At 40.2% G+C, this 71,886-nt stretch overlaps 5 protein-coding genes and 1 long non-coding RNA gene across 7 annotated transcripts in view; all 6 read right to left on the bottom strand.

Moving 5' to 3' along the window:
* Positions 1-2,233: 2,233 nt before the first annotated feature.
* Positions 2,234-8,871, bottom strand: LOC132839600 (uncharacterized). Its single transcript, XM_060860665.1, has 17 exons — positions 8,824-8,871; positions 8,023-8,085; positions 7,582-7,840; positions 6,220-6,296; positions 6,048-6,113; positions 4,601-4,690; positions 4,404-4,502; positions 4,264-4,311; positions 4,105-4,185; positions 3,888-4,016; positions 3,717-3,766; positions 3,561-3,630; positions 3,372-3,458; positions 3,181-3,279; positions 3,011-3,091; positions 2,798-2,896; positions 2,234-2,667 (listed from the first exon to the last, which is right to left on the bottom strand). Exons 3-17 carry the CDS (start codon positions 7,742-7,744, stop codon positions 2,527-2,529), a joined length of 1,380 nt encoding a protein of 459 aa, XP_060716648.1. The 5' UTR covers positions 7,745-7,840; positions 8,023-8,085; positions 8,824-8,871; the 3' UTR covers positions 2,234-2,526.
* A 17,863-nt stretch (positions 8,872-26,734) lies between these two features.
* Positions 26,735-27,610, bottom strand: LOC132839789 (uncharacterized). The gene is made up of 3 exons (XR_009647759.1): positions 27,533-27,610; positions 27,320-27,418; positions 26,735-27,174 (listed from the first exon to the last, which is right to left on the bottom strand). It is a non-coding gene; the product is annotated as an uncharacterized LOC132839789 (long non-coding RNA).
* Positions 27,611-27,644: 34 nt separating this feature from the next.
* LOC132839887 (uncharacterized) lies at positions 27,645-32,499 on the bottom strand. The gene is made up of 13 exons (XM_060861115.1): positions 32,154-32,499; positions 30,739-30,815; positions 30,564-30,629; positions 29,115-29,204; positions 28,918-29,016; positions 28,778-28,825; positions 28,620-28,700; positions 28,403-28,531; positions 28,232-28,281; positions 28,074-28,143; positions 27,885-27,971; positions 27,694-27,792; positions 27,645-27,650 (listed from the first exon to the last, which is right to left on the bottom strand). The coding sequence occupies exons 1-13, from the start codon at positions 32,314-32,316 to the stop codon at positions 27,645-27,647; spliced, it is 1,065 nt and encodes a 354-aa protein (XP_060717098.1). The 5' UTR covers positions 32,317-32,499.
* Positions 32,500-46,305: 13,806 nt separating this feature from the next.
* On the bottom strand, positions 46,306-51,991 carry LOC132839616 (uncharacterized). Its single transcript, XM_060860685.1, has 15 exons — positions 51,646-51,991; positions 50,291-50,367; positions 50,118-50,183; positions 48,695-48,784; positions 48,498-48,596; positions 48,358-48,405; positions 48,200-48,280; positions 47,983-48,111; positions 47,812-47,861; positions 47,656-47,725; positions 47,467-47,553; positions 47,276-47,374; positions 47,106-47,186; positions 46,893-46,991; positions 46,306-46,753 (listed from the first exon to the last, which is right to left on the bottom strand). The coding sequence occupies exons 1-15, from the start codon at positions 51,806-51,808 to the stop codon at positions 46,613-46,615; spliced, it is 1,380 nt and encodes a 459-aa protein (XP_060716668.1). The 5' UTR covers positions 51,809-51,991; the 3' UTR covers positions 46,306-46,612.
* Positions 51,992-53,456: 1,465 nt separating this feature from the next.
* Positions 53,457-56,377, bottom strand: LOC132839381 (uncharacterized). 2 transcript variants are annotated; one of them, XM_060860323.1, is made up of 4 exons: positions 55,363-56,377; positions 55,192-55,261; positions 54,924-55,089; positions 53,457-53,966 (listed from the first exon to the last, which is right to left on the bottom strand). In XM_060860323.1, the coding sequence occupies exons 1-4, from the start codon at positions 56,344-56,346 to the stop codon at positions 53,804-53,806; spliced, it is 1,383 nt and encodes a 460-aa protein (XP_060716306.1). In that variant the 5' UTR covers positions 56,347-56,377; the 3' UTR covers positions 53,457-53,803. The 2 variants fall into 2 exon arrangements, with proteins under 2 accessions (XP_060716306.1, XP_060716307.1); XM_060860324.1 differs by lacking the exon at positions 53,457-53,966 and adding an exon at positions 54,675-54,732.
* A 15,203-nt stretch (positions 56,378-71,580) lies between these two features.
* LOC132839639 (uncharacterized) overlaps positions 71,581-71,886 on the bottom strand; it is a 5,642-nt gene continuing 5,336 nt past the window's right edge. The window contains exon 15 of the mRNA XM_060860725.1: positions 71,581-71,886. This exon is cut by the window's right edge and continues 104 nt beyond it. Within this exon, the coding sequence (XP_060716708.1) occupies positions 71,850-71,886 (37 nt within the window). The 3' untranslated portion in view covers positions 71,581-71,849.

The raw sequence follows: 71,886 nt of genomic DNA on the forward strand, positions 1-71,886 counted from the left end.
CTTAACCAGGTTAAATGTAGATTAAAAACTCATCTCTTTAGTCAGGCGTATACATAATACATCCCATAATATTGTGCTCTATTACATCTGACCAAATGCACATTGTCATCTAGTGCTTGCTAATATTATGAACAGCAGCTACGTTAATCCCTCTCCACCGCTTCTCTCTTTCTACCCATCCCGAGGCATCCAGACATTGTACCAGCTCAGATTGTCTTCCGGGCCATGAAGATTTTGGACCTCCACTGAGATGAGGCCGACTCTGTGAGGAACCTGAGGCATCTAGAGATCTACCAGCTCCAGTTAGACTCTGTGATACTAAAGACGAGATGTGAACTCCATGTGATCTTTTGCATCAATACAACATTTGTCAGACTGTATATTTATAATCACACCCTCCAGTGTCACCCATATGAGGATGAGGTTCCCCTTTGAGTCTGGTTCCTCTTAAGGTTTCTTCCTTTACCATTCAAGGGAGTTTTTCCTCATCACAGACCCCTGAGTCACCTCAGACTTGCTCATTGGGGTTAAATACAAACACATTTAAATATATCTTATATTAATCTTAAATTTTGTATTCTATTAATCTTTATATTATTCTTTATAATAACCTTCTGCTCTATGTTTATGTTCTGTAAAGCTGCTTTGAGACAATGTCAATTGTAAAAAGCGCTTTACAAATAAACTTGAATTGAATTGTGTTTGAAACTAAAATCATACTTGCTCCACCTTCATCACCTTCATACATTCGACACGGTCATCTGACAGACTGGTGACCAAACTGAAGGATTTAGGCTCTTCCATCTGGGAAACTTTACTCACTAAAGGATATGCTAACTAAACGTGTTGAGTGTTTATTTCATTTTTTGTTACATTAAATGTGTCATTTGATTCACTCATTTGATCGCAATGTACCAGATGTTACCAATTAATTCACACCATTTGAAATGACTTTTGGTTGGGAGAACCATATAAATAACACAGTATCAAGTCAAGTCAATAAGCTTTTATTCTCATTTCAATCACATATAGCCGACACAGTACATAGTGAAATGAGAAAATGTTTCTCCAGGACTGTGGTGTACATAGAACAAAGACAGAGATACATAGAACAACAGATCTAAGGACTTAAGTAAGTTTGTCTTAGCCACATAAAGTGCAATCTGTGCAACCTGGTGCAAGACAAAAGCAGTGCTGACCAGATTACATACTGTATGAACACTTAATATAATATCAGCAGTTGTATGATGTATTGTAATGAAAATGTGCAAAACAGTAATTAAACAGTTTAAAATGGATGGTGATGTAGACGTGGATGTATATTTGTAAAACTGTATTTGGTGCAGCTCAGTCCATACGTGTGCATGTGTGTGTATTGTGCTCTTTACAGTTCAGTTTAGTCACTGAGGAGTCTGATGGCTTGTGGTAAGAAACTGTTACGCAGTCTGGTCGTGAGGGCCCGCATGCCCAGACGGCAGGATGGAGAAGAGTGTGTGTGAGGTCATCCACAATGCTGTTAGCTTTGCAGATGCAACGTGTAGTGTAAATGTCCGTGAGAGAGGAAAGAGACTCCCAACGATTTTCCCAGCTGTCCTCACTATCCGCTGCAGTGTCTTGCGATCCGAGATGGTGCAATTCCCAAACCAGACAGTGATGCAGCTGCTCACGATGCTCTCTGTTCTGCACATTCCTTGAGCACCCTGCCAGGAACGTGGTCTGGTCCAGCAGCCTTCCATGGATTAACTCTGCTCACGTCGGCCGTGGATAGACAGAGTACCGTATCGTTGGGGGGAGGGATGGTCTTCCTTTACACAATGTTGTTCTGCACCTCAAACCGAGGGCAGAAATTGTTCAGCGCATCTGGGAGGGAAACGTCACTATCACAGGCAGGTGAAGCTGTCTTGTAGTTCGTGATCGCCTGGTTCCCCTCCACATGCGCCTCATGAACTTAAGCAGTGTTGTAAATGATCACAATGAAGCCTGAAATATATGCTAAAAATTTTTTTATTAGAATATAATTAAATACATATAAAATACACTTAAAAATATCTGTAATAAAAACATTAAAAAATTCGATTAAAGATACAAAAATACAAAAAACCTTAAATATCTAATAAATGGAATACTAAAATCTTAATAAATAGAATACAAAAACGTTAATAAATATTATACTATACTAAGAAAAATCTTATAAAATCTATACTAAGATTAACTAGAAAAAAGAAGGATACTGGTGTTGGAGCTGCAGGTGTTTGTGCAGTCGGAGAGCAAACTAACAGGTGGTGTTGTTAGAGGCCAGGCCGTCGATGTTGTGTATTGTGTAGCTGCTCAGGGAGAGAAGAAAAGAAAGACATGTTTAAATGTGTACACAGTAAGACAGCGTAATAAGTACTTACCTGTAGAGATAGTGAAATGAAGAGAAAGAGAAAGAAAGGGAAAGAAAACAGGGACAGAGGTGTGTGTGTGTGTGTGTGTGTGTGTGTGTGTGTGTGTGTGTGTGTGTGCGCCAGAGGAGTGTGGTGTTGCTCAGACTCCCTCCATGGCCTTCAGCATCTCCTGCACACGCTCCTTCACCAGTCGTTGCACTGCGGTGGCTAAAGCTGCTGGGTCACTGTACAGGTCCAGAGGCTGCGAGAAAAGTTCCTCAAGCAGCATTGTCAGCTTTAACTGTACACACACACACACACACACACACACACATTTATAGCATTATGTTATTGAAACAGATCACAGAAACACTGAAATTTAAAGCAGATTCCTTAACATGTATAATGGTGTTTGAAAAAACTTCACTTACGGAAAGCAGCAAAAAGAGCTGCTCTGCTTCAGGCTCCCTGATGTCCACGTCCCACTGGCTGTTCATATCGAACACATGCTGCAAGAATCCCCCGTCCAACTGTAGAGAAGAAAAACAACAATCGTGACGTTACGTGACGTTATTTCCACCCACATCTAGGAGAGAAACATTCATTCGAGTTTTCCCTTTTGGAACCGCTGACGAGACACTTACAGCTTCAGGCGGCAAGCCGTTGATTAAGCAGCCGAAGAAGACGAGTTCGAAGAACACGTCCAGCAGGTTGAAGTGGTACAGCTGGACGGGGGAGAATTTAGATTAGATTTACAAGTAAAGACTAAAACTAAAAATGCTTTATAGTTAGTGACGGTTACTTCCAAGCTTACCTGAGCATCGAGCACCTCCGCCTCGATCGTTTCCTGATAGGAAGGCTCTCTCAGGAATCGGATCACCTCGTCGTATGCCCTCTGTACGCCGCGCGGATCCTGTACGGAAAGGAGACACCCGGTCACTGCCTTGTCTCCTCAGCCGACGCTGCACGAGTATGAGACGTAACCGGGTACAAATCGGCACTCACCTGTTTGTTGGCTGTTGCCAGACGCATCAAGATCTGCTTGCCAGCCACGTACAAGAAGTTCTTGTTATGGATGCTGGCCATCATCCTCTAAACAGGACATAAACGCACCACATGAGTCGAGACAGTCTGGAACTTGCTTGTGGGGTAATTTGTGGAGTCTTCAGAGAAACTACACGAGTAAAGACTCACAGAGAACGCCTCGCGGACGGCAGGCAGCTTCAGGACGAGGTCTGTGATGCCACGGCCTGTGAGGTACAAGCTAAAAAAACACCACCGTGATTAAATTAACCAGACTGCTTTGTTACTTTTACGTGAGACACAGTTAAAACGTGAAGACGAACCTACCTGATGAAGGGCACCTCCTGCTCCTCAGGTGGAAGTTCCACGTCACTTTCCTGCAGTGAGAAACCAGCATTGGATCATCAAACACCACAGAGAACGTACGTTTATCCACGTTATGGACCCCCTCCCCCCAATGCAGCTGTACTGTATATCAAGCCCGAGACACTGAATTACCTCAAATTCTGACTGAACGTCAAAGTCAGCATGAGGAGTGAAGAAACTTCCTTCCTCCTCATGGGACATGTCCACCTGACCGTCCACGTCCACGCGAAGGTACGAGCGACTCACCTGGTAAATGGTTTGCTGTGAACAAAAACGCAAAACAAGGCCAGTGCGAACAAACGTAACAGAGACGAACTTTACGAAGTACCGGGTGGCGTAACGAATTTACCTCGCCATCCTCGAACGGCACGTGGATGGTCGTCTCCTCGTGATGGCAGGACACCAGCGCTCTCACGCTCCCGCAGACTCGCTTTTTTAGAGAAAATGCAGAAAATTTAGTCTTTGTACTTACTAAAGCTTTGTGGTGCTACAACAATCAAGATCTTACCTGTATGCAGGTGATCGAGTTCTCCCGAGTGGTGGCGTTAAAGGCTCCCTGCAAATAACAACACCAACAACTGCCTGTTACTCAATCGCTCGTCTGTACACGATTAATGTTTCGTAACACAAAAAGGAGACTGCTGTTACCCAATGATTGCTGGACATTTTGGTGGTGGTGGTGATCCACCACAGCAGGACTTCTGGACCTCTCACCAAGCACGCGATGTACCTGTGTACCTCCAGGGACTAGTGACAGAAACACAACACCACAGACTACAGCATGAGAACAAGAGGGAACACTTATTTATCTGCTGCTACGCTGAGCACAGACACGAGAACAATACCTCAGAGACGAAGCTGCAGGACTGTGAGGAGAGGAACTGGATGTTCTGCCAGGCAGGGTGCAGCTGACGTGTGCCATGGTGATGTGAGAGCTGCACGACAAACATCACACCGTGACTCTTACAAATAAATTGAAACCATTACGAGTTGATTAAATGGGTCACGTCATGTGATACGACTTCAGTGGGTTCTTTGCATGAGAGCTACTGTAAATGTAAATTACTGCAAACTAGTGTTAATTTCGTCAGACGAGACGAAATATGTTCGTCAACAACCTTTTTTTTTCATGACTAAGACGAGACGATGACAAGACTGCACCACTGTCCAAAAACGCTGACTAAGACTAAATTAACATGCATTATTGTTGACGAAAAAAGACGAGACGAAAATGTTTTGTATAAAATAAAAACTAAGATAAAATCTCTCTTCGTTTTCGTCTACAATTGTCTCTGCTTTTTCATCAGCTGTTACGCCTTTAAAATATTCAGAACAAGTTCGCGGCTTCGCGCTGTTTAGTGTGTGCGTAGAAACAATTCGTCCAGACGCCGCTCAAAAAAAAAACATTTAAAAGTCCTGAGCGCAAGTCCACCATCTAGGCTTTTTGTGTTAAATTATATTTCCTGTCACTGCGCAGGCTCTTTTATTGTACATGACCACTTATGTCTTTGCATTACGATTAAAAGCAGTATTAATAAAGTAAATAATGTGATGTGCAGTCAAGTTCGAGTGTATGCACTGTTTAAACGAGTGTTCTCAACTTCTCACTGATACTTTTCGGAGTCTGTTGGGCCCCAGCTTTTGAATTGTGTTGGTTAAAATAAAATACTCTTCAGAACAGGTTCATCATTTGTGAATGTGTCTCCTAAATCAGAAATTGAAAACCAGACACGTTTAACATTTGCATTCAACAAAAATCATTCAACAAGTGTATTTTGTCAGGTAATTAAGACATTTAAACAATGTTTGAGATGTGAAACACTTTTTTTACTGAAATGTTTATCAGTAATAATCTCAGTAATAATGTGTTATTTTAATAAAAGACTACAATTAAACTAAAACTAAATTAAAACTAAAAAGTCGACTAAAACTTGACTAACAAAAAAAAGATATGTGAATGACTAAATATGACTAAAACTAACAAGGACATTTGGCACAAGACTAAGACTAAATTAAAAATAGGTGACGAAATTAACACTACTGCAAACTAAATCAAACATTCTCAGTGGCTACAAGCATCATCTTTAAAACTGTCTCTAATACATCACGTGTAAAATAAAATGCCAAGAGGACGATTATCCAGTGAGGAATAAAAAAAAGCAAAGCATTCACTTCCTTTTAACCAGCTCGATATCTCCAAGAGTACGCAAGCTAAATAATTTAGGTAGAAGGGGCTCAACTGACAAAAGGTTTGGGAAACGTTACACTGAAATTATCGAAATATAAAATTACCAGAATGACAGCTGACTTCTCAGGGTCAAGGCTGGTGTCCAGGAGCTGGGGATTTGTCTCAGTGACCTGAATAAAGCACAAAGATTTATTCTATGTTTGCTTCTTATTAAAGCTGTTTTGTGCAAATTAAACTAAAAAAAATACACTAAAAATAACAGAAATATAAAATTACCAGGACAACAGCTGATGTCTGAGGGACTTCTTCGGTGCATACGAGAACTTCCTCTACATCAACACCTAAAACAGATCCTGTAAAACATTTTACACATTTAACCACATCAATATTTACTCATGTCCCTGTTTATTTACCGATGAGCATAAACCAGGTTGTCATGGAGATCTGAAAGCAACACTCTTTCATCAACTTCATGTCTTTATGATCTCTAGCAGACCATAGCGCTGTTTCATTCTCAAACCTGTTTAATTGTCTGTAACAGCAGCTCTGACAACGCTGCCAACTGGAACAGTGTTATTACTGATTAACGAGAAACAAGTCTTATTTAAGAGGAAGGGAAATAAACAATTTGAATAATAATAATAATAATAATAATAATAATAATAATAATAATACAAATAATAATACAAATTATATTTGTTATAATAATATTGTTATTATTATGATTAATAATAAAACTAACAACAACATTTAAAATAATTATAACAGTAACCCCACTTCGTTTTCAGGCTTCGTGTCACCGCCGTTTCCTTGATTATTGTTGTCAAATAAAGCCAACAACAATCAAATAACAACGCCAACAACAATAGTTCATAAATGGATTTTGGTGAGTAAAACTTATGCAAAACACAAAACATTCACTTCATTTTAACCAGCTCGATCTCCCCAATGATTAATAATAATAAGAGTCCTGCAAATAACAACGCCAACAACAACAGTCAGATAACAACAACAACAACAGTCAGATAACAACAACAAGTCAGATAACAACAACAACAACAAGTCAGATAACAACAACAACAACGTCAGATAACAACAACAACAATCAGATAACAACAACAACAGTCAGATAACAACAACAACAGTCAGATAACAACAACAACAGTCAGATAACAACAACAACTGTCAGACAACAACAACAACAACAATTGAAAACACGGTCATGAACCCAAATGAGGTGAAGTTGTGTAGATAAAAAGACAACAGAAGATCTGTGATTAGTGATTAATAATAAAACTAATAACAACAACAACATTTATAATAATTATAACATTAACCCTGTTTCATTTTCAGGCTTCGTGTCACCACCCTTTCCTTGATTATTTAAAATGATTTAAAGTGTAAAAATCATTATGTTTTGAGTCTGAATGTGTGTTTTTTTAACACAATAATCACTTTTATACTTTAAAATCCTCCTGATATGAGCCAGTTAGCATCGCGTGCTAATGTTAGCTCGGCTACGCGCGTTAGCTTTCGGCTAAACTTGTTAGCTAAACTACAGCTGTTAGCTAAACTACACGCCGGATTTATTCCTGTTTGTCCGCTGTACCTGAGTAAAGTCATTAGTTTTTAACATACCTTGAGCAGCTTCCCGTTCAGGAGCTCGAAGGTCGCTGATCCTCTTCAGCCTGCGATACGCGCAGTATCCCGCGGTGGTGAGCGCGATCAGTCCGGCGGCGCAGGCCAGGCCCCGGACTGTGCCGCTACTCCGGCCGGAAAGAAACGTCTTCATGTGCAGCATCTCTCGGTTCCTCGTCGCTTTGCTTCGTTGTTTCTCCTCGCTTTGTCTCTTGTCTTCAGACAATCCACACTATCGCTGTTCCCGTCGCTGTTACAGCTTTTATACCCACGGCGCGTTCCAAATGATGACGCGGTACATTTAAAAAACAACAGCGTTTTGTACATTTATATTCACAAATATATTTATCTTCATGTTTTGTATAAGCATTAATTAAGACAATGATGTATTAAGAATGTGTTTAAATAAAACGCTTGCGATAATTACTGATTAATAAATACCCTTGGTTGTCATAGCTTGCCGTATTAGGAAGCAGTAGAGGGCGCAGTAGCCGCTGTTGAAATCTATGCAGGCACGTCAACGCGTCCGCCATATTGGAAGGGGCGACAGAAATACTACTTATCGGTCCAAAAGCCAGTACACAGAAGCTCTCGAAATTCAACGGTTACTACTAGCTCAACAGTGAAAGACCCGGTTGTTATATTAGACAGCAACAGCCTTCTTCCACCTTAGAAATATTGCCAAGCTGAGAAACATCCTATCTGTATCTGATGCTGAGAAGCTTGTTCATGCTTTCATGACCTCTAGACTGGACTATTGTAATGCATTACTACAGGGTTATCAAGTGTCACGCATTGAGCGTGACAGTCACTCATTTGGGTCTTTTGTCACGCTCTCCCGCCACACATCGCATTTATCACGCAGAAAAACTTTTTGACTACTTATCATCAGAGATGGGGGACTCGAGTCATATGACTTGACTCGAGTCGGACTTAAGTCACAATTTTGAGACTTGAGACTTGCTTGACAAATATTAAAAAAAGACTCGACTTGACTTTGACTTGACATTCATGACTTGAGACTTGACTCGGACTTGAGTTAAATGACTCGAAATAACTTGTTTTTGTTTCATCTTTTTTGTCTATTTTGTTTTTAAATCTGTTTTTAAACGCACACAAGAGCGTAATCTAACCACGTGACGCAGCAGGCAAGCAGAGGGAGCGCGCGCACTAAATAATAAACCTTAACAGTCGTGACGAAACATGGAAGGCGCCACATCAAAAATAATTAAGTTCAGGTACCGGGATTTTGTGCAAGATGAGAAGAGAAGAACAGCAGTATGCGACCACATCGCTCACAATTGAATGACAAAATTCTATCAAATTTTTGCAAGCGCAATGTAGTGTAAATGTTTGGTCACTGTTTATGTGGAAATGTCAGCTGTTTTGCAATAACACTTATAATTGGTCTTCAGTGTTAGGCTTTGAGTGAAAAGCGTATGGATCGTTTATGGGGACGCACATATATATAAAAAAACATAAATATAAATATAAAAATAAAAAACTTCACAGTTGCAAGCACAGTCATATTCTTGTCTCTCATGCACACGCACACACATTCAATTTAAAGGGACAGTTCACCCAAAAATAAAAAACTTCTTTTATAATTTTCTCACCCTCATGATGTTACAAACCAGTATAAATTTCTTTGTTTAGATGAACACGGAGGAAGATATTTTAAGGAATGTTTGTAACCAAACCATTTATGAGCCCCATTCACTTCCATAGTATTCTTTGTTCCCACTATGGAAGTGAATGGGGCTCATAAATCACAAAAAGAGGTTACACAATAACCAATCAGAAAATAGCACTATCTGGGTAAGAGTTAACGCAACAACCAATGAAAAAACACACAAACACAAATTAATAAATGGAAATACTTTGTATTTGGTTAAATTGTGGTCAGTGATCCTTACCAAACACAACAACACCCTCATTATAGTGTTTTTATTTTTATGTTTAGTTTATTTATTTAGGGGGGTCGCTGGGGGTTAATAATTAAAGATGCCTGTACTTAATTAAAAATTCTAAGTAATGTATATTAAATAAATACATTCTTTTACTTCCATTATTAACCAGCAGATGGAGGCAATAAACAGTTTCTCGGTGACGAGTCGGCTCTTTAAAAAGATTGGAGTCATATATATATGGAGTCGTATATATACGAGCCGTTTGTCTTCATTCATTCATTCATTCATCTTCTACCGCTTATCCGAACTACCTCGGGTCACGGGGAGCCTGTGCCTATCTCAGGCGTGGTACACACACAAGGTGGAGGCGGGAATCGGCGCGGAGGCCGTGAATTGTTTAGCTAAAACTCCCTAAACCGTTTCCTATTCATTTTCAATGGTAGTCCTAAACCACTACGGCATATTTTCGGCCGCTCACCCTCTTGTGGCGCTGTTTCCGCGCATGCGCCGTGAGATAAAGCGCGCTGCTCGACTCCCGTTCGTTTCATTCAACAGTATCGGCTCGTCGATCACAGGTAAGTTACCTTAAAATGACTCGTTTGTGTTTTACAGTTAATGCTAAGCTCCTATTAGCTTCTCTGCGAACAGTTTTTTTTCTTGTGATTGTTCTTGGACACATCGGCTGTGGTTTATTCAGTAGTCATTTTAAGTTAATATTAATTATAAATCCATATTAATTCTGAAATCAGAGGTTTCCAGGGTAATTACATACTAAACGATGAATGAACGTGTCTATTCTTTTTTCTGGGGTTTTTTGTAGTGTCTATATGTTTACATGTATTACACTAATTTTAAATGAGTTTATTTTTGTCCTGTTGATGATAATTACATACTAAACGATGAATGAACGTGTCCATTATGTCTATATGTTTACTTTATGTCTATATGAACGTGTCTATATGTTTACATGTGTTACACTAATTTTATATGACTTTATTTGTGTCCTGTTGGAGTGTTTAATTGATGATTGTGTGATATATTAGTTAAATTATTAATTAGCATGACTTTATTTCTGATTGTATGTATTTAATGACTTACAGAACAGTTGTTTTAAAAACATTCAAGCACATTGAATGCTTTTAGTGTTAGTTATACTCTATATGTTAATGAGTGTGTGAAACTCTTTGTCTGTGATTGCTCCTATGTCCCATTGCCTTTTTCCATACATCAGTCAAAGTCACTCCTAGGTGTTAAACCACTAGGTGTGAAAGACTTGTCTGGGAACAGTTGTTAAGTGTTGCCTGATAATTAAATCATATGATTGTTAAGTTTGGGCCAGGGTGGGTAGGGATTATAAACAAACAGTGTATAATGTTTTATAGAGATTATTGTAAGGTTTTGTTTTAAACAGACATGCTAACATCTAACATTTACTACTCTTTCTGTATTACAGGTCACCATGCACTAAAAATCTGTGTTTTGCCCAGGGTGCATTAAGGTCGTGTTCCGTAAGGGACCACTCGGATATCTCCTTCAGGACCCGACTGAGGAGGCCAGGGTGATCGAAGATAACCCAGCTCTTCAGGACAAGTCGGCACCAAAGAAGGAGGAGCTTGTCAGGCAAGATGCTCTTGCTGTGGTCTGTCAGAGAGGAGGCGACGTCTCTGACAAAAGAGAAGTTCTTGGTGAATACATCCTGCAGTTTGGAAAGTACAAGGGGAAATCTTACCGGTGGCTTCTTGAAAATGACATGGGTTACACCATCTACCTGATAAAGAACCTTCAGCAGGAAGAGGCCATGGGGGTCTTTACATCAGAAGGACCCAGCAAGAGCAGTCTGTTATCCTTTTCTAATTATGCCTGCAGTTTTAACGAAATTCAGTCTCTGCTCAGTTATGTGTCCAAAAATCCAGGTGTACCAGCAGCCTCGTCGGAGGTGACCAGCTGGTTGGTTTTGGTGCTCATGCGAAGAGTACGTGGCAGGAGATTTGGAACAACAGGACTGATGGTTACGCATCCTTTATATTGGGGGCAACTTGTGTCCCGGGGACACGGATGTACAAGCTGCAGCAATACCTGCGTAATCAGATGCAGTCTGCCCGTCCGCCCGTGGTTGCCTCAAGTGCAGCTTCTAAGCCAACGGGTCAGTTGTTTATTTTTTGCTTCTATGAAGGAATCGTTTGCCGTTGTGTCCACTAGTATGAATAACATCATAGCTTGTTTTACATGCACACTATACTTTAATTAATACAGAGGTATAATTTAAGAAATCCGAGTACACTGAAAATGTTGCCTTTCACCAACAGAAATGGATGATGACGACGAGTTAGAGAGTGCGATGCTGAACATCTCCCCCTCCAAGCTACAGTTGCGGTGTAAGTATTTCTTTCTGTACTGATTGCATGTAATGAATTGATTGTGTTCCAAATGGATTTTCATTTTGTCAAACGTCTTAAAAATATGCTGTATATGTTAATGTGTTGTGTGCTTATCACTAGCTTCACGACCACTGTCATCAACATCATCATCCTCAGCTGCTGAACTGAGACGGTCTGTGGGACCAGGAAAAGGTTTTTACACATCAGGCTCAGCACTGGAGCACAGTTCTGTTGAATTGTGATATGAAATGCTCTCCAAGTCTGAATAAAAAGCCTTTCTTATTTTGTCACTGTTTTGGCCATGTTCTGGCCTTGTTCCACTAACAAATGTCTGTGCCGTTGGAATGGATGGAATGAGATGGAAAGACAGAGATGGGTGGCAGAAAGGAGAAAATAAAAATAAGTGTTGTAAATTTTCTTTCACCTGCAGTAAACTTTTGTAAATATATTTTCTCTTTATTTAAATGTGTATTCATTTAATTAGTCTTTAATGTTGCATTAATATGTATATATATTACGTGTGTTTTTCTTACGTGTGTTATTTCTATTGTGTTTTACTCCTTTAAAGTGTTTAGAATGCCAAATAAACATAATGTTTTACACTTATTTCTTTGATGTAGTGTGTCTCACTTTACAGAATTCGTTATATATTATTCAGAAATGTGTTAAATATATGTATTTGTGTTTATAGTTCACAAATTAGTGTGCAGAATATTTTTTACAGTTGCACTGAGTGGGATTCGAACCGTTGTCTAGACAAACATTTTAATTCATAAAAATTGACCGTGACGTACATTTAGCATCTGGGAGAGCAGCAAAAATGCTTCAATTTGATTGGCTGGCACTCTGTTCCAAATATACACTTCTTGCCTCCACGTGTGAGGCGAACGTGCTAACCACTAAGCCACCGTGCCCCTTGTTTGTCTTCATCATATTATTATTATTATGTAGATATAGCAAATAATCCCCCTCCATAATTATATACGACCTATATCATAGTTAAAAGTATAGCAATTTTTCCCCCACTAGACGACAGAATTGCAATAAAATAATAGAGTCGAGTTTTTTTTTGTGAGCTGAGTCGAATGATCTCAATTATTTTAATTAATTATTATTTTTTAAATTAATTATTAAATTATTAATTATTTATAATTATTTGTTATCTGCTCACCAAGCTGATAGAGAACCGACGTTGCAATGGCTATTAACCGCGTTCAGAAACCACTGCAATCCGGCACCGAATGAGACGGTGGAAAGGTACAAATTTTTCTCCAGAAATCAGAATTCAAGCGAAATGATTGATAAATATGTTACGGATTTGAAAGTGCTGGCTTACACGTGTAATTTCGGGTCGGCTAGAGACTCTTTGATTAGGGATAGAATTGTATGTGGCAAACTAAATTCACATGTGAGAGAACGTCTATTAAGAGAGTCGGACCCGACACTTGAGAAATGCGTGAGGATATGTAGAGCATCAGAACTGTCAAAAGAGAATATGATGACAATCGAGGGACAGAAAGCTGAAGAAGTGCATGCAGTACAGAGAGTCAAACCAACTCCTGGGACTATGTGTAAATTCTGTGGAAAACAGCATGAGTGGAAAAAACTAAGCTGCCCAGCTTATGGAAAACGGTGCAGAAAATGTGGCAAGATGAACCATTTTGCAACCAAATGCAAAACAAAAGAGACTAAGAGAAAAGGAATACACAGTGTAGCAGAAATGGAAGAAGAACTGTTTCAGGAAATCCTCAGCCTCAGTTCACAAAAGAGGGAGGACAAGCGGGAGAAACAACTGTTTGCAACCATGCTGATAGGAGAAAGACCAGTAAGATTTCAACTGGACTGTGGAGCCAGTTGTAACGTAATTCCCATTCGGCTGTTACACCCGGATACAGTGATGGAAAAGACTGAACAGATCCTGGTCATGTACAATAAGAGCACCCTAAAACCTGTAGGAAAATCAGAATAGATATAAGAAACCCCAGAAACAGAAAACTCTACCGGCTGGAATTTATAGTAGTGCAGGGAAGCTCGTCAATGCCCCTGCTAGGAAACAAGGCTGTGCAAGCAATGGATCTGGTAAGAATACAGCATGAAAATATCATGGCGATTGATGATATTGTTACAACAGTGAGTCGCAAAGGAAAGGATCAGTGGGACAAGAGTGACATGTATAGAGAGTATGCTGATGTATTTGAAGGAGATGGATGCCTGGAAGGAGAATATAACCTAGAAATGGATCCTGCAGTTAAACCGGTGAGGCTTCCAAAGCGAAGAGTTCCAGTGGCTCTGATGAAACATCTAAAAGATGAGCTGGGAAGCCTGGTGGAGAGAGGCATCATAGCTCATGTAGAAAAGAGCACAGATTGGATTAGCAGCATGGTGGTGGTGAAGAAACCATCGGGAAAGCTAAGAATTTGCATTGACCCAAGACCACTTAACAAAGCACTAAAGCGTCAACACTTTCCCTTGCCCACCATAGATGATGTTCTTCCTGATCTGACCAAAGCGAGAGTCTTTACCGTTTGTGATGTGAAGGATGGGTTCTGGCACATAAGGCTTTCAGAAGAGTCAAGCTATATCACTACCTTCGCAACGCCATGTGGCAGGTATAGATGGATTAGAATGCCCATGGGGATCAGCCCTGCTCCTGACGTGTTCCAACACAGGTTGACTCAGGCATTGGAGGGGCTCCCAGGAATCAGGATAATAGCAGATGACATCCTTATCTGTGGAGAAGGTGACAATGATGAAGCAGCTGAGAAAGATCATGACGCAAAGCTAAGACAGCTACTGGACCGCTGTAGAAACAGAAACATCAAACTAAACTTCAACAAACTCAAGCTGAGACAGAAAGAGGTGCCATACATTGGACACAGACTGACTTCTGAAGGACTAAAGATTGATCCAGAGAAGGTGAGAGCCATAGTGGAGATGCCCAGACCATCAGATGTGAAGGGACTCCAGAGACTATTAGGTATGGTGAACTATTTGTCAAAATTTTGCCCACACTTATCAGACAGCTGCGACACGTTGAGACAACTGACACATAAAGACACTGTTTGGGAGTGGACTGATGTACAGGAAGTAGCATTCAACAAATTGAAGCAAATTATTGCCTCAGCACCTGTTTTGAAGTACTACAACCCAGATGACAACCTTGTTCTTCAGTGTGACTCCTCGGAGTCAGGACTGGGTGCTGCACTTTTGCAGGCAGGACAACCAGTTGCTTATAGCAGCAGGGCCCTTACACCGACAGAAAAAGGATATGCTCAAATAGAAAACGAATGCCTGGCAATCCTTTTTGGAAGGGAGAAATTCCACCAGTATACCTACGGCAGGAAAGTAGAAGTGCATTCAGACCACAAACCCCTAGAGACAATTGTAAGAAAGCCATTGCTCAATGCACCTAAGAGATTGCAGAGAATGCTTTTGAGACTACAGCGATATGACATTACTGTTGTCTATGTACCTGGTCGACTAATGCATTTGGCAGACACTCTCAGCAGAGCGTACCTACCAGAGTGTGCGGCAGAGGGATCAGTAGAGACAGAAATTGAGACAATCAACATGTTGCACTACCTGCCCATATCAGAAGGGATTCTAGAAAAGGTACAGAGAGAAACTGCTAAGGATGAGACATTTCAGTTGTTGCAGAAAGTGATAGTCCAGGGATGGCCAGAGGAGAAAACTCAGCTGGAAGGAGAGGCAAGACAATTCTTTTCTGTAAGAGAAGAGCTCAGTGTGCAAGATGGAGTGATTTTTAGAGGAGAGAGAGCTCTAATACCAGCAAAGCTGAGGACAGAGATTGTGGAGAGAATTCATGCATCACACCTAGGCATTGAAAGCTGCTTGCGCAGAGCAAGAGACTGCGTATACTGGCCTGGGATGAGTGCTGCTATCAGAGCATACATTGAGAACTGTGCTGTTTGTAGGTCTATGGATGTACGACAGCAGAAAGAGACTATGTGTGCGCATGACATTCCTATGAGGCCTTGGGCAAAAGTGGGAACAGATTTATTCTCATTTAACAACAGGGCAAATCTCATCACAGTTGACTATTTCTCAAATTTCTGGGAAATTGATTATCTCCCTGATACCAGCTCAGGAGCAGTGATACACAAGTTAAAGGCCCATTTTGCACGACACGGCATCCCAGACACGGTAATCTCTGATAACGGGCCACAGTACGGCTCTCAGGGATTCAGACAGTTCAGCACTGCTTGGGAATTTACACATGTGACGTCATCTCCGGCATATCCGCAAAGCAACGGCAAAGCCGAGTCTGCAGTGAAGATGGCCAAACAGCTCATGGGAAAGGCAAAGAGAGCAAAGACTGACCCATACCTGGCTATTCTAGAACACAGGAACACCCCATCTCAGGGATTCAATGCCAGTCCTGCCCAAAGACTCATGAGCAGGAGAACTAAAACATTACTGCCAACACATAACAGTCTTCTGAAGCCAGATGTTGTAAACACGGAGCAGGCTGTGAAAAACAACCAATGCAAACAGGCCTTTTACTACAATAGAGGAGCGAAAGATCTTAGACCTCTGCATGAAGGTGAGCAAGTAAGAGTTCAGTTGGACACGAAACACAGAGCACATTGGTTGCCGGCAAAGGTTGAAAGAATGGCCAACAACAGATCATACACGGTGAAGCTGGAAAATGGAACTGTTGTACGGACAAATCGGAAACATCTCAGGACTGTGCCTGGAGGACTGCAGAGAGCTGTCTCAACAAACACAAGTGTCAAATTTGTTCAGACTAATCGGAAGATTCTTACCGATAAGGGACATTCAAAAGCAGTACCAGAGTCGAGCACAACACACACAAACCCTTCAGATACTAGCAAGAGAGTCGTGACAACTAGAAGTGGCAGAATGGTCAGGAGACCGTCACACTTGAAAGACTTTGTTTAAATGTGTTTTGTTGTTCTTAAGACACAAACATGCTATTTTGTGCATACGGTTTACATATTTTGAATTTTGCAGTTGTTGAATTGTTAGGCTTCTGTTTTATTAAAAAAAAAAAAAAAAAAAAAAAGAGAAAGATGTTACAATATGTTATGTAAGGTCTGCAAGATGTGACATACCATGTAGTATAAGGACTACAAGTTGTGTATGTGACGTCATTAGAATGCGCCAACACCGGAAGTGAAGTAAAGTAAAGCTCAGAAGAAATATGCGTGTGTGAGACTCTTTTATTTAAGGGTGAATATATAATTAATAGAGTGAACTGCACATAAAACAAATGAAGTTTCATTACAAAACAAACCTTAAATCAGATAAGTAGATAAGATTTAGTACAATAAGTTAAGCTAAACGGTCACAAAATAAATCAAAGATTGTGTAACTGAATGTTTGTAACTCCATACAACTTCAGACATTCATTTCTCATTTTCATTTAAGACAATTCATTTCTTATAATAATTCTATCTTAATGGCACAGAGAGAAAACTGCAGGCTACCACATGCAGTTGATATTACACACACACACACACACACACACACACACACACAAAATTTCATAAAACTTTCGGCAATTAAGAAAAAGGCAATAAAACATGCAGTACACAGACAGACAAATGATCTGAGAGAGTAAATTGTTCCTTCTACACTTATGCCCCTTTCCACCAGAAAGAACCGGGTGCTGGTTCAGAGTACTGGTTTGAATTTGGTTCCACTGGCGAGTCTTCTAAGAACCAGTTTGCCTTTCCATGTGCTAGAGAGCCATCACAGAGAGAAGTCTTACGTCACTGTATACAACGTTATACAGCAACGTTAGCACAGCAGCGGCAAACACAACATCAAAAATGGCGGATGTTGCTTTACTGTTAATGCTCATGGCGGCGAATCCTGATTTAAAATGATTTAAAATGGCGCTAAGGACGTCCTCTTTTGTCTTGTTGGTCACAGTAGCCCCGTCCCCAGCCCCTGGTGCAAGTGGTTCTTAAGTCTGGACCAGCAATACTTTTTTTGTAGAAAAGTATGCTTTTTTTTGTAAGTTTGAAGTTGATGAAGATTAGTTTATTAACTTTATATCTTTAAGACACGTAAAACGTCCACGTTTGCACATCATTTCCTGTACTGGGTGTTTTAGTTGCAACACTTAAATGTAAGAAACGTATTCAACTAAAGTTATGATTACAAAGAACTTTTCAAATGTGTTAAATTGATTGTATTAATATCTGCTGGCAGCGGCGGGATGAAGGAATTTACGTCATTACGTCAAGACGTAAAAGAACTGGTGAACTGGATTATTGAACTGGTTCATTAAAAAGAACTGTCCAAAAGAACCGAACTTCCCATCACTATAATCGAGCCTGACACTTATCAGCCAATCAAAAAAAAGAGGCTACACAATAGCCAATCAGAAAATAGCACTATCTGGGTAAGAGTTAACGCAGCAACCAAGAAAAAAATGGAAATGTCACTCTTGCCTGTCTTCAAAACTTCAGAGCCCTGTTACTAGGTGGTTGTCCTGCATCTTTAACAAATAGGCTACAGTTTGGTCCAAAATGCAGCTGCCAGAGTTCTTACCAGGACAAGAAGATATGATCATATAACCCCAATTTTATCATCTCTACACTGGCTACCTGTTAAGTTTAGAATTGATTACAAACTGCTGCTACTTACACACAAGGCTCTTAATGGTTTATCACTCATGTATCTAACTAGTCTTCTAACACGTTACAATCCTTCACGCTCTCTGAGATCACAAAACTCAGGACTTCTGGTAGTCCCCAGAATATCAAAATCTACTAAAGGCCGTAGAGCATTTTCGTATTTAGCTCCCAAGCTTTGGAATAGTCTTCCTGATAGTGTTCGGGGCTCAGACACACTTAACCAGGTTAAATGTAGATTAAAAACTCATCTCTTTAGTCAGGCGTACACATAATACATCCCATAATATTGTGCTCTATTACATCTGACCAAATGCACATTGTCATCTAGTGCTTGCTAATATTATGAACAGCAGCTACGTTAATCCCTCTCCACCGCTTCTCTCTTTCTACCCATCCCGAGGCATCCAGACATTGTACCAGCTCAGATTGTCTTCCGGGCCATGAAGATTTTGGACCTCCACTGGGATGAGGCCGACTCTGTGAGGAACCTGAGGCATCTAGAGATCTACCAGCTCCAGTTAGACTCTGTGATACTAAAGACGAGATGTGAACTCCATGTGATCTTTTGCATCAATACAACATTTGTCAGACTGTATATTTATAATCACACCCTCCAGTGTCACCCATATGAGGATGAGGTTCCCCTTTGAGTCTGGTTCCTCTTAAAGTTTCTTCCTTTACCATTCAAGGGAGTTTTTCCTCATCACAGACCCCTGAGTCACCTCAGACTTGCTCATTGGGGTTAAATACAAACACATTTAAATATATCTTATTAGGGCCTGAGCACCGAATGGTGTGAAGCCCTATTGTTTTTCCTCGGGAGTATTATTTTTTTTTTTTTTTTTTTTTTTTTTTTTCCCCACACATTGGCCAATTGGGGTCCCTTAACATGCTCGAAAACTCTTGAAATTTGGCACACACGTCAGAGTCGCGCGACACTAGGATTGGACAAAGGTTGGAATACGGGCGTGGCAGGGGGGCTCTGTAGCGCCCCCTGTAATGCAAAAACAAACATTGGTGCACAGATCGGGCAATTATGTACGCACATGTACGAGAGTTGGTACGCATATAGATCTCATCGACCCGAACAACTTTCGCGCTCTAAACTATGAGCTCCGCCCAACAGGAAGTCGGCCATTTTGGATTGTTTTATAAGTGCATGCGGTGAACTTTTAAATACTCCTCCTAGGGAATTCATGCGATTGACACCAAAAGTGGTGAACATGATGCCAAGACATTGCACTTGCTAAATTGCGAAGGGATTTTTGATATCTCGAACGGTGCTGCCATGGCGAGGCGACAAAGTTATGGCGAATTCAGAGAAACAGAAAGTGTCTAATATCTAAAGCAAAAAATGTCTTATTGTGATGACACGCGGTGTGTATGTTCGGCCAAGGATTCCGATCGCATCGATGTGCTTATTGTGAGTCCCGGGTATAGCGCCACCAACAGGCCCCAGGAAGTGTGTCAGTCACAAAGGTGGATTTTTTGTCAGCTTCATGCGGTAAACTTTTAAATACTCCTCCTAGGGGATTCATGCAATTGAGACCAGACTTGGCCACTATGACGCAGAGATATTGCAGATGCGAAATTGCGAACGGATTTTTGATATCTCAAACACTGTTGCCATGGCATCGTGTCAAAGTTTACTTTTATTTCAGGCATATTTAAGGCTTTTGGCGTGCTTGTATTAACTTGAAATTTGACACATACATCACATTTGTCGGCTGTTAAGTGTGGACAAAAAGGTCAGACAAAGGTGTGTCTCTTAAGTGGCTCACTAGCGCCCCCATTTCTCTATAATGTGGGGTTTCATTTACCTACAGTCCCCAAATGGGTCAGTAACAACATAAAATAGTCCACTGATATTTACCCACTTGATGCACTTGCCCACCGTGCATTGTTTTCTGGAAGGCACCGTATAGCGATGAACAAATGTGCGAAGGCCCGTCATCGCTGCTTGCAGCTATATTTAGGGCCTGAGCACCGAATGGTGCGAAGACCTATTGTTTTTCCTCGGGAGTATTATTTTTTAATTTTTTTATTTATTTTTTTTTTCCCCACACATTGGCCAATTGGGGTCCCTTAACATGCTCGAAAACTCTTGAAATTTGGCACACACGTCAGAGTCGCGCGACACTAGGATTGGACAAAGGTTGGAATACGGGCGTGGCAGGGGGGCTCTGTAGCACCCCCTGTAATGCAAAAACAAACATTGGTGCACAGATCGGGCAATTATGTACGCACATGTACGAGAGTTGGTACACATATAGATCTCATCGACCCGAACAACTTTCGCGCTCTAAACTATGCTCCACCCAACAGGAAGTCGGCCATTTTGGATTGTTTTATAAGTGCATGCGGTGAACTTTTAAATACTCCTCCTAGGGAATTCATGCGATTGACATCAAACGTTGTGAACATGATGCCGAGACATTGCACTTGCTAAATTGCGAAGGGATTTTTGATATCTCGAACGGTGCTGCCATGGCGAGGTGACAAAGTTATGGCGAATTCAGAGAAACAGGAAGTGTCTAATATCTAAAGCAAAAAATGTCTTATTGGGATGACACGTGGTGTGTATGTTCGGCCAAGGATACCGATCGCATCGATGTGCCTATTGTGAATCTCGGACATAGCGCCACCAACAGGCACCAGGAAGTGTGTCAGTCACAACAGTTGCATGTGGTGAACTTTTAAATACTCCTCCTAGGGAATTCATGCGATTGACATCAAACGTGGTGAACATGATGCCGAGACATTGCACTTGCTAAATTGCGAAGGGATTTTTGATATCTCGAACGGTGTTGCCATGGCGAGGCGACAAAGTTATGGCGAATTCAGAGAAACAGAAAGTGTCTAATACCTAAAGCAAAAAATGTCTTATTGTGATGACACGCGGTGTGTATGTTCGGCCAAGGATTCCGATCGCATCGATGTGCTTATTGTGAGTCCCGGGTATAGCGCCACCAACAGGCCCCAGGAAGTGTGTCAGTCACAAAGGTGGATTTTTTGTCAGCTGCATGTGGTAAACTTTTAAATACTCCTCCTAGGGGATTCATGCAATTGAGACCAGACTTGGCCACCATGATGCAGAGATAATGCAGATGCGAAATTGCGAACGGATTTTTGATATCTCAAACACTGTTGCCATGGCATCGTGTCAAATTTTACTTTTATTTCAGGCATATTTAAGGCTTTTGGCGTGTTTAGATTAACTTGAAATTCGTCACATTTGTCGGCTGTTAAGTGTGGACAAAAAGGTCAGACAAAGGTGTGTCTCTTAAGTGGCTCACTAGCGCCCCGTTTGTCTAAAATGTGGGGTTTCATTTACCTACAGTCCCCAAATGGGTCAGTAACAACATAAAATATTCCACTGATATTTACCCACTTGATGCACTTGCCCACCGTGCATTGTTTTCTGGAAGGCACCGTATAGCGATGAAAAAACGTGCGAAGGCCCATCATCGCTGCTTGCAGCTATATTTAGGGCCTGAGCACCGAATGGTGCGAAGACCTATTGTTTTTCCTCGGGAGTATTATTTTTTTTTTTTTTTTTTTTTTTTTTTTTTTTTCCCACACATTGGCCAATTGGGGTCCCTTAACATGCTCGAAAACTCTTGAAATTTGGCACACACGTCAGAGTCGCGCGACACTAGGATTGGACAAAGGTTGGAATACGGGCGTGGCAGGGGGGCTCTGTAGCGCCCCCTGTAATGCAAAAACAAACATTGGTGCACAGATCGGGCAATTATGTACGCACATGTACGAGAGTTGGTACGCATATAGATCTCATCGACCCGAACAACTTTCGCGCTCTAAACTATGAGCTCCGCCCAACAGGAAGTCGGCCATTTTGGATTGTTTTATAAGTGCATGCGGTGAACTTTTAAATACTCCTCCTAGGGAATTCATGCGATTGACATCAAACGTTGTGAACATGATGCCAAGACATTGCACTTGCTAAATTGCGAAGGGATTTTTGATATCTCGAACGGTGCTGCCATGGCGAGGCGACAAAGTTATGGCGAATTCAGAGAAACAGGAAGTGTCTAATATCTAAAGCAAAAAATGTCTTATTGGGATGACACGCGGTGTGTATGTTCGGCCAAGGATTCCGATCGCATCGATGTGCTTATTGTGAATCTCGGACATAGCGCCACCAACAGGCGCCAGGAAGTGTGTCAGTCACAACAGTTGCATGTGGTGAACTTTTAAATACTCCTCCTAGGGAATTCATGCGATTGACACCAAAAGTGGTGAACATGATGCCAAGACATTGCACTTGCTAAATTGCGAAGGGATTTTTGATATCTCGAACGGTGCTGCCATGGCGAGGCGACAAAGTTATGGCGAATTCAGAGAAACAGAAAGTGTCTAATATCTAAAGCAAAAAATGTCTTATTGTGATGACACGCGGTGTGTATGTTCGGCCAAGGATTCCGATCGCATCGATGTGCTTATTGTGAGTCCCGGGTATAGCGCCACCAACAGGCCCCAGGAAGTGTGTCAGTCACAAAGGTGGATTTTTTCACAGTTGCATGCAATGAACTTTTAAATACTCCTCCTAGAGGATTCATGCGATTGACACCAAAAGTGGTGAACATGATGCCGAGACATTGCACTTGCTAAATTGCGAAGTGAGTTTCGATATCTCGAACGGTGCTGCCATGGCGAGGCGACAAAATTATGGCGAATTCAGAGAAACAGAAAGTGTCTAATATCTAAAGCAAAAAATGTCTTATTGTGATGACACGCGGTGTGTATGTTCGGCCAAGGATTCCGATCGCATCTATGTGCTTATTGTGAGTCCCAGGTATAGCGCCACCAACAGGCCCCAGGAAGTGTGTCAGTCACAAAGGTGGATTTTTTGTCAGCTTCATGCAGTAAACTTTTAAATACTCCTCCTAGGGGATTCATGCAATTGAGACCAGACTTGGCCAACATGGTGCAGAGATATTGCAGATGCGAAATTGCGAACGGATTTTTGATATCTCAAACACTGTTCTCATGGTAACGTGTCAAACTTTACTTTCTTTTTCAGGCATATTTAAGTCTTTTGGCGTGCTTAGATTAACTTGAAATTTGACACATACATCACATTTGTCGGCTGTTAAGTGTGGACAAAAAGGTCAGACAAAGGTGTGTCTCTTAAGTGGCTCACTAGCGCCCCCGTTTGTCTAAAATGTGGGGTTTCATTTACCTACAGTCCCCAAATGGGTCAGTAACAACATAAAATAGTCCACTGATATTTACCCACTTGATGCACTTGCCCACCGTGCATTGTTTTCTGGAAGGCACCGTATAGCGATGAACAAACGTGCGAAGGCCCGTCATCGCTGCTTGCAGCTATATTTAGGGCCTGAGCACCGAATGGTGCGAAGACCTATTGTTTTTCCTCGGGAGTATTATTATTATTATTATTTTTTTTTTTTTTTTTTTTTTTTTTTTTTTTTTTACCAAAAATTGGCCAATTGGGGTCCCTTAACATGCTCGAAAACTCTTGAAATTTGGCACACACGTCAGAGTCGCGCGACACTAGGATTGGACAAAGGTTGGAATACGGGCGTGGCAGGGGGGCTCTGTAGCGCCCCCTGTAATGCAAAAACAAACATTGGTGCACAGATCGGGCAATTATGTACGCACATGTACAAGAGTTGGTACGCATATAGATCTCATCGACCCGAACAACTTTCGCGCTCTAAACTATGAGCTCCGCCCAACAGGAAGTCGGCCATTTTGGATTGTTTTATAAGTGCATGCGGTGAACTTTTAAATACTCCTCCTAGGGAATTCATGCGATTGACATCAAACGTTGTGAACATGATGCCAAGACATTGCACTTGCTAAATTGCGAAGGGATTTTTGATATCTCGAACGGTGCTGCCATGGCGAGGCGACAAAATTATGGCGAATTCAGAGAAACAGGAAGTGTCTAATATCTAAAGCAAAAAATGTCTTATTGGGATGACACGCGGTGTGTATGTTCGGCCAAGGATTCCGATCGCATCGATGTGCCTATTGTGAATCTCGGACATAGCGCCACCAACAGGCACCAGGAAGTGTGTCAGTCACAAAGGTGGATTTTTTCACAGTTGCATGCAATGGACTTTTAAATACTCCTCCTAGAGGATTCATGCGATTGACACCAAAAGTGGTCAACATGATGCTTAGACATTGTAGATGATAAATTGCGTAGGGATTTTTGCTATCTTGAACGCTGTTCACATGGCAAAGCGTCAAACTTTCTTTCTTTTTCAGGCATATTTATGGCTTTTGGTGTGCTTAGATTAACTTGAAATTTGACGCATACATCACATTTGTCGGCTGTTAAGTGTGGACAAAAAGGTCAGACAAAGGTGGGTCTCTTAAGTGGCTCATTAGCGCCCCCATTTGTCTAAAATGTGGGGTTTCATTTACCTACAGTCCCAAATGGGTCAGTAACAACATAAAATAGTCCACTGATATTTACCCACTTGATGCACTTGCCCACCGTGCATTGTTTTCTGGAAGGCACCGTATAGCGATAAACAAACGTGCGAAGGCCCGCCATCGCTGCTTGCAGCTATATTATTAATCTTAAATTTTGTATTCTATTAATCTTTATATTATTCTTTATAATAACCTTCTGCTCTATGTTTATGTTCTGTAAAGCTGCTTTGAGACAATGTCAATTGTAAAAAGCGCTTTACAAATAAACTTGAATTGAATTGTGTTTGAAACTAAAATCATACTTGCTCCACCTTCATCACCTTCATACGTTCGACACGGTCATCTGACAGACTGGTGACCAAACTGAAGGATTTAGGCTCTTCCATCTGGGAAACTTTACTCACTAAAGGATATGCTAACTAAACGTGTTGAGTGTTTATTTCATTTTTTGTTACATTAAATGTGTCATTTGATTCACTCATTTGATCGCAATGTACCAGGTGATGTTACCAATTAATTCACACCATTTGAAATGACTTTTGGTTGGGAGAACCATATAAATAACACAGTATCAAGTCAAGTCAATAAGCTTTTATTCTCATTTCAATCACATATAGCCGACACAGTACATAGTGAAATGAGAAAATGTTTCTCCAGGACTGTGGTGTACATAGAACAAAGACAGAGATACATAGAACAACAGATCTAAGGACTTAAGTAAGTTTGTCTTAGCCACATAAAGTGCAATCTGTGCAACCTGGTGCAAGACAAAAGCAGTGCTGACCAGATTACATACTGTATGAACACTTAATATAATATCAGCAGTTGTATGATGTATTGTAATGAAAATGTGCAAAACAGTAATTAAACAGTTTAAAATGGATGGTGATGTAGACGTGGATGTATATTTGTAAAACTGTATTTGGTGCAGCTCAGTCCATACGTGTGCATGTGTGTGTATTGTGCTCTTTACAGTTCAGTTTAGTCACTGAGGAGTCTGATGGCTTGTGGTAAGAAACTGTTACGCAGTCTGGTCGTGAGGGCCCGCATGCCCAGACGGCAGGATGGAGAAGAGTGTGTGTGAGGTCATCCACAATGCTGTTAGCTTTGCAGATGCAACGTGTAGTGTAAATGTCCGTGAGAGAGGAAAGAGACTCCCAACGATTTTCCCAGCTGTCCTCACTATCCGCTGCAGTGTCTTGCGATCCGAGATGGTGCAATTCCCAAACCAGACAGTGATGCAGCTGCTCACGATGCTCTCTGTTCTGCACATTCCTTGAGCACCCTGCCAGGAACGTGGTCTGGTCCAGCAGCCTTCCATGGATTAACTCTGCTCACGTCGGCCGTGGATAGACAGAGTACCGTATCGTTGGGGGGAGGGATGGTCTTCCTTTACACAATGTTGTTCTGCACCTCAAACCGAGGGCAGAAATTGTTCAGCGCATCTGGGAGGGAAACGTCACTATCACAGGCAGGTGAAGCTGTCTTGTAGTTCGTGATCGCCTGGTTCCCCTCCACATGCGCCTCATGAACTTAAGCAGTGTTGTAAATGATCACAATGAAGCCTGAAATATATGCTAAAATTTTTTTTATTAGAATATAATTAAATACATATAAAATACACTTAAAAAATCTGTAATAAAAACATTAAAAAATTCGATTAAAGATACAAAAATACAAAAAACCTTAAATATCTAATAAATGGAATACTAAAATCTTAATAAATAGATTACAAAAACGTTAATAAATATTATACTATACTAAGAAAAATCTTATAAAATCTATACTAAGATTAACTAAAAAAAGAAGGATACTGGTGTTGGAGCTGCAGGTGTTTGTGCAGTCGGAGAGCAAACTAACAGGTGGTGTTGTTAGAGGCCAGGCCGTCGATGTTGTGTATTGTGTAGCTGCTCAGGGAGAGAAGAAAAGAAAGACATGTTTAAATGTGTACACAGTAAGACAGCGTAATAAGTACTTACCTGTAGAGATAGTGAAATGAAGAGAAAGAGAAAGAAAGGGAAAGAAAACAGGGACAGAGGTGTGTGTGTGTGTGTGTGTGTGTGTGTGTGTGTGTGTGTGTGCGCCAGAGGAGTGTGGTGTTGCTCAGACTCCCTCCATGGCCTTCAGCATCTCCTGCACACGCTCCTTCACCAGTCGTTGCACCGCGGTGGCTAAAGCTGCTGGGTCACTGTACAGGTCCAGAGGCTGCGAGAAAAGTTCCTCAAGCAGCATTGTCAGCTTTAACTGTACACACACACACACACACACACACACACACACACACACACACACACATATAGCATTATGTTTTGAAACAGATCACAGAAACACTGAAATTTAAAGCAGATTCCTTAACATGTATAATGGTGTTTGAAAAAACTTCACTTACGGAAAGCAGCAAAAAGAGCTGCTCTGCTTCAGGCTCCCTGATGTCCACGTCCCACTGGCTGTTCATATCGAACACATGCTGCAAGAATCCCCCGTCCAACTGTAGAGAAGAAAAACAACAATCGTGACGTTACGTGACGTTATTTCCACCCACATCTAGGAGAGAAACATTCATTCGAGTTTTCCCTTTTGGAACCGCTGACGAGACACTTACAGCTTCAGGCGGCAAGCCGTTGATTAAGCAGCTGAAGAAGACGAGTTCGAAGAACACGTCCAGCAGGTTGAAGTGGTAAGTGGAGAATTTAGATTAGATTTACAAGTAAAGACTAAAACTAAAAATGCTTTATAGTTAGTGACGGTTACTTCCAAGCTTACCTGAGCATCGAGCACCTCCGCCTCGATCGTTTCCTGATAGGAAGGCTCTCTCAGGAATCGGATCACCTCGTCGTATGCCCTCTGTACGCCGCGCGGATCCTGTACGGAAAGGAGACACCCGGTCACTGCCTTGTCTCCTCAGCCGACGCTGCACGAGTATGAGACGTAACCGGGTACAAATCGGCACTCACCTGTTTGTTGGCTGTTGCCAGACGCATCAAGATCTGCTTGCCAGCCACGTACAAGAAGTTCTTGTTATGGATGCTGGCCATCATCCTCTAAACAGGACATAAACGCACCACATGAGTCGAGACAGTCTGGAACTTGCTTGTGGGGTAATTTGTGGAGTCTTCAGAGAAACTACACGAGTAAAGACTCACAGAGAACGCCTCGCGGACGGCAGGCAGCTTCAGGACGAGGTCTGTGATGCCACGGCCTGTGAGGTACAAGCTAAAAAAAAACACCACCGTGATTAAATTAACCAGACTGCTTTGTTACTTTTACGTGAGACACAGTTAAAACGTGAAGACGAACCTACCTGATGAAGGGCACCTCCTGCTCCTCAGGTGGAAGTTCCACGTCACTTTCCTGCAGTGAGAAACCAGCATTGGATCATCAAACACCACAGAGAACGTACGTTTATCCACGTTATGGACCCCCTCCCCCCAATGCAGCTGTACTGTATATCAAGCCCGAGACACTGAATTACCTCAAATTCTGACTGAACGTCAAAGTCAGCATGAGGAGTGAAGAAACTTCCTTCCTCCTCATGGGACATGTCCACCTGACCGTCCACGTCCACGCGAAGGTACGAGCGACTCACCTGGTAAATGGTTTGCTGTGAACAAAAACGCAAAACAAGGCCAGTGCGAACAAACGTAACAGAGACGAACTTTACGAAGTACCGGGTGGCGTAACGAATTTACCTCGCCATCCTCGAACGGCACGTGGATGGTCGTCTCCTCGTGATGGCAGGACACCAGCGCTCTCACGCTCCCGCAGACTCGCTTTTGAGAGAAAATGCAGAAAATTTAGTCTTTGTACTTACTAAAGCTTTGTGGTGCTACAACAATCAAGATCTTACCTGTATGCAGGTGATCGAGTTCTCCCGAGTGGTGGCGTTAAAGGCTCCCTGCAAATAACGACACCAACAACTGCCTGTTACTCAATCGCTCGTCTGTACACGATTAATGTTTCGTAACACAAAAAGGAGACTGCTGTTACCCAATGATTGCTGGACATTTTGGTGGTGGTGGTGATCCACCACAGCAGGACTTCTGGACCTCTCACCAAGCACGCGATGTACCTGTGTACCTCCAGGGACTAGTGACAGAAACACAACACCACAGACTACAGCATGAGAACAAGAGGGAACACTTATTTATCTGCTGCTACGCTGAGCACAGACACGAGAACAATACCTCAGAGACGAAGCTGCAGGACTGTGAGGAGAGGAACTGGATGTTCTGCCAGGCAGGGTGCAGCTGACGTGTGCCATGGTGATGTGAGAGCTGCAGGACAAACATCACACCGTGACTCTTACAAATAAATTGAAACCATTACGAGTTGATTAAATGGGTCACGTCATGTGATACGACTTCAGTGGGTTCTTTGCATGAGAGCTACTGTAAATGTAAATTACTGCAAACTAGTGTTAATTTCGTCAGACGAGACAAAATATGTTCGTCAACAACCTTTTTTTTTCATGACTAAGACGAGACGATGACAAGACTGCACCACTGTCCAAAAACACTGACTAAGACTAAATTAACATGCATTATTGTTGACGAAAAAAGACGAGACGAAAATGTTTTGTATAAAATAAAAACTAAGATAAAATCTCTCTTCGTTTTCGTCTACAATTGTCTCTGCTTTTTCATCAGCTGTTACGCCTTTAAAATATTCAGAACAAGTTCGCGGCTTCGCGCTGTTTAGTGTGTGCGTAGAAACAATTCGTCCAGACGCCGCTCAAAAATAAATAAATAAAAAATCCTGAGCGCAAGTCCACCATCTAGGCTTTTTGTGTTAAATTATATTTCCTGTCGCTGCGCAGGCTCTTTTATTGTACATGACCACTTATGTCTTTGCATTACGATTAAAAGCAGTATCAATAAAGTAAATAATGTGATGTGCAGTCAAGTTCGAGTGTATGCACTGTTTAAACGAGTGTTCTCAACTTCTCACTGATACTTTTCGGAGTCTGTTGGGCCCCAGCTTTTGAATTGTGTTGGTTAAAATAAAATACTCTTCAGAACAGGTTCATCATTTGTGAATGTGTCTCCTAAATCAGAAATTGAAAACCAGACACGTTTAACATTTGCATTCAACAAAAATCATTCAACAAGTGTATTTTGTCAGGTAATTAAGACATTTAAACAATGTTTGAGATGTGAAACACTTTTTTTACTGAAATGTTTATCAGTAATAATCTCAGTAATAATGTGTTATTTTAAAAAAAGACTACAATTTTTTGACTAAAACTAGACTAAAATTAAAAGACTTTTAGACGACCAACAAAAAAAAGATATGTGAATGACTAAATATGACTAAAACTAACAAGGACATTTGGCACAAGACTAAGACTAAATTAAAAATAGGTGACGAAATTAACACTACTGCAAACTAAATCAAACATTCTCAGTGGCTACAAGCATCATCTTTAAAACTGTCTCTAATACATCACGTGTAAAATAAAATGCCAAGAGGACTATTATCCAGTGAGGAATAAAAAAAAAAAGCAAAGCATTCACTTCCTTTTAACCAGCTCGATATCTCCAAGAGTACGCAAGCTAAATAATTTAGGTAGAAGGGGCTCAACTGACAAAAGGTTTGGGAAACGTTACACTGAAATTATCGAAATATAAAATTACCAGAATGACAGCTGACTTCTCAGGGTCAAGGCTGGTGTCCAGGAGCTGGGGATTTGTCTCAGTGACCTGAATAAAGCACAAAGATTTATTCTATGTTTGCTTCTTATTAAAGCTGTTTTGTGCAAATTAAACTAAAAAAAAAAATACACTAAAAATAACAGAAATATAAAATTACCAGGACAACAGCTGATGTCTGAGGGACTTCTTCGGTGCATACGAGAACTTCCTCTACATCAACACCTAAAACAGATCCTGTAAAACATTTTACACATTTAACCACATCAATATTTACTCATGTCCCTGTTTATTTACCGATGAGCATAAACCAGGTTGTCATGGAGATCTGAAAGCAACACTCTTTCATCAACTTCATGTCTTTATGATCTCTAGCAGACCATAGCGCTGTTTCATTCTCAAACCTGTTTAATTGTCTGTAACAGCAGCTCTGACAACGCTGCCAACTGGAACAGTGTTATTACTGATTAACGAGAAACAAGTCTTATTTAAGAGGAAGGGAAATAAACAATTTGAATAATAATAATAATAATAATAATAATAATAATACAAATAATAATACAAATAATATTTGTTATAATAATATTGTTATTATTATGATTAATAATAAAACTAACAACAACATTTAAAATAATTATAACAGTAACCCCACTTCGTTTTCAGGCTTCGTGTCACCGCCGTTTCCTTGATTATTGTTGTCAAATAAAGCCAACAACAATCAAATAACAACGCCAACAACAATAGTTCATAAATGGATTTTGGTGAGTAAAACTTATGCAAAAAACAAAACATTCACTTCATTTTAACCAGCTCGATCTCCCCAATGATTAATAATAATAATAATAATAATAATAATAATAATAATAATAATAATAATAATAAGAGTCCCTGCAAATAACAACGCCAACAACAACAGTCAGATAACAACAACAACAACAACAACAACAAGTCAGATAACAACAACAACAGTCAGATAACAACAACAACAACAACAGTCAGATAACAACAACAACAACAACAGTCAGATAACAACAACAACAAGTCAGATAACAACAACAACGTCAGATAACAACAACAACAACAATCAGATAACAACAACAACAACAACAGTCAGATAACAACAACAACAACAACAAAAACAACAATTGAAAACATGGTCATGAACCCAAATGAGGTGAAGTTGTGTAGATAAAAAGACAACAGAAGATCTGTGATTAGTGATTAATAATAAAACTAATAACAACAACAACATTTATAATAATTATAACATTAACCCTGTTTCATTTTCAGGCTTCGTGTCACCACCCTTTCCTTGATTATTTAAAATGATTTAAAGTGTAAAAATCATTATGTTTTGAGTCTGAATGTGTGTTTTTTTAACACAATAATCACTTTTATACTTTAAAATCCTCCTGATATGAGCCAGTTAGCATCGCGTGCTAATGTTAGCTCGGCTACGCGCGTTAGCTTTCGGCTAAACTTGTTAGCTAAACTACAGCTGTTAGCTAAACTACACGCCGGATTTATTCCTGTTTGTCCGCTGTACCTGAGTAAAGTCATTAGTTTTTAACATACCTTGAGCAGCTTCCCGTTCAGGAGCTCGAAGGTCGCTGATCCTCTTCAGCCTGCGATACGCGCAGTATCCCGCGGTGGTGAGCGCGATCAGTCCGGCGGCGCAGGCCAGGCCCCGGACTGTGCCGCTACTCCGGCCGGAAAGAAACGTCTTCATGTGCAGCATCTCTCGGTTCCTCGTCGCTTTGCTTCGTTGTTTCTCCTCGCTTTGTCTCTTGTCTTCAGACAATCCACACTATCGCTGTTCCCGTCGCTGTTACAGCTTTTATACCCACGGCGCGTTCCAAATGATGACGCGGTACATTTAAAAAACAACAGCGTTTTGTACATTTATATTCACAAATATATTTATCTTCATGTTTTGTATAAGCATTAATTAAGACAATGATGTATTAAGAATGTGTTTAAATAAAACGCTTGCGATAATTACTGATTAATAAATACCCTTGGTTGTCATAGCTTGCCGTATTAGGAAGCAGTAGAGGGCGCAGTAGCCGCCGTTGAAATCTATGCAGGCACGTCAACGCGTCCGCCATATTGGAAGGGGCGACAGAAATACTACTTATCGGTCCAAAAGCCAGTACACAGAAGCTCTCAAAATTCAACGGTTACTACTAGCTCAACAGTGAAAGACCCGGTTGTTATATTAGACAGCAACAGCCTTCTTCCACCTTAGAAATATTGCCAAGCTGAGAAACATCCTATCTGTATCTGATGCTGAGAAGCTTGTTCATGCTTTCATGACCTCTAGACTGGACTATTGTAATGCATTACTACAGGGCTATCAAGTGTCACGCATTGAGCGTGACAGTCACTCATTTGGGTCTTTTGTCACGCTCTCCCGCCACACATCGCATTTATCACGCAGAAAAACTTTTTGACTACTTATCATATATTTAATAAGCCGCAGCGCCCAAAATGTCTCAGTCCGCACCGCTGTCTCTATGGAACCGGGCAGGAATCAAGCGCGTCTCCCCTGGAGTTCTTAGTCGAGCCTGACACTTATCAGCCAATCACAAAAAGAGGCTACACAATAACCAATCAGAAAATAGCACTATCTGGGTAAGAGTTAACGCAACAACCAATGAAAAAACACACAAACACAAATTAATAAATGGAAATACTTTGTATTTGGTTAAATTCTGGTCAGTGATCCTTAACAAACACAACAACACCCTCATTATAGTGTTTTTATTTTTATGTTTAGTTTATTTATTTGGGGGGGTCGCTGGGGGGTTAATAATTAAAGATGCCTGTACTTAATTAAAAATTCTAAGTAATGTATATTAAATAAATACATTATTTTACTTCCTTTATTAACCAGCAGATGGAGGCAATAAACAGTTTCTCGGTGAAGAGTCGGCTCTTTAAAAAGATTGGAGTCATATATATATGGAGTCGTATATATACGAGCCGTTTGTCTTCATTCATTCATTCATTCATTCATTCATTCATTCATTCATTCATTCATTCATCTTCTACCGCTTATCCGAACTACCTCGGGTCACGGGGAGCCTGTGCCTATCTCAGGCGTGGTACACACACAAGGTGGAGGCGGGAATCGAACCCAATTGTTTAGCTAAAACTCCCTAAACCGTTTCCCATTCATTTTCTATGGTAGTGCTAAACCACTACGGCTGCGGTATATTTTCGGCCGCTGACCCTCTTGTGGCGCTGTTTCCGCGCATGCGCCGTGAGATAAAGCGCGCTGCTCGACTCCCGTTCGTTTCATTCAACAGTATCGGCTCGTCGATCACAGGTAAGTTACCTTAAAATGACTCGTTTGTGTTTTACAGTTAATGCTAAGCTCCTATTAGCTTCTCTGCGAACAGTTTTTTTTCTTGTGATTGTTCTTGGACACATCGGCTGTGGTTTATTCAGTAGTCATTTTAAGTTAATATTAATTATAAATCCATATTAATTCTGAAATCAGAGTTTTCCAGGGTAATTACATACTAAACGATGAATGAACGTGTCTATTCTTTTTTCTGGGGTTTTTTGTAGTGTCTATATGTTTACATGTATTACACTAATTTTAAATGAGTTTATTTTTGTCCTGTTGAGGATAATTACATACTAAACGATGAATGAACGTGTCCATTATGTCTATATGTTTACTTTATGTCTATATGAACGTGTCTATATGTTTACATGTGTTACACTCATTTTATATGACTTTATTTGTGTCCTGTTGGAGTGTTTAATTGATGATTGTGTGATATATTAGTTAAATTATTAATGAGCATGACTTTATTTCTGATTTTATGTATTTAATGACTTACAGAACAGTTGTTTTAAAAACTTTCAAGCACATTGAATGCTTTTAGTGTTAGTTATACTCTATATGTTAATGAGTGTGTGAAACTCTTTGTCTGTGATTGCTCCTATGTCCCATTGCCTTTTTCCATACATCAGTCAAAGTCACTCCTAGGTGTTAAACCACTAGGTGTGAAAGACTTGTCTGGGAACAGTTGTTAAGTGTTGCCTGATAATTAAATCATATGATTGTTAAGTTTGGGCCACGGTGGGTAGGGATTATAAACAAACAGTGTATAATGTTTTATAGAGATTATTGTAAGGTTTTGTTTTAAACAGACATGCTAACATCTAACATTTACTACTCTTTCTGTATTACAGGTCACCATGCACAAAAAATCTGTGTTTTGCCCAGGGTGCATTAAGGTCGTGTTCCGTAAGGGACCACTCGGATATCTCCTTCAGGACCCGACTGAGGAGGCCAGGGTGATCGAAGATAACCCAGCTCTTCAGGACAAGTCGGCACCAAAGAAGGAGGAGCTTGTCAGGCAAGATGCTCTTGCTGTGGTCCGTCAGAGAGGAGGCGACGTCTCTGACAAAAGAGAAGTTCTTGGTGAATACATCCTGCAGTTTGGAAAGTACAAGGGGAAATCTTACCGGTGGCTTCTTGAAAATGACATGGGTTACACCATCTACCTGATAAAGAACCTTCAGCAGGAAGAGGCCATGGGGGTCTTTACATCAGAAGGACCCAGCAAGAGCAGTCTGTTATCCTTTTCTAATTATGCCTGCAGTTTTAACGAAATTCAGTCTCTGCTCAGTTATGTGTCCAAAAATCCAGGTGCACCAGCAGCCTCTTCGGAGGTGACCAGCTGGTTGGTTTTGGTGCTCATGCGAAGAGTACGTGGCAGGAGATTTGGAACAACAGGGCTGATGGTTACGCATCCTTTATATTGGGGGCAACTTGTGTCCCGGGGACACGGATGTACAAGCTGCAGCAATACCTGCGTAATCAGATGCAGTCTGCCCGTCCGGCCGTGGTTGCCTCAAGTGCAGCTTCTAAGCCAACGGGTCAGTTGTTTATTTTTTGCTTCTGTGAAGGAATCGTTTGCCGTTGTGTCCACTAGTATGAATAACATCATAGCTTGTTTTACATGCACACTATACTTTAATTAATACAGAGGTATAATTTAAGAAATCCGAGTACACTGAAAATGTTGCCTTTCACCAACAGAAATGGATGATGACGACGAGTTAGAGAGTGCGATGCTGAACATCTCCCCCTCCAAGCTACAGTTGCGGTGTAAGTATTTCTTTCTGTACTGATTGCATGTAATGAATTGATTGTGTTCCAAATGGATTTTCATTTTGTCAAACGTCTTAAAAATATGCTGTATATGTTAATGTGTTGTGTGCTTATCACTAGCTTCACGACCACTGTCATCAACATCATCATCCTCAGCTGCTGAACTGAGACGGTCTGTGGGACCAGGAAAAGGTTTTTACACATCAGGCTCAGCACTGGAGCACAGTTCTGTTGAATTGTGATATGAAATGCTCTCCAAGTCTGAATAAAAAGCCTTTCTTATTTTGTCACTGTTTTGGCCATGTTCTGGCCTTGTTCCACTAACAAATGTCTGTGCTGTTGGAATGGATGGAATGAGATGGAAAGACAGAGATGGGTGGCAGAAAGGAGAAAATAAAAATAAATGTTGTAAATTTTCTTTCACCTGCAGTAAACTTTTGTAAATATATTTTCTCTTTATTTAAATGTGTATTCATTTAATTAGTCTTTAATGTTGCATTAATATGTATATATGTTACGTGTGTTTTTCTTACGTGTGTTATTTCTATTGTGTTTTACTCCTTTAAAGTGTTTAGAATGCCAAATAAACATAATGTTTTACACTTATTTCTTTGATGTAGTGTGTCTCACTTTACAGAATTCGTTATATATTATTCAGAAATGTGTTAAATATATGTATTTGTGTTTATAGTTCACAAATTAGTGTGCAGAATATTTTTTAAAGTTGCACTGAGTGGGATTCGAACCGTTGTCTAGACAAACATTTTAATTCATAAAAATTGACCGTGACGTACATTTAGCATCTGGGAGAGCAGCAAAAATGCTTCAATTTGATTGGCTGGCACTCTGTTCCAAATATACACTTCTTGCCTCCACGTGTGAGGCGAACGTGCTAACCACTAAGCCACCGTGCCCCTTGTTTGTCTTCATCATATTATTATTATTATGTAGATATAGCAAATAATCCCCCTCCATAATTATATACGACCTATATCATAGTTAAAAGTATAGCAATTTTTCCCCCACTAGACCTACAGAATTGCAATAAAATAATAGAGTCGAGTTTTTTTTTGTGAGCTGTCGAATAATCTCAATTATTTTAATTAATTATTATTTTTTAAATTAATTAATAAATTATTAATTATTTATAATTATTTGTTATCTGCTCACCAAGCTGATAGAGAACCGACGTTGGAATGGCTATTAACCGCGTTCAGAAACCACTGCAATCCGGCACCGAATGAGACGGTGGAAAGGTACAAATTTTTCTCCAGAAATCAGAATTCAAGCGAAATGATTGATAAATATGTTACGGATTTGAAAGTGCTGGCTTACACGTGTAATTTCGGGTCGGCTAGAGACTCTTTGATTAGGGATAGAATTGTATGTGGCAAACTAAATTCACATGTGAGAGAACGTCTATTAAGAGAGTCGGACCCGACACTTGAGAAATGCGTGAGGATATGTAGAGCATCAGAACTGTCAAAACAGAATATGATGACAATCGAGGGACAGAAAGCTGAAGAAGTGCATGCAGTACAGAGAGTCAAACCAACTCCTGGGACTATGTGTAAATTCTGTGGAAAACAGCATGAGTGGAAAAAACTAAGCTGCCCAGCTTATGGAAAACGGTGCAGAAAATGTGGCAAGATGAACCATTTTGCAACCAAATGCAAAACAAAAGAGACTAAGAGAAAAGGAATACACAGTGTAGCAGAAATGGAAGAAGAACTGTTTCAGGAAATCCTCAGCCTCAGTTCACAAAAGAGGGAGGACAAGCGGGAGAAACAACTGTTTGCAACCATGCTGATATGAGAAAGACCAGTAAGATTTCAACTGGACTGTGGAGCCAGTTGTAACGTAATTCCCATTCGGCTGTTACACCCGGATACAGTGATGGAAAAGACTGAACAGATCCTGGTCATGTACAATAAGAGCACCCTAAAACCTGTAGGAAAATCAGAATAGATATAAGAAACCCCAGAAACAGAAAACTCTACCGGCTGGAATTTATAGTAGTGCAGGGAAGCTCGTCAATGCCCCTGCTAGGAAACAAGGCCGTGCAAGCAATGGATCTGGTAAGAATACAGCATGAAAATATCATGGCGATTGATGATATTGTTACAACAGTGAGTCGCAAAGGAAAGGATCAGTGGGACAAGAGTGACATGTATAGAGAGTATGCTGATGTATTTGAAGGAGATGGATGCCTGGAAGGAGAATATAACCTAGAAATGGATCCTGCAGTTAAACCGGTGAGGCTTCCAAAGCGAAGAGTTCCAGTGGCTCTGATGAAACATCTAAAAGATGAGCTGGGAAGCCTGGTGGAGAGAGGCATCATAGCTCATGTAGAAAAGAGCACAGATTGGATTAGCAGCATGGTGGTGGTGAAGAAACCATCGGGAAAGCTAAGAATTTGCATTGACCCAAGACCACTTAACAAAGCACTAAAGCGTCAACACTTTCCCTTGCCCACCATAGATGATGTTCTTCCTGATCTGACCAAAGCGAGAGTCTTTACCGTTTGTGATGTGAAGGATGGGTTCTGGCACATAAGGCTTTCAGAAGAGTCAAGCTATATCACTACCTTCGCAACGCCATGTGGCAGGTATAGATGGATTAGAATGCCCATGGGGATCAGCCCTGCTCCTGAAGTGTTCCAACACAGGTTGACTCAGGCATTGGAGGGGCTCCCAGGAATCAGGATAATAGCAGATGACATCCTTATCTGTGGAGAAGGTGACAATGATGAAGCAGCTGAGAAAGATCATGACGCAAAGCTAAGACAGCTACTGGACCGCTGTAGAAACAGAAACATCAAACTAAACTTCAACAAACTCAAGCTGAGACAGAAAGAGGTGCCATACATTGGACACAGACTGACTTCTGAAGGACTAAAGATTGATCCAGAGAAGGTGAGAGCCATAGTGGAGATGCCCAGACCATCAGATGTGAAGGGACTCCAGAGACTATTAGGTATGGTGAACTATTTGTCAAAATTTTGCCCACACTTATCAGACAGCTGCGACACGTTGAGACAACTGACACATAAAGACACTGTTTGGGAGTGGACTGATGTACAGGAAGTAGCATTCAACAAATTGAAGCAAATTATTGCCTCAGCACCTGTTTTGAAGTACTACAACCCAGATGACAACCTTGTTCTTCAGTGTGACTCCTCGGAGTCAGGACTGGGTGCTGCACTTTTGCAGGCAGGACAACCAGTTGCTTATAGCAGCAGGGCCCTTACACCGACAGAAAAAGGATATGCTCAAATAGAAAAAGAATGCCTGGCAATCCTTTTTGGAATGGAGAAATTCCACCAGTATACCTACGGCAGGAAAGTAGAAGTGCATTCAGACCACAAACCCCTAGAGACAATTGTAAGAAAGCCATTGCTCAATGCACCTAAGAGATTGCAGAGAATGCTTTTGAGACTACAGCGATATGACATTACTGTTGTCTATGTACCTGGTCGACTAATGCATTTGGCAGACACTCTCAGCAGAGCGTACCTACCAGAGTGTGCGGCAGAGGGATCAGTAGAGACAGAAATTGAGACAATCAACATGTTGCACTACCTGCCCATATCAGAAGGGATTCTAGAAAAGGTACAGAGAGAAACTGCTAAGGATGAGACATTTCAGTTGTTGCAGAAAGTGATAGTCCAGGGATGGCCAGAGGAGAAAACTCAGCTGGAAGGAGAGGCAAGACAATTCTTTTCTGTAAGAGAAGAGCTCAGTGTGCAAGATGGAGTGATTTTTAGAGGAGAGAGAGCTCTAATACCAGCAAAGCTGAGGACCGAGATTGTGGAGAGAATTCATGCATCACACCTAGGCATTGAAAGCTGCTTGCGCAGAGCAAGAGACTGCGTATACTGGCCTGGGATGAGTGCTGCTATCAGAGCATACATTGAGAACTGTGCTGTTTGTAGGTCTATGGATGTACGACAGCAGAAAGAGACTATGTGTGCGCATGACATTCCTATGAGGCCTTGGGCAAAAGTGGGAACAGATTTATTCTCATTTAACAACAGGGCAAATCTCATCACAGTTGACTATTTCTCAAATTTCTGGGAAATTGATTATCTCCCTGATACCAGCTCAGGAGCAGTGATACACAAGTTAAAGGCCCATTTTGCACGACACGGCATCCCAGACACGGTAATCTCTGATAACGGGCCACAGTACGGCTCTCAGGGATTCAGACAGTTCAGCACTGCTTGGGAATTTACACATGTGACGTCATCTCCGGCATATCCGCAAAGCAACGGCAAAGCCGAGTCTGCAGTGAAGATGGCCAAACAGCTCATGGGAAAGGCAAAGAGAGCAAAGACTGACCCATACCTGGCTATTCTAGAACACAGGAACACCCCATCTCAGGGATTCAATGCCAGTCCTGCCCAAAGACTCATGAGCAGGAGAACTAAAACATTACTGCCAACACATAACAGTCTTCTGAAGCCAGATGTTGTAAACACGGAGCAGGCTGTGAAAAACAACCAATGCAAACAGGCCTTTTACTACAATAGAGGAGCGAAAGATCTTAGACCTCTGCATGAAGGTGAGCAAGTAAGAGTTCAGTTGGACACGAAACACAGAGCACATTGGTTGCCGGCAAAGGTTGAAAGAATGGCCAACAACAGATCATACACGGTGAAGCTGGAAAATGGAACTGTTGTACGGACAAATCGGAAACATCTCAGGACTGTGCCTGGAGGACTGCAGAGAGCTGTCTCAACAAACACAAGTGTCAAATTTGTTCAGACTAATCGGAAGATTCTTACCGATAAGGGACATTCAAAAGCAGTACCAGAGTCGAGCACAACACACACAAACCCTTCAGATACTAGCAAGAGAGTCGTGACAACTAGAAGTGGCAGAATGGTCAGGAGACCGTCACACTTGAAAGACTTTGTTTAAATGTGTTTTGTTGTTCTTAAGACACAAACATGCTATTTTGTGCATACGGTTTACATATTTTGAATTTTGCAGTTGTTGAATTGTTAGGCTTCTGTTTTATTAAAAAAAAAAAAAAAAAAAAAGAAAGATGTTACAATATGTTATGTAAGGTCTGCAAGATGTGACATACCATGTAGTATAAGGACTACAAGTTGTGTATGTGACGTCATTAGAATGCGCCAACACCGGAAGTGAAGTAAAGTAAAGCTCAGAAGAAATATGCGTGTGTGTGACTTTTCATTACAAAACAAACCTTAAATCAGATAAGTAGATAAGATTTAGTACAATAAGTTAAGCTAAACGGTCACAAAATAAATCAAAGATTGTGTAACTGAATGTTTGTAACTCCATACAACTTCAGACATTCATTTCTCATTTTCATTTAAGACAATTCATTTCTTATAATAATTCTATCTTAATGGCACAGAGAGAAAACTGCAGGCTACCACATGCGATTGATATTCCACACACACACACACACACACACACACACACACACACACACACACACACACACACACTCATAAAATTTCATAAAACTTTTGGCAATTAAGAAAAAGGCAATAAAACATGCAGTACACAGACAGACAAATGATCTGAGAGAGTAAATTGTTCCTTCTACACTTATGCCCCTTTCCACCAGAAAGAACCGGGTGCTGGTTCAGAGTACTGGTTTGAATTTGGTTCCACTGGCGAGTCTTCTAAGAACCAGTTTGCCTTTCCATGTGCTAGAGAGCCATCACAGAGAGAAGTCTTATGTCACTGTATACAACGTTATACAGCAACGTTAGCACAGCAGCGGCAAACACAACATCAAAAATGGCGGATGTTGCTTTACTGTTAATGCTCATGGCGGCGAATCCTGATTTAAAATGATTTAAAATGGCGCTAAGGACGTCCTCTTTTGTCTTGTTGGTCACAGTAGCCCCGTCCCCAGCCCCTGGTGCAAGTGGTTCTTAAGTCTAGACCAGCAATACTTTTTTTGTAGAAAAGTATGCTTTTTTTTGTAAGTTTGAAGTTGATGAAGATTAGTTTATTAACTTTATATCTTTAAGACACGTAAAACGTCCACGTTTGCACATCATTTCCTGTACTGGGTGTTTTAGTTGCAACACTTAAATGTAAGAAACGTATTCAACTAAAGTTATGATTACAAAGAACTTTTCAAATGTGTTAAATTGATTGTATTAATATCTGCCGGCAGCGGCGGGATGAAGGAATTTACGTCATCACGTCAAGACGTAAAAGAACTGGTGAACTGGATTATTGAACTGGTTCATTAAAAAGAACTGTCCAAAAGAACCGAACTTCCCATCACTATAGTCGAGCCTGACACTTATCAGCCAATCAAAAAAAGAGGCTACACAATAGCCAATCAGAAAATAGCACTATCTGGGTAAGAGTTAACGCAGCAACCAAGAAAAAAATGGAAATGTCACTCTTGCCTGTCTTCAAAACTTCAGAGCCCTGTTACTAGGTGGTTGTCCTGCATCTTTAACAAATAGGCTACAGTTTGGTCCAAAATGCAGCTGCCAGAGTTCTTACCAGGACAAGAAAATATGATCATATAACCCCAATTTTATCATCTCTACACTGGCTACCTGTTAAGTTTAGAATTGATTACAAACTGCTGCTACTTACACACAAGGCTCTTAATGGTTTATCACTCATGTATCTAACTAGTCTTCTAACACGTTACAATCCTTCACGCTCTCTGAGATCACAAAACTCAGGACTTCTGGTAGTCCCCAGAATATCAAAATCTACTAAAGGCCGTAGAGCATTTTCGTATTTAGCTCCCAAGCTTTGGAATAGTCTTCCTGATAGTGTTCGGGGCTCAGACACACTTAACCAGGTTAAATGTAGATTAAAAACTCATCTCTTTAGTCAGGCGTACACATAATACATCCCATAATATTGTGCTCTATTACATCTGACCAAATGCACATTGTCATCTAGTGCTTGCTAATATTATGAACAGCAGCTACGTTAATCCCTCTCCACCGCTTCTCTCTTTCTACCCATCCCGAGGCATCCAGACATTGTACCAGCTCACATTGTCTTCCGGGCCATGAAGATTTTGGACCTCCACTGAGATGAGGCCGACTCTGTGAGGAACCTGAGGCATCTAGAGATCTACCAGCTCCAGTTAGACTCTGTGATACTAAAGACGAGATGTGAACTCCATGTGATCTTTTGCATCAATACAACATTTGTCAGACTGTATATTTATAATCACACCCTCCAGTGTCACCCATATGAGGATGAGGTTCCCCTTTGAGTCTGGTTCCTCTTAAAGTTTCTTCCTTTACCATTCAAGGGAGTTTTTCCTCATCACAGACCCCTGAGTCACCTCAGACTTGCTCATTGGGGTTAAATACAAACACATTTAAATATATCTTATATTAATCTTAAATTTTGTATTCTATTAATCTTTATATTATTCTTTATAATAACCTTCTGCTCTATGTTTATGTTCTGTAAAGCTGCTTTGAGACAATGTCAATTGTAAAAAGCGCTTTACAAATAAACTTGAATCGAATTGTTTGAAACTAAAATCATACTTGCTCCACCTTCATCACCTTCATACGTTCGACACGGTCATCTGACAGACTGGTGACCAAACTGAAGGATTTAGGCTCTTCCATCTGGGAAACTTTACTCACTAAAGGATATGCTAACTAAACGTGTTGAGTGTTTATTTCATTTTTTGTTACATTAAATGTGTCATTTGATTCACTCATTTGATCGCAATGTACCAGGTGATGTTACCAATTAATTCACACCATTTGAAATGACTTTTGGTTGGGAGAACCATACAGGGAGTGCAGAATTATTAGGGAAGTTGTATTTTTGAGGATTAATTTTATTATTGAACAACAACCATGTTCTCAATGAACCCAAAAAACTCATTAATAGCAAAGCTGAATATTTTTGGAAGTAGTTTTTAGTTTGTTTGTAGTTTTAGCTATTTTAGGAGGATATCTGTGTGTGCAGGTGACTATTACTGTGCATAATTATTAGGCAACTTAACAAAAAACAAATATATACCCATTTCAATTATTTATTTTCACCAGTGAAACCAATATTACATCTCAACATTCACTAATATACATTTCTGACATTCAAAAACAAAACAAAAACAAATCAGTGACCAATATAGCCACCTTTCTTTGCAAGGACACTCAAAAGCCTGCCATCCATGGATTCTGTCAGTGTTTTGATCTGTTCACCGTCAACATTGCGTGCAGCAGCAACCACAGCCTCCCAGACACTCTTCAGAGAGGTGTACTGTTTTCCCTCCTTGTAAATCTCACATTTGATGATGGACCACAGGTTCTCTATGGGGTTCAGATCAGGTGAACAAGGAGGCCATGTCATTAGTTTTTCTTCTTTTAGACCCTTTCTTGCCAGCCACGCTGTGGAGTACTTGGACGCGTGTGATGGAGCATTGTCCTGCATGAAAATCATGTTTTTCTTGAAGGATGCAGACTTCTTCCTGTACCACTGCTTGAAGAAGGTGTCTTCCAGAAACTGGCAGTAGGACTGGGAGTTGAGCTTGACCCCATCCTCAACCCGAAAAGGCCCCACAAGCTCATCTTTGATGATACCAGCCCAAACCAGTACTCCACCTCCACCTTGCTGGCGTCTCAGTCGGACTGGAGCTCTCTGCCCTTTACCGATCCAGCCACGAGCCCATCCATCTGGCCCATCAAGACTCACTCTCATTTCATCAGTCCATAAAACCTTAGAAAAATCAGTCTTCAGATATTTCTTGGCCCAGTCTTGACGTTTCAGCTTGTGTGTCTTGTTCAGTGGTGGTCGTTTTTCAGCCTTTCTTACCTTGGCCATGTCTCTGAGTATTGCACACCTTGTGCTTTTGGGCACTCCAGTGATGTTGCAGCTCTGAAATATGGCAAAACTGGTGGCAAGTGGCATCTTGGCAGCTGCACGCTTGACTTTTCTCAGTTCATGGGCAGTTATTTTGCGCCTTGGTTTTTCCACACGCTTCTTGCGACCCTGTTGACTATTTTGAATGAAACGCTTGATTGTTCGATGATCACGCTTCAGAAGCTTGGCAATTTTAAGAGTGCTGCATCCCTCTGCAAGATATCTCACTATTTTTGACTTTTCGGAGCCTGTCAAGTCCTTCTTTTGACCCATTTTGCCAAAGGAAAGGAAGTTGCCTAATAATTATGCACACCTGATATAGGGTGTAGATGTCATTAGACCACACCCCTTCTCATTACAGAGATGCACATCACCTAATATGCTTAATTGGTTGTAGGCTTTCGAGCCTATACAGCTTGGAGTAAGACAACATGCATAAAGAGGATGATGTGGTCAAAATACTCATTTGCCTAATAATTCTGCACTCCCTGTATAAATAACACAGTATCAAGTCAAGTCAATAAGCTTTTATTCTCATTTCAATCACATATAGCCGACACAGTACATAGTGAAATGAGAAAATGTTTCTCCAGGACTATGGTGTACATAGAACAAAGACAGAGATACATAGAACAACAGATCTAAGGACTTAAGTAAGTTTGTCTTAGCCACATAAAGTGCAATCTGTGCAACCTGGTGCAAGACAAAAGCAGTGCTGACCAGATTACATACTGTATGAACACTTACTATAATATCAGCAGTTGTATGATGTATTGTAATGAAAATGTGCAAAACAGTAATTAAACAGTTTAAAATGGATGGTGATGTAGACGTGGATGTATATTTGTAAAACTGTATTTGGTGCAGCTCAGTCCATACGTGTGCATGTGTGTGTATTGTGCTCTTTACAGTTCAGTTTAGTCACTGAGGAGTCTGATGGCTTGTGGTAAGAAACTGTTACGCAGTCTGGTCGTGAGGGCCCGCATGCCCAGACGGCAGGATGGAGAAGAGTGTGTGTGAGGTCATCCACAATGCTGTTAGCTTTGCAGATGCAACGTGTAGTGTAAATGTCCGTGAGAGAGGAAAGAGACTCCCAACGATTTTCCCAGCTGTCCTCACTATCCGCTGCAGTGTCTTGCGATCCGAGATGGTGCAATTCCCAAACCAGACAGTGATGCAGCTGCTCACGATGCTCTCTGTTCTGCACATTCCTTGAGCACCCTGCCAGGAACGTGGTCTGGTCCAGCAGCCTTCCATGGATTAACTCTGCTCACGTCGGCCGTGGATAGACAGAGTACCGTATCGTTGGGGGGAGGGATGGTCTTCCTTTACACAATGTTGTTCTGCACCTCAAACCGAGGGCAGAAATTGTTCAGCGCATCTGGGAGGGAAACGTCACTATCACAGGCAGGTGAAGCTGTCTTGTAGTTCGTGATCGCCTGGTTCCCCTCCACATGCGCCTCATGAACTTAAGCAGTGTTGTAAATGATCACAATGAAGCCTGAAATATATGCTAAAATTTTTTTTATTAGAATATAATTAAATACATATAAAATACACTTAAAAATATCTGTAATAAAAACATTAAAAAATTCGATTAAAGATACAAAAATACAAAAAACCTTAAATATCTAATAAATGGAATACTAAAATCTTAATAAATAGATTACAAAAACGTTAATAAATATTATACTATACTAAGAAAAATCTTATAAAATCTATACTAAGATTAACTAAAAAAAGAAGGATACTGGTGTTGGAGCTGCAGGTGTTTGTGCAGTCGGAGAGCAAACTAACAGGTGGTGTTGTTAGAGGCCAGGCCGTCGATGTTGTGTATTGTGTAGCTGCTCAGGGAGAGAAGAAAAGAAAGACATGTTTAAATGTGTACACAGTAAGACAGCGTAATAAGTACTTACCTGTAGAGATAGTGAAATGAAGAGAAAGAGAAAGAAAGGGAAAGAAAACAGGGACAGAGGTGTGTGTGTGTGTGTGTGTGTGTGTGTGTCTGTGTGTGTGTGTGTGCGCGCGCCAGAGGAGTGTGGTGTTGCTCAGACTCCCTCCATGGCCTTCAGCATCTCCTGCACACGCTCCTTCACCAGTCGTTGCACCGCGGTGGCTAAAGCTGCTGGGTCACTGTACAGGTCCAGAGGCTGCGAGAAAAGTTCCTCAAGCAGCATTGTCAGCTTTAACTGTACACACACACACACACACACACACACACACACACACACATTTATAGCATTATGTTTTGAAACAGATCACAGAAACACTGAAATTTAAAGCAGATTCCTTAACATGTATAATGGTGTTTGAAAAAACTTCACTTACGGAAAGCAGCAAAAAGAGCTGCTCTGCTTCAGGCTCCCTGATGTCCACGTCCCACTGGCTGTTCATATCGAACACATGCTGCAAGAATCCCCCGTCCAACTGTAGAGAAGAAAAACAACAATCGTGACGTTACGTGACGTTATTTCCACCCACATCTAGGAGAGAAACATTCATTCGAGTTTTCCCTTTTGGAACCGCTGACGAGACACTTACAGCTTCAGGCGGCAAGCCGTTGATTAAGCAGCTGAAGAAGACGAGTTCGAAGAACACGTCCAGCAGGTTGAAGTGGTACAGCTGGACGGGGGAGAATTTAGATTAGATTTACAAGTAAAGACTAAAACTAAAAATGCTTTATAGTTAGTGACGGTTACTTCCAAGCTTACCTGAGCATCGAGCACCTCCGCCTCGATCGTTTCCTGATAGGAAGGCTCTCTCAGGAATCGGATCACCTCGTCGTATGCCCTCTGTACGCCGCGCGGATCCTGTACGGAAAGGAGACACCCGGTCACTGCCTTGTCTCCTCAGCCGACGCTGCACGAGTATGAGACGTAACCGGGTACAAATCGGCACTCACCTGTTTGTTGGCTGTTGCCAGACGCATCAAGATCTGCTTGCCAGCCACGTACAAGAAGTTCTTGTTATGGATGCTGGCCATCATCCTCTAAACAGGACATAAACGCACCACATGAGTCGAGACAGTCTGGAACTTGCTTGTGGGGTAATTTGTGGAGTCTTCAGAGAAACTACACGAGTAAAGACTCACAGAGAACGCCTCGCGGACGGCAGGCAGCTTCAGGACGAGGTCTGTGATGCCACGGCCTGTGAGGTACAAGCTAAAAAAACACCACCGTGATTAAATTAACCAGACTGCTTTGTTACTTTTACGTGAGACACAGTTAAAACGTGAAGACGAACCTACCTGATGAAGGGCACCTCCTGCTCCTCAGGTGGAAGTTCCACGTCACTTTCCTGCAGTGAGAAACCAGCATTGGATCATCAAACACCACAGAGAACGTACGTTTATCCACGTTATGGACCCCCTCCCCCCAATGCAGCTGTACTGTATATCAAGCCCGAGACACTGAATTACCTCAAATTCTGACTGAACGTCAAAGTCAGCATGAGGAGTGAAGAAACTTCCTTCCTCCTCATGGGACATGTCCACCTGACCGTCCACGTCCACGCGAAGGTACGAGCGACTCACCTGGTAAATGGTTTGCTGTGAACAAAAACGCAAAACAAGGCCAGTGCGAACAAACGTAACAGAGACGAACTTTACGAAGTACCGGGTGGCGTAACGAATTTACCTCGCCATCCTCGAACGGCACGTGGATGGTCGTCTCCTCGTGATGGCAGGACACCAGCGCTCTCACGCTCCCGCAGACTCGCTTTTGAGAGAAAATGCAGAAAATTGAGTTTTTGTACTTACTAAAGCTTTGTGGTGCTACAACAATCAAGATCTTACCTGTATGCAGGTGATCGAGTTCTCCCGAGTGGTGGCGTTAAAGGCTCCCTGCAAATAACGACACCAACAACTGCCTGTTACTCAATCGCTCGTCTGTACACGATTAATGTTTCGTAACACAAAAAGGAGACTGCTGTTACCCAATGATTGCTGGACATTTTGGTGGTGGTGGTGATCCACCACAGCAGGACTTCTGGACCTCTCACCAAGCACGCGATGTACCTGTGTACCTCCAGGGACTAGTGACAGAAACACAACACCACAGACTACAGCATGAGAACAAGAGGGAACACTTATTTATCTGCTGCTACGCTGAGCACAGACACGAGAACAATACCTCAGAGACGAAGCTGCAGGACTGTGAGGAGAGGAACTGGATGTTCTGCCAGGCAGGGTGCAGCTGACGTGTGCCATGGTGATGTGAGAGCTGCAGGATACAAATAAATTGAAACCATTACGAGTTGATTAAATGGGTCACGTCATGTGATACGACTTCAGTGGGTTCTTTGCATGAGAGCTACTGTAAATGTAAATTACTGCAAACTAGTGTTAATTTCGTCAGACGAGACAAAAGATGTTCGTCAACAACCTTTTTTTTTCATGACTAAGACGAGACGATGACAAGACTGCACCACTGTCCAAAAACGCTGACTAAGACTAAATTAACATGCATTATTGTAGACGAAAAAAGACGAGACGAAAATGTTTTGTATAAAATAAAAACTAAGATAAAATCTCTCTTCGTTTTCGTCTACAATTGTCTCTGCTTTTTCATCAGCTGTTACGCCTTTAAAATATTCAGAACAAGTTCGCGGCTTCACACTGTTTAGTGTGTGCGTAGAAACAATTCGTCCAGACGCCGCTCAAAAATAAATAAATAAAAAATCCTGAGCGCAAGTCCACCATCTAGGCTTTTTGTGTTAAATTATATTTCCTGTCGCTGCGCAGGCTCTTTTATTGTACATGACCACTTATGTCTGCATTACGATTAAAAGCAGTATCAATAAAGTAAATAATGTGATGTGCAGTCAAGTTCGAGTGTATGCACTGTTTAAACGAGTGTTCTCAACTTCTCACTGATACTTTTCGGAGTCTGTTGGGCCCCAGCTTTTGAATTGTGTTGGTTAAAATAAAATACTCTTCAGAACAGGTTCATCATTTGTGAATGTGTCTCCTAAATCAGAAATTGAAAACCAGACACGTTTAACATTTGCATTCAACAAAAATCATTCAACAAGTGTATTTTGTCAGGTAATTAAGACATTTAAACAATGTTTGAGATGTGAAACACTTTTTTTACTGAAATGTTTATCAGTAATAATCTCAGTAATAATGTGTTATTTTAAAAAAAGACTACAATTTTTTGACTAAAACTAGACTAAAATTAAAAGACTTTTAGACGACCAACAAAAAAAAGATATGTGAATGACTAAATATGACTAAAACTAACAAGGACATTTGGCACAAGACTAAGACTAAATTAAAAATAGGTGACGAAATTAACACTACTGCAAACTAAATCAAACATTCTCAGTGGCTACAAGCATCATCTTTAAAACTGTCTCTAATACATCACGTGTAAAATAAAATGCCAAGAGGACGATTATCCAGTGAGGAATAAAAAAAAGCAAAGCATTCACTTCCTTTTAACCAGCTCGATATCTCCAAGAGTACGCAAGCTAAATAATTTAGGTAGAAGGGGCTCAACTGACAAAAGGTTTGGGAAACGTTACACTGAAATTATCGAAATATAAAATTACCAGAATGACAGCTGACTTCTCAGGGTCAAGGCTGGTGTCCAGGAGCTGGGGATTTGTCTCAGTGACCTGAATAAAGCACAAAGATTTATTCTATGTTTGCTTCTTATTAAAGCTGTTTTGTGCAAATTAAACTAAAAAAAAATACACTAAAAATAACAGAAATATAAAATTACCAGGACAACAGCTGATGTCTGAGGGACTTCTTCGGTGCATACGAGAACTTCCTCTACATCAACACCTAAAACAGATCCTGTAAAACATTTTACACATTTAACCACATCAATATTTACTCATGTCCCTGTTTATTTACCGATGAGCATAAACCAGGTTGTCATGGAGATCTGAAAGCAACACTCTTTCATCAACTTCATGTCTTTATGATCTCTAGCAGACCATAGCGCTGTTTCATTCTCAAACCTGTTTAATTGTCTGTAACAGCAGCTCTGACAACGCTGCCAACTGGAACAGTGTTATTACTGATTAACGAGAAACAAGTCTTATTTAAGAGGAAGGGAAATAAACAATTTGAATAATAATAATAATAATAATAATAATAATAATAATAATAATAATAATACAAATAATATTTGTTATAATAATATTGTTATTATTATGATTAATAATAAAACTAACAACAACAACATTTAAAATAATTATAACAGTAACCCCACTTCGTTTTCAGGCTTCGTGTCACCGCCGTTTCCTTGATTATTGTTGTCAAATAAAGCCAACAACAATCAAATAACAACGCCAACAACAATAGTTCATAAATGGATTTTGGTGAGTAAAACTTATGCAAAACACAAAACATTCACTTCATTTTAACCAGCTCGATCTCCCCAATGATTAATAATAATAAGAGTCCCTGCAAATAACAACGCCAACAACAACAGTCAGATAACAACAACAACAACAAGTCAGATAACAACAACAACAACAACAACAACAGTCAGATAACAACAACAACAACAACAACAACGTCAGATAACAACAACAACAACAACAACGTCAGATAACAACAACAACAACAAGTCAGATAACAACAACAGTCAGATAACAACAACAACAACAGTCAGATAACAACAACAACAACAACAATTGAAAACACGGTCATGAACCCAAATGAGGTGAAGTTGTGTAGATAAAAAGACAACAGAAGATCTGTGATTAGTGATTAATAATAAAACTAATAACAACAACAACATTTATAATAATTATAACATTAACCCTGTTTCATTTTCAGGCTTCGTGTCACCACCCTTTCCTTGATTATTTAAAATGATTTAAAGTGTAAAAATCATTATGTTTTGAGTCTGAATGTGTGTTTTTTTAACACAATAATCACTTTTATACTTTAAAATCCTCCTGATATGAGCCAGTTAGCATCGCGTGCTAATGTTAGCTCGGCTACGCGCGTTAGCTTTCGGCTAAACTTGTTAGCTAAACTACAGCTGTTAGCTAAACTACACGCCGGATTTATTCCTGTTTGTCCGCTGTACCTGAGTAAAGTCATTAGTTTTTAACATACCTTGAGCAGCTTCCCGTTCAGGAGCTCGAAGGTCGCTGATCCTCTTCAGCCTGCGATACGCGCAGTATCCCGCGGTGGTGAGCGCGATCAGTCCGGCGGCGCAGGCCAGGCCCCGGACTGTGCCGCTACTCCGGCCGGAAAGAAACGTCTTCATGTGCAGCATCTCTCGGTTCCTCGTCGCTTTGCTTCGTTGTTTCTCCTCGCTTTGTCTCTTGTCTTCAGACAATCCACACTATCGCTGTTCCCGTCGCTGTTACAGCTTTTATACCCACGGCGCGTTCCAAATGATGACGCGGTACATTTAAAAAACAACAGCGTTTTGTACATTTATATTCACAAATATATTTATCTTCATGTTTTGTATAAGCATTAATTAAGACAATGATGTATTAAGAATGTGTTTAAATAAAACGCTTGCGATAATTACTGATTAATAAATACCCTTGGTTGTCATAGCTTGCCGTATTAGGAAGCAGTAGAGGGCGCAGTAGCCGCTGTTGAAATCTATGCAGGCACGTCAACGCGTCCGCCATATTGGAAGGGGCGACAGAAATACTACTTATCGGTCCAAAAGCCAGTACACAGAAGCTCTCAAAATTCAACGGTTACTACTAGCTCAACAGTGAAAGACCCGGTTGTTATATTAGACAGCAACAGCCTTCTTCCACCTTAGAAATATTGCCAAGCTGAGAAACATCCTATCTGTATCTGATGCTGAGAAGCTTGTTCATGCTTTCATGACCTCTAGACTGGACTATTGTAATGCATTACTACAGGGCTATCAAGTGTCACGCATTGAGCGTGACAGTCACTCATTTGGGTCTTTTGTCACGCTCTCCCGCCACACATCGCATTTATCACGCAGAAAAACTTTTTGACTACTTATCATATATTTAATAAGCCGCAGCCCCCAAAATGTCTCAGTCCGCACCGCTGTCTCTATGGAACCGGGCAGGAATCAAGCGCGTCTCCCCTGGAGTTCTTAGTCGAGCCTGACACTTATCAGCCAATCACAAAAAGAGGCTACACAATAACCAATCAGAAAATAGCACTATCTGGGTAAGAGTTAACGCAACAACCAATGAAAAAACACACAAACACAAATTAATAAATGGAAATACTTTGTATTTGGTTAAATTGTGGTCAGTGATCCTTACCAAACACAACAACACCCTCATTATAGTGTTTTTATTTTTATGTTTAGTTTATTTATTTAGGGGGGGTCGCTGGGGGGTTAATAATTAAAGATGCCTGTATTTAATTAAAAATTCTAAGTAATGTATATTAAATAAATACATTCTTTTACTTCCTTTATTAACCAGCAGATGGAGGCAATAAACAGTTTCTCGGTGACGAGTCGGCTCTTTAAAAAGATTGGAATCATATATATATGACTCCAATCTTTTTAAAGAGCCGACTCGTATATATACGAGCCTTTTGTCTTCATCATATTATTATTATTATGTAGATATATCAAATAATCCCCCTTCATAATTATATACGACCTATATCATAGTTAAAAGTATTGCCAATAAAGTTCTGTAAAAATGTTATTAATTGCTGTAAAATGGACTGCAGCATTATACTGTAAAGCAATTTACAGTTAATTGTTGTTTGTAAAATACAGTAATATAGAATTAAACTTGTATTATGAGTTACAGTATTTTTTTGTAATTCCAAATTACAGTATTTAGTTGGCAATAAAATCCTGTAAATTCCCAAAACACAAGATGATATTGTAATAGTTGTACATTAAAATGTTGTAAAGAATTTTTACTACATTACACTGTAATATATTATTTACCAATATAGTCCTGTAAATACATGAGATTGAAAACTGAATGAAATGTAATTTACAGAATAATGCAACCAAAGTCAAAGCTGCTTCAAGAACAACATTTATTAAAACAAAGTATTTATTTACTGTAGCAAAGTACTTTCAAACAATCAAACAAATGCTGTTGTTTCTGCAAATCTTCCACTCAATCCTGAATATTCTAAACAATGGCATCTATAAAACATCTAAACAAGGTTTGTGTTTAAGATCTAAGATTTAAGATCTTGTTGAATAACTTGTATGTCTAGAAACACAAGTGTTCATTCACAGAACTGGCCTATTAAAAAAAAATTGTTTTGGTCTTAATACATGAACAAGAACTTACATGCATAACCATTCAAAGTCCATTAATTTTCTGAGAAGAGTACACACATGAGGGTTGACTGTGTTGTTTCTCTTCTCAGAGGCTTTTCCACTTTTTTTGCCTCCAACCTTTGTTGTCGCTGTTTTGGTGCCAGTGGGAGGGTTGATTCCAACAAAACATCTGCACAAAGAACAAGCAAAAATCAATTTTTAGAATATACATGTACATATATGTACATTTACATACAAATGTACATATTAACATTTATATCATATGGTAGCATGTGTACTTTCCTGGTAAATATATTTATATGGTAAATATGTTGTAAATACATAATTACAGATAAATGAGTGGTAACAATGTACTTACTTTGGAGTATAAATAGGGCAATTAAAAATGACCATTACTGTACATACCAATGGGTTATATATATTGCGTCATGGTGTCATCACAATACCTTACATCTTTGTAATTTTTGACAGTTCATGAGAAGATAATTATGTGTATGTTGACAATAACAAGTTTGGATATATGCGCTGTAAGTACTTCACATCTGTATAACATTTGTAAGAACTGTAGTGTTTGCTGTTAGTTATAAGTACACCTTAAGTGCCTGTCATTAAAACACTTAACTCACACCTGTAAGTAGGGGTGTGCGATTTATAGTGTCTGCGATAATATCGGAATTGTTATTTCAACGATGTGCAACTTGACATTATCAAGTATAATGCGGAAAAAAATACATCAGAGTGCCCGCATAACGTTATATCACGTAATGAAGTCCAGTAAAAAAATAAAATAAAACTAAAAATGTGATACTCATTTTATAAAGCAGTTCAATAAACAAGAAGTTAGTATTAAAAGACTTACATGTTAGACAGCATATTACCTGTTTTTTCACCAACAAAAATAATTCCAAACGCAGCCACAGCACTGTTTTGATTCTCTGAGGAACATGAATGGTCTCTTTTAATTAACCTGTCCATACTCTAAAGTAAGAACCTTATTTTACCACATACCTGTATTTATCTATTAATACAACATATACACCAGGAAAGTACACATATTTTAAAACAGTGAACATTAACCTTTTCTCTTTTCAACCTATTGTCCACAACAATTTTTGAATATAATTACCTTTGAACAAATTCAAGTGTGGAGGATGCCTCCTCCTGGTAAACCAGGTTGAAGTTGTAGTAAGATACAAACAAAGCTGCAAATCCAGCCACAAGGTTGGGGTGTGGATTCACAACCACCTGACCTTCAATACTCAGCATCCACTGAGTTGCAGTGAGGATTTCACCTAAAAATAATATTGAAAATAAGAAATATAAAATGTAAGAGAAAATACAAGTGCCAACATTTATTGAACAATTACAACAGATCTCAAAACATTGTTCACTACCTAGGACGATCAGTCTTGGAGAGTCTGGAAGAGTGAAACTTTTTTCAACATCAGCTACTGTTGCCGATACCTACAAGTAATAAGATGATAGAAAAACATGTTGTGACACATTATATGTATTTACATATATGAGATCAAGTTTTTAATAATAAAGCACTATATATGGCTTACATCAGCCTGAAGAACGAGTGCTTCAGGTTTCTCTTTGAAATGAGATAGAAGTAGAAGGATCACACATGGGATGAAACAAGATGCTCCACTATCATCAAACTTCATAAGTATGCGCTGGATCTCATTTGCAGTACACCCTGCTGGCTTTTGTTGGAAGAACTGAATGATCATCTTTCCCTTCTCTTCCATGGAGTTCTCAAGTTTTTCCAGAATGCTAATGTTTGTGAGGGATTTAAAGTGGCTATAAAGTTCTTTGGGTGTAAAAAGGTATGGCCAGTCATTTTTCAACTCAGCAAAGGATGGTGATTTACAGGCATTGATTGATTTCCGTTGGAGATAGTATGTTGCTTCCATTAACTGGCTGAGATGTCTTCTCTCTGCTCCAGCTGGTCCCTCAGTACTATAGAGGTCTTTCATTTCTTTTTGTTTATCTTTGAGACTCTCCTCAGTTTCTTCTACAGGACACTCAGGCTGCCATCTCACACAACCGTACTGGTCAGCAGGTCCTGGAGCAATGTGTTCCACTGGTGAATTTGAGGTCATTTTCTGTTTCCTGTGTCTTGACAGTGAGCAGCCACGATTAACATGCTCTACTCTTGTTTTAATTTGATTCAACAGAGATCCATAGCCAGTGCCAATCTTTGTGCCATCTCTCAGGACATCAGCAAAGCATTCTGGATATTGTCTAACTATCTTCTTAGCAACAATCAGGCACTGTGATTTCGATGGATTTAACTCTGTCAGTCTCATCTCATCAACAATTATTCTTACCATTTCTCTGCGATCCTTTGCTGTAGGGCGTTTTCCCAGTGCAATGGCTGTTTTAATACCAGAAGACATCCTATTCCAGGGAACTTCAAAGTTTTCGGGCCATACAGATAAATCCACAGTTGTACTGGAACTGTCTGTGCTGGACACACTTGGTGTGCTTGATGAACAAGACTTTAATGATAAGAAGACCTCTGTTGTGGTATCAGAAAACATGTTTGTGGTTTCTCGAGGTGTTACTTTGACACAACTTTGATCTGAAAAAAAAAGTCACCCTGTAAAAACCTAATACAGTATAGCTCAGCAAATCTCTTATTCATTTCTCTATTGTTATCTTAAATTCAAGACAGAGTCTGTTCTTAGAACACAAAGATATTTTCATAATTGTACTATGTTAAGCGAGTAGAATCCTTAATTGGAGTCCTAAAATTGGAGTTCCCTGTACAGGGAAGCATTGAAGCATACTCAAATGTTATATATGATCATGCCAAGGAAACTACTGATATCAATATTTACAGTGTGCAAAGACTTCCGTTTTTAATCTGACTTCACAAATAAACGTATTATATTACTTCTAGAACAGAGGTTCTCAATCCTGTTCCTGGGGGACCCCTGCTCTGCATATTCTGTATGTCTTCCTTACCTGACACACCTGACTCTGATTATCAGCTTGTTAGATGAGAGCTTCATTAACTGAGCTAAGTGTGTCAGATACAGCAGACATACAAAATGTGCAGAACAGGGGTCCCCCAGGAACAGGATTGAGAACCACTGCTCTAAAAACAGGGATTAAACCCCACCACTTGTATGCATTATCTTCATGGTGCCTTTAAGTATTGGTCCACATTAACAGTGTATGAAAAATCCCAGCAAATTGTGTTTCTCAACAGCCATACCTCCTGCATTCCATGCACTGAGGAGTCGACGGCACTGTATTGGTGTGATATAATCAGGGAGATCCTCCTCTTTAATGAACTGCAGGTCAGATTTGGATTCAACTCCTATGCTTGCCAAAGCGTTCAGGAGAGAAGAAAGTTTATCCTCTGGTAGCCCAGGTAGGACAGCCAACACAGCATCTCGTACTTCCTCCCCTAATGATGACATGGTTCTACAAATCTGGGAAAGAGTGATGAAAAGTAATCACTGGTAAGCTATTCATCTTGTACTGCACTAATGGATAATAGTCAAGGAGATTCTCTTGTTTTACACAAATGTAGTTTGACTCTTGATCAGTCTCTGTTAGACAATGGATGCCCATATCAACTAGCTCCACAGCCTGCTGCATCCTCACAACAAAGTAGACGGACTCATTGGAGTGAATCAAAATCAGTTTAATTTCACCCATGTTTAGACCCTCTTCATCATTTTTTAGTACAATGTACATGTTTTTTCTGTACTTTGTGCCTTTGTAAATGACTTCATTTGCAGCTACAGTGGAACTATGAGTGAAACTAAATGCTGCAGTTGCTGCCTTAATGCTCTCATTGTAGTCACCAATATGGAAATCATTTCCTCTTTCCACTTGAACTATAGGTGGAAAAAGAGTCCCAGCACTTAAGTATGACTGTAAGAGCTGATGTCTCTCTGCCAAAGTAGAACACAGGTTTTTAAAGTTGTGCAATTTTCTTGCACACTGTTTAAAATAAGTGTGTTTACTTTCAAATCTGAGAGTCCAGAGACGTATAAGAGGTCCAAATTTGATTATAAGCTCTGGATAGTGACAGAGATAGTGATGTTTGGGTTTAAGGGAGAACTCTGGAAATATCTCCACTCTAGACTGGATGTATTCTTCAATGAGGACACCTAAATAAGCGACCTGATCAGCAGTAATAGCTGGAGAACACACATACACAACTATTTCTCTCAGGAGCAAAATCAACTTCCAAACACTGCTTTCACTTGGGCTTTTAATCCGGTCTCCAATCAGTAAAGGGAGGACCCTCAACAAGCACCAATTTTGGACAGCATGCCCAGCCAACTTCCTACTGTTTGGACAAAACTCAGGAGGTTTGTCATCTGCATCGTTTCCAAGATAAGTAAACTTCATTATGCATCGATTAAGTTCTTTAAACGTGAGGTGTTTCTCATTGTTTACCAAGTGGTTAATGCATAATGCTAAGTCAAAGGAAACAATGCCCTCAAAAAGGTCATGTCCTAGACATGGTGGGAGACCAGGCTGGCAGACATGAAAGTAATGCAGCTGGTTGAATACAGAGTCACATTTTATTCCACACACTGATTCTGCATTACTTTCTCTTAGGTCATCAATGTGCTGCTGATATGACTGCTTTGTTCTTTTTAATCCAGCTGACATTGGACTAGATTCAAATGTTTGTCTATCTATGTGACAAAATCTACAAAAAAAGTGCTCTTGCTGAAGTTTTCCTGGAAGCCACCGATGCCGTGTGACCCCAGATTGTCTCCTGCTATCGCACACAAAGCCGCTTTAATAGCTTCACCATCCTTTAGTACAATGCCCTGCTCCTCTAGACATTTAAGGTCATTAATCAATTGATTAAAAACTCTTTCCTGTCCAAAATGTCTGAAATCTTGTTCCCTGCAGAGCAGTACAAGCTGCATATGGTCAATATTAGATCTGTTGTATGGCAAAATATTACCAAGTGTTAAATATACTGCCAAAATCTTGTGTTTTTTTCGGCCTGACCCTAAAGGATTTACAACCTCGAATGCATCTTGATAGAGAATCAAGGCTACAGCTGATTTTTGTGTTTTAAATAAAGTACTAATGGAGATATTATCTCCATCCCAAATGTCCTCATACAAATCAGTGGTTGGTAGGCGAGAATGTGATTGTTCATATTGCTTTTTAAAAGCCTCTGTTTCAAAAAGGGCTTTGAGTGTTTCCTTTACAGACGCGTACTGCGCAAAGCATTCTTTACCTGAGTCATTAGTACCCAAATACACAGACACTGGCTCGACATAATTAAATGAGTTCTTAAACACTGTCTTGCGACATTGATCTGTACGCAATACAGAATTGCCTGCCTTAAGTATATCATTCTTTTTGAGTTCCTCAGTTATATTTTTTAATGTGTCACTAGACACCCCAAGTTCAGACAATCTGTCTATGAGTTTTGAGAAGACATATGTCTGGGCCAGATCATGAATTCCTTGGACTTCCTCAATGATGGTCTGAACAACAGATGAAGGTAAAAAAAGCTTTGCTTGCAGTTTTAAGTAAAACAAAGTCAAATTCTTTAGAAACAAATCCTCATCTACACTCTCGAGGTCTACAAAGACCTCACCTGGCTCAGGCCCCTCACTGTCATCAAGAGATGTACAGGGCTGACACTCATGTTGTGATGGGTTTGCAAAAACAGTTTCGTGTAGATGTTCAGGTTTACTGTTTTTGTGTATTCTTGAGACATGAGACGCAAATGTGGATTTAACACTAAATGTCCTCTCACAGCTCTTAAAAGGGCATTTTATCGCCCTGCCTTCATCTATATGGTCTTTTAAATGTCTAATGAAGTCCTTCAGGCTTGTACATGTGAAATGACAAACTTCAATTTGGCAAGTCAATGCTGTGTCTGTTTGGTCAAATCTGACACATCTATGATACCTCTGATACCCTCTATGGTCTCTGTATAGATGAGACTTGAATGCTGAACATGTTTTGAATGCACGGGAGCAGTCAGGTACACCACATGTAAAGGAACAGTTTGGAACATTACTGTGTACTTTCATATGCTGAGTAAAGCCTATAATAGTATAGCTCTCATGCTGACACAACTTACAGTGATACATGTCTAAAAATACTTTATCGATAGTAAAGTCAACAGTGAAGTATAGCATCCATCCATGAAAAAAGGCAGTGTATAGTGGGTTTTTCACCTTCTCATTTGTCTCACACCACCAGTCCTATGAAGTTATCTGTTGCGATCTCTGCTGTCTCGTGCCTGAAAAAGAATGTTAAACTTAATTACACTCCAAGCTAACCAAATTTCACGTTTAAAACAACACTGCAAGCACCTATACTTACATGTGAAAAGTGAACTACAAACTGGAAAATTAATTACATCTAACCATGTTGGCTAATGTTATGAAATATTTCTAGTCGAAATAACAGGCAACAACAGGCATCAAATTGCTTCACATTAACTTAAGTATGACAAGTAATATGTTAAACACTACCTTAAGTAAGGAAAATAAACTGACGAAATAAACTAGAATAGAAAATCGCAGCATCCAACCATGTTAATATATTTTCTAAGATGAGAGCAAATACGCATTTATCGTGTAACGTTCGTTTTCTTTTACAAGCAATTCCGTCTAAATGTCACCTTCGTTTAACAGCAATCCTCTAAAATACTTTAACAAAACTGCAACAAACTACAGCAGCATGCAAAAATAAAACGTCCTGTATGATGTTTTTGTTGGTGCTTCTTGTTAGTCTCACCACCCTGAAGTTGACCCGCTATGGCGTGACGCTCTTTGCTGCCTCGCGCCTGAAACAAACATTCCTAAACAAAGTTTAACGTCAATGTTTAACAAAACGTAACATACAAAATAACATACTAAGCAAGCACCATTACACGCTACTACATGAGAAAAGTGAACTAAAAATATATGACAATATGGGCTACAGTTATGAAAGGTTTCTGGTCGAAATATCAGGCAATCACAGGCACCAAACTGCTGCACATTCAACTCAGATATAACGCGGGTATTATGTTAAACACTACCTTGACGTGCCCTTAGTAAAAAGTATAAGCTGGCGAAATAAACTAGAAATTCGCACCATCCAACCATATCTTATTTTCTAAACTGGCAGCAAATAACGTGCGCGTTTATTTGTAACTTAGTTTTCTTTAACAAGCACTTCAGTGTCGCGTTCAATTAACAGCAATGTTCTAAAAGGATTCGTCTCACCACCTTGCAGGCCAGCCAAGACCCATCGCGCTTTTTGCTGCCTTTCTTAATGACAAATAAACTTTTGATTCAAATAAACTCTTCATTTTGCTACATGTCTTAATGACACGCTGTTGTGAAATACAAATTAATAACATCTGTTATGTTTGAAATAGCAGTCGCTTATACCAGATATCACTATTTAAATGTCCATAAGTGTATATTAGTTTAATATTTTACTATATTTTAATGATTTACGTGAACTTACCAACAATTTTGAATGATGACTCTTCAGTGTTCATGTCCATTTCAAACATAAATACACCCACGCAATCCCATGATGCAATTTCACAATGAATTACTGTGAAAACACATGATATACAGTGGCAACACCTCCTGCCTGTAAATTCAATTACAGTTTAAATGAAAATATACTGTTATCAGCTGTAATGCTTTGTTTTACCCATAATGCATTGTAAACTACAGTAAAAACTTGTAATATGTTAAAACAGGAAACTCCTGTAAAATTTTGCTGTAGAAACTACAGCAATTTGTTAGTGTATGCAACATGTTTGACCAAATGCAAACACACACAAATCAAGAAGTTAATGAAGTTTCATTACAAAACAAACCTTAAATCAGATAAGTAGATAAGATTTAGTACAATAAGTTAAGCTAAACGGTCACAAAATAAATCAAAGATGTTTGTAACTCCATACAACTTCAGACATTCATTTCTCATTTTCATTTAAGACAATTCATTTCTTACAATAATTCTATCTTAATGGCACAGAGAGAAAACTGCAGGCTACCACATGCGATTGATATTACACACACACACACACACACACACACACACACACACGCCTTCTTCTTCTTTCGGCTTTTCCCTTCAGGGGTCGCCACAGCGAATCATCTCTCTCCACTTAACCCTATCTTCTGCAACCTCAACATCATTAATTACATCCATATACCTCCTCTTTGGCCTTCCTCTTTGCCTCCTGCCTGGCAGCTCCATGTCCAACATTCTCCTACCAATATACTCACTCTCCCTCCTCTGAACATGTCCAAACCATCTTAATCTCGCCTCCCTAACTTTGTCCCCCAAACGTCCAACATGGGCTGTCCCTCTGATGTACTCGTTCCTAATCCTGTCCAATCTTGTCACACCCAAAGAGAACCTCAACATCTTCAGTTCGGCTACCTCAAGCTCTGACTCCTGTCTCTTCTTCAGTGACACTGTCTCTAAACCATACAGCATGGCCGGTCTCACCACTGTCCTGTACACCTTCCCCTTGATTCTTGCTGATATTTTCCTATCACACAGAACTCCTGACACCTTTCTCCACCCACTCCAACCTGCCTGCACTCGCGTCTTTACTTCTTTCCCACCCTCTCCATTACTCTGGACTGTTGACCCCAAGTACTTAAACTCCTGTACCTTCTTCACCTCTTCACCCTGTAACCTTACTGTTCCACTTCCCTCCCTTTCATTCACACACATGTACTCAGTCTTACTACGACTGACTTTCATTCCTCTTCTCTCCAGCGCAAACCTCCACCTCTCCAGGTTTTCCTCCACCTGCTCCCTGCTCTCACTGCAGATCACAATGTCATCTGCAAACATCATCGTCCAAGGAGACTCCTGTCTGACCTCCTCTGACAACTGGTCCATCACTATAGCAAACAGGAAGGGGCTCAGAGCCGATCCCTGATGCAGTCCCACCTCCACTGTGAACTCCTCTGTCTGACCTACAGCACACCTCACCACTGTCCTGCTCCTCTCATACATGTCCTGCACCACTCTGACATACTTCTCTGCTACTCCTGACTTCCTCATACAGTACCACAGCTCTTCTCTTGGCACCCTGTCATACGCTTTCTCTAAGTCTACAAACACACAGTGCAACTCCCTCTGACCATCCCTATACTTCTCCATCAACATTCTCAGAGCAAAAATTGCATCTGTTGTGCTCTTTCTGGGCATGAAGCCATACTGCTGCTCACAAATTTCCACCACCTTCCTTAACCTAGCTTCCACTACTCTTTCCCATAACTTCATTGTATGGCTCATCAACTTTATCCCCCTATAGTTGCTGCAACTCTGCACGTCACCCTTATTCTTAAAGATCGGCACTAACACACTCCTTCTCCATTCCTCAGGCATCCTCTCACTTTCTAATACCCTGTTGAACAAACTAGTTAAAAATTCCACTGCTGCCTCTCCTAGACACTTCCAGACCTCTACCGGGATGTCGTCAGGACCAACTGCCTTTCCACTTTTCATCCTCTTCAAAGCCTTCCTGACTTCATCCTTTCTAATCTTATCTACTTCCTGTTCCACAGAGTTCACCCCTTCTACTCTTTTTTTCCCTCTGATTTTCCTCATTCATCAGCTCCTCAAAGTATTCCTTCCATCTCCTCTGTACACTCTCCTCACTTGTGAGCACCCTTCCATCTCTATCCTTAATAATTCTAACTTGCTGCACATCCTTCCCATCTCGATCCCTCTGTCTAGCTAACGTGTACAAGTCCTTCTCTCCTTCTCTAGTGTCTAACCTAGTGTACAACTCGTCATATGCCTTCTGCTTGGCCTTAGACACCTCCCTCTTCACTCTGCGCTGTAACTCCTTGTATTCCTGTCTATTCTCTTCAGTCCTGTCCATATCCCACTTCTTCTTGGCTAATCTCTTCCTCTGTATACTATCCTGAACTTCCTCATTCCACCACCAAGTCTCCTTATCTCCTTTCCTCCTTCCAGATGACACATCCAGCACCTTTCTCCCTGTCTCCCTGATCACTTCTGCTGTAGTTTCCCAGTCATCCGGCAGCACTACCTGACCACCCAGAGCCTGCCTCAACTTCTGTCTAAAATCCTCACAACATTCCTCCTTTTTCAGCTTCCACCACTTAGTTTTCTTCTCTATCTTTGACCTCTTCCTCTTACAGACCATCAGAGTCATCCTACACACCACCATCCTATGCTGTCTGGCTACACTCTCTCCCACTACCACTTTACAGTCACTAATCTCTTTCAGATTGCCTCTTCTACAAAGGATGTAGTCTACCTGTGTTCTCCTACCTCCACTCTTGTAAGTCACTCTATGTTCCTCCCTCTTCTGAAAATAAGTGTTAACCACAGCCATGTCCATCCTCTTAGCAAAGTCTACTACCATCTGTCCTTCAAGGTTCCTTTCCTTAACTCCACACTTGCCCATCACCTCCTCATCACCTGTGTTCCCCTCACCAACATGTCCATTAAAATCCGCTCCTATCACCTCTCTCTCACCCGTGGGAATACTCTCAATCACCTCATCGAATTCACACCAGAATCTCTCTTTCTCCTCTAACTCACAACCTACCTGCGGGGCATAACCACTAACAACATTCAACATCACCCCTTCGATCTCTAACTTCAGACTCATCACCCTGTCTGACACTCTCTTCACCTCCAGAACATTCCTCACAAACTCCTCCTTCAGGACCACACCTACCCCATTTCTCTTACTATCCACACCATAATAAAACAGCTTGAATCCTGCTCCTATACTACGAGCCTTGCTACCCTTCCACTTGGTCTCCTGTACACACAGTATATCCACCTTCCTTCTCTCCATCATATCAGCCAGCTCTCTACCTTTCCCTGTCATAGTACCAACATTCAGAGTCCCTATTCTCAGTCCTACACTCTTACTTTTCCTCTTCTCTCTCTGTCTGTGCACTCTCCTCCCTCCTCTACTTCTTCGACCAACAGTAGCCCAATTTCCACCGGCGCCCTGTAGGTCAACGGCGCCGATGGCGGTCGTTGTTTACTGGGGCCTCGACCGATCCGGTATGAAATTCTTACTGACAATTCGCATGGTTAGATTTGGCAATGTTTTATGCCGGATGCCCTTCCTGACGCAACCCTCTCTATTTATCCGGGCTTGGGACCGGCACAGAAGTCACTGGACTGTGACCCCCATGGCTAGATTACACACACACACACACACATAAAATTACATAAAACTTTTGGCAATTAAGAAAAAGGCAATAAAACATGCAGTACACAGACAGACAAATGATCTGAGAGAGTAAATTGTTCCTTCTACACTTATGCCCCTTTCCACCAGAAAGAACCGGGTGCTGGTTCAGAGTACTGGTTTGAATTTGGTTCCACTGGCGAGTCTTCTAAGAACCAGTTTGCCTTCCATGTGCTAGAGAGCCATCACAGAGCCAAGTCTTATGTCACTGTATACAACGTTATACAGCAACGTTAGCACAGCAGCGGCAAACACAACATCAAAAATGGCGGATGTTGCTTTACTGTTAATGCTCATGGCGGCGAATCCTGATTTAAAATGATTTAAAATGGCGCTAAGGACGTCCTCTTTTGTCTTGTTGGTCACAGTAGCCCCGTCCCCAGCCCCTGGTGCAAGTGGTTCTTAAGTCTGGACCAGCAATACCTTTTTTTTGTAGAAAAGTATGCTTTTTTTTGTAAGTTTGAAGTTGATGAAGATTAGTTTATTAACTTTATATCTTTAAGACACGTAAAACGTCCACTTTGCACATCATTTCCTGTACTGGGTGTTTTAGTTGCAACACTTAAATGTAAGAAACGTAATCAACTAAAGTTATGATTACAAAGAACTTTTCAAATGTGTTAAATTGATTGTATTAATATCTGCCGGCAGCGGCGGGATGAAGGAATTTACGTCATTACGTCAAGACGTAAAAGAACTGGTTGTTTATTGTTTATTGTTTATTTATATGGATCCCATTAGCTGAAAGTCTGCGCAATCAGCTAGTCTTCCTGGGGTCCAAACACTACAACAACAACATTTCAATCATCACAATTGATATATATACACCTATACACATTACATATATATACACATACATACACATACGCATACTCATACATACATAAAATCTGGTTTTGATTCATAACAGGACTAGACATAAATACAATATGATTTATAATTACATTAATCAAGACATATAAAAACCTACATCAACACATAACACCGTAGACTACTTTTAAATAACAGCTTATTATGAAGCTGACGAACTTCAATGGGAATGTTATTCCAGATGACAATAGCTCTATACAGGACAGTTTTCTTCATAAAATTAGTTTTTGGGTGGGGAGTCATTATATGACCTTTATTTGCCTTTCTGGTGTTATGATCGTGCACAGAATTACAGTACACTATTTGATTAAACAGAGAAATAGGCATTTTCATTGTCAATGTATTATATATCATGGTGCTTAAAGTAACTGTTATTCTTTGGTTTAAAGTGAGCCATGAAAGAGTAGAATACATCTGATCTCTACTTGTTTTAATTGAGCAGCCCAGAACAAGTCTTGCTGCTTTATTTTGCACAATTTGTATTTTTGTCAAGTCCTTTTTAGATGCAGAGGACCACACCTCAGTACAGTATGACAAATGACATAATATTAATGACTCTGTAACTATTTTTAAGTGTCCCGATTTACATAATGGCAACATTTTTTTGTTACTGCAATGCCGCATCCCATTCTGTTAACAATAGTATTTATGTGATCTGTCCAAGAAAGACTACTATCAATAACCAAACCCAACAGTTTAGCCTTCTCTACTTGTTGTATTCTTTGCCTGGCTATATGTAACTTTAATTCCGATCCAAGCATCAATTTTTGTTTTGATCCAATAATCATACTTTTAGTTTTGGATATATTTAATACTAATTTGTTTCCACTAACCCACTCATACACCGAATCTAATTCTCTAGAAAGAACATGATTAATTTTATCACATGAATCTGAAGCATAGTAAACAGTTGAGTCATCTGCAAACATTGTCATTGATGCTTTTTTAACAGTTAAGGGCAAATCATTAATAAAAACAGAAAACAAAAGAGGACCCAAACAACTTCCTTGTGGTAAACCGCATGCTAAAGCTTTATAATTAGATAAAGAACCATTAGAAAAAACCCGCTGAGTTCCGTAGGAAAGATAACTTTTCATCAGTGCAATAGCAGAAGGAGTGAAGCCATAGCTCTTCAATTTCTTAATTAAAATATTGTGGTCTATTACATCAAAAGCGGCACTGAAGTCCAACATGACCACTCCAACTAATTCAGAATTATCCATACTTCTAAGCCATCCATCAGTCATCTGTGTGAGAGCCGTACATGTAGAATGTGCCTTTCTATATGCATGCTGAAACATAGTCATCAAATTATTTTTCTGGAAATAATTACTAATTTGTGTATGAATAATCCTTTCCTTTACTTTACTGAGTGCAGGCAAAATACTTATAGGTCTGCAGTTTTGCCCATTATAAGATAATCGATTGTCTTTTATCAATGGAATAATTTTCCCTTCCTTCCACAGAGTAGGATAAATCCCACTCACTATACACTGATTAAATATATGACACAACGGATCAGCAATATATTCGGCTGTTTTATTCAATACTAGGCTGTCCAAGTTGTCTGTGCCTGGACTACCATATGTTGGAAGAGACTTTAACAGGGCCATCACTTCTGCAGTTTGCACACAATTAAAGTTAAAGTTACACATTTTATTAGCCATGATTTCCTTTTTGATCAGTTCACAGTAATTAAAATCTTGTGTTCCAAAACCTTTTCTTAAATTACTAACTTTATTTATAAAATAATCATTAAAATAGTCTGCAATATCTTTAGATTCTGTTATAAAACCTCCATCAGACTCTACAAAAGAAGGGGATGCATTTCTATTTCTACCCAGAATTTCATTTAAGATATGCCAAAGCTTATTACCATCATGTTTAACACTATCAATTCTGTTTTTGTAATACTCTTTCTTTTTCCTTTTATTCATTTTAGTAACTTGGTTCCTTAATTTACAATATTTTAATCTGTCCTCTAATAATCTTGTTTTTTCACAGCCACTTGTTTAGCCTCATCTCTCTGCGTCATCATATTTTTCAATGTTGAATCAATCCACCTTGCAGTATGTGTTTTTATGACCATATTTTTCATCGGTGCATATTTATCAACAATGCTCAAAAGCATACTCATAAAAACATCCAAGGAAGCTCCTGGGTTGTGGCCACTGTACACATGTTTCCAATTGACATTTTTAACTTCTCCCACAATCCTTTCAATGGCAGATACTTTATAAAACCTTTTATAAGTACCAAAAATAGCTTTAGCTTTAGGGACTTTAGCTTTCTTGTTAACAGCAATGAGATTATGATCACTAAACCCTACTGGTATTGACACAACGTCAGTACACAATTCTGGTACATTAGTGTAAATGTGGTCAATACATGTTGCTGTTGTAACGCCCACCTTGTTGCTAAAGATTCTTGTTGGCACATTAACTATTTGATGTAAATTGCAGACACTTATATAGGAAAATAATTTCTTTTTCTTTATGCATCTGTCATCATTCCAATCAATGTTCATATCTCCAAGCAAGTAAAGTTCACAATTAACATCAGAGACGTTATCAAGCATTTCACCCAAGCATGTCAGATAGTCCACGTGTGCATTAGGAGGTCTATAACAGCATCCCACAAGCACTGGTTTCATATAAGGTACATAGACTTCTACCCATATAGCTTCAATGTCATTGCGTATTAAATTTTGTTTTAACTTACAAGGAATATTACTTTGCACAAAGATGGCCACACCACCACCAAATTTATTTCTATCCTTTCTAAAAACATTAAAACCTTTAACTGGTAATTCTGAGTTTTGAATAGAGCTGTCGAGATGTGTTTCAGATAGGGCTAATATATTGATTGAATACTTATGCACTAAATTATTAATGTCTTGTATTTTGTTCTTTATACTACAAATGTTTAGATGTGCCAAAACCAAACCTTTACTAGTTTTGGTTGTACACATTAGTGTGATATAAGAATATAATTTAAAACACATCAGAATTATAATATAACATTATTTTACACTGAATTATGTCTTAGTCCCGGATCCTTTCCTCTCTAGGCAAAATTACCAATTTACAGTATCATACCTTAGTATTGCCTTTTCACCTTGGGCTCTAGCAGCTTTAAGTTTAGGCCATAGTTCCTTTCTTCTCTGAAGCACAGCCCCAGAGAAATCTTCATTTATGTAGATGTTAGTCCCCTTGAGTTTTTTAGCAGAGGAAAGAATGCGTTGTTTGTCTTTGAGGCGCAGCAGATTCACCATAACTCTCCTGGGCCTTCCACCCTCCTGGTACTGACCTATCCTTTGAACACGCTCAATTTCAATCTTCCCATCCAGTCCCAGATTATTGGAGAACATGTGCTGCACCTCCTGCTCCAACCCACTCCAACTCTCTTCCTTATCATCCATTATACCGTCAATGACTAAATTTTTCCTTTTATGTTGATTTTCAATGTAGTCAAGCTTGTTGAACATTCCATCAATGTCACGTTTTAAATTCATTAAGTCGTTTTCAAAAGATTTTATTTTGGCTTCAGTTTTTTGTGTCTATTGGAGTATAAAAACTCTACAGAAGGAGGGTGGTGTTAAACTAAGTCAAGAGGCTTCTTGGCCTAGTAGGCCTCTGCTGGAGAAGGGCCTGGGCATCAGCAGTTTTGCCTACATTCAACTACAACAATCACCTTTTGTACAGGTTCTGTGAGGAACCTGAGGCATCTAGAGATCTACCAGCTCCAGTTAGACTCTGTGATACTAAAGACGAGATGTGAACTCCATGTGATCTTTTGCATCAATACAACATTTGTCAGACTGTATATTTATAATCACACCCTCCAGTGTCACCCATATGAGGATGAGGTTCCCCTTTGAGTCTGGTTCCTCTTAAAGTTTCTTCCTTTACCATTCAAGGGAGTTTTTCCTCATCACAGACCCCTGAGTCACCTCAGACTTGCTCATTGGGGTTAAATACAAACACATTTAAATATATCTTATATTAATCTTAAATTTTGTATTCTATTAATCTTTATATTATTCTTTATAATAACCTTCTGCTCTATGTTTATGTTCTGTAAAGCTGCTTTGAGACAATGTCAATTGTAAAAAGTGCTATACAAATAAACTTGAATTGAATTGAATTGTGTTTGAAACTAAAATCATACTTGCTCCACCTTCATCACCTTCATACGTTCGACACGGTCATCTGACAGACTGGTGACCAAACTGAAGGATTTAGGCTCTTCCATCTGGGAAACTTTACTCACTAAAGGATATGCTAACTAAACGTGTTGAGTGTTTATTTCATTTTTTGTTACATTAAATGTGTCATTTGATTCACTCATTTGATCGCAATGTACCAGGTGATGTTACCAATTAATTCACACCATTTGAAATGACTTTTGGTTGGGAGAACCATATAAATAACACAGTATCAAGTCAAGTCAATAAGCTTTTATTCTCATTTCAATCACATATAGCCGACACAGTACATAGTGAAATGAGAAAATGTTTCTCCAGGACTGTGGTGTACATAGAACAAAGACAGAGATACATAGAACAACAGATCTAAGGACTTAAGTAAGTTTGTCTTAGCCACATAAAGTGCAATCTGTGCAACCTGGTGCAAGACAAAAGCAGTGCTGACCAGATTACATACTGTATGAACACTTAATATAATATCAGCAGTTGTATGATGTATTGTAATGAAAATGTGCAAAACAGTAATTAAACAGTTTAAAATGGATGGTGATGTAGACGTGGATGTATATTTGTAAAACTGTATTTGGTGCAGCTCAGTCCATACGTGTGCATGTGTGTGTATTGTGCTCTTTACAGTTCAGTTTAGTCACTGAGGAGTCTGATGGCTTGTGGTAAGAAACTGTTACGCAGTCTGGTCGTGAGGGCCCGCATGCCCAGACGGCAGGATGGAGAAGAGTGTGTGTGAGGTCATCCACAATGCTGTTAGCTTTGCAGATGCAACGTGTAGTGTAAATGTCCGTGAGAGAGGAAAGAGACTCCCAACGATTTTCCCAGCTGTCCTCACTATCCGCTGCAGTGTCTTGCGATCCGAGATGGTGCAATTCCCAAACCAGACAGTGATGCAGCTGCTCACGATGCTCTCTGTTCTGCACATTCCTTGAGCACCCTGCCAGGAACGTGGTCTGGTCCAGCAGCCTTCCATGGATTAACTCTGCTCACGTCGGCCGTGGATAGACAGAGTACCGTATCGTTGGGGGGAGGGATGGTCTTCCTTTACACAATGTTGTTCTGCACCTCAAACCGAGGGCAGAAATTGTTCAGTGCATCTGGGAGGGAAACGTCACTATCACAGGCAGGTGAAGCTGTCTTGTAGTTCGTGATCGCCTGGTTCCCCTCCACATGCGCCTCATGAACTTAAGCAGTGTTGTAAATGATCACAACGAAGCCTGAAATATATGCTAAAATTTTTTTTATTAGAATATAATTAAATACATATAAAATACACTTAAAAAATCTGTAATAAAAACATTAAAAAATTCGATTAAAGATACAAAAATACAAAAAACCTTAAATATCTAATAAATGGAATACTAAAATCTTAATAAATAGAATACAAAAACGTTAATAAATATTATACTATACTAAGAAAAATCTTATAAAATCTATACTAAGATTAACTAGAAAAAAGAAGGATACTGGTGTTGGAGCTGCAGGTGTTTGTGCAGTCGGAGAGCAAACTAACAGGTGGTGTTGTTAGAGGCCAGGCCGTCGATGTTGTGTATTGTGTAGCTGCTCAGGGAGAGAAGAAAAGAAAGACATGTTTAAATGTGTACACAGTAAGACAGCGTAATAAGTACTTACCTGTAGAGAAAGTAGAAATGAAGAGAAAGAGAAAGAAAGGGAAAGAAAACAGGGACAGAGGTGTGTGTGTGTGTGTGTGTGTGTGCGCCAGAGGAGTGTGGTGTTGCTCAGACTCCCTCCATGGCCTTCAGCATCTCCTGCACA

Source organism: Tachysurus vachellii, chromosome 24 (genome assembly GCF_030014155.1).
Source record: "Tachysurus vachellii isolate PV-2020 chromosome 24, HZAU_Pvac_v1, whole genome shotgun sequence".
Classification (NCBI taxonomy): domain Eukaryota; kingdom Metazoa; phylum Chordata; class Actinopteri; order Siluriformes; family Bagridae; genus Tachysurus; species Tachysurus vachellii.

Coding starts and splice junctions, on each gene's coding strand:
- LOC132839616 (XM_060860685.1), bottom strand. CDS start 51,808: ATGCTGCACATGAAGACGTTTCTTTCCGGCCGGAGTAGCGGCACAGTC. Junction 48,597..48,694: donor CCTGCAGCTTCGTCTCTGAG/GTATTGTTCTCG, acceptor TTCTGTCACTAG/TCCCTGGAGGTACACAGGTA. Junction 47,375..47,466: donor TGGCAACAGCCAACAAACAG/GTGAGTGCCGAT, acceptor CTTTCCGTACAG/GATCCGCGCGGCGTACAGAG.
- LOC132839887 (XM_060861115.1), bottom strand. CDS start 32,316: ATGCTGCACATGAAGACGTTTCTTTCCGGCCGGAGTAGCGGCACAGTC. Junction 29,017..29,114: donor CCTGCAGCTTCGTCTCTGAG/GTATTGTTCTCG, acceptor TTCTGTCACTAG/TCCCTGGAGGTACACAGGTA. Junction 28,282..28,402: donor ACGTTCAGTCAGAATTTGAG/GTAATTCAGTGT, acceptor TTCTCACTGCAG/GAAAGTGACGTGGAACTTCC.
- LOC132839600 (XM_060860665.1), bottom strand. CDS start 7,744: ATGCTGCACATGAAGACGTTTCTTTCCGGCCGGAGTAGCGGCACAGTC. Junction 4,503..4,600: donor CCTGCAGCTTCGTCTCTGAG/GTATTGTTCTCG, acceptor TTCTGTCACTAG/TCCCTGGAGGTACACAGGTA. Junction 3,459..3,560: donor CCGTCCGCGAGGCGTTCTCT/GTGAGTCTTTAC, acceptor TGTCCTGTTTAG/AGGATGATGGCCAGCATCCA.
- LOC132839381 (XM_060860323.1), bottom strand. CDS start 56,346: ATGTTTTCTGATACCACAACAGAGGTCTTCTTATCATTAAAGTCTTGT. Junction 55,090..55,191: donor TCCAAGACTGATCGTCCTAG/GTAGTGAACAAT, acceptor TATTATTTTTAG/GTGAAATCCTCACTGCAACT. Junction 53,967..54,923: donor ACACTTGAATTTGTTCAAAG/GTAATTATATTC, acceptor TTCTTTGTGCAG/ATGTTTTGTTGGAATCAACC.